This window comes from Salvia splendens, chromosome 3, assembly GCF_004379255.2.
Source record: "Salvia splendens isolate huo1 chromosome 3, SspV2, whole genome shotgun sequence".
In the NCBI taxonomy this organism is placed as follows: domain Eukaryota; kingdom Viridiplantae; phylum Streptophyta; class Magnoliopsida; order Lamiales; family Lamiaceae; genus Salvia; species Salvia splendens.
Genome location: NC_056034.1, coordinates 7,059,646 through 7,129,873, shown reverse-complemented (window position 1 = coordinate 7,129,873; position 70,228 = coordinate 7,059,646). Strand labels below are relative to the sequence as shown.

Sequence of the window (70,228 nt, the reverse complement as noted above, 5' to 3'; positions counted from 1 at the left end):
ATTAGAAAGTAATTATAATAATTAATCTTATTTTAAAAAACTACAAGACATTTAAAACAAAAGATAATAAAACATGAAAGAAATAAAAAAAAATTACTAGTATAAAGTTGGGGAAAATGGGCAAGTGGAGAAAGCAACAATTCCAAAGCTTTTCGCCCACCACCAGCGGGCACATTTCTACAGCAAACCAACATTTGCAACCGCCAAACACTACGTCCCCCCCCCTTCCCAAAAGTAGCTCTTTCTATCCCACCCCACTCAAAAACCAATCCCTAATCTCTCTCTCTTCCCCCTCTGCATCGATCTCTTTCTCTACCTCTACCTGTGTAATTAATGGATGCTGCTCAGTGGCCACAGGTAACAAGAAGAAAATAAATACATACATCATGATAACATCACCATCTTGAGACCTTTGTGATTTTTATGTAGCATGTCCTTTTTGCTTTGGACTTGGAGATTACTTGTTCTTTTCCTCCCTTTTTTAAATTAAAGCCAATCACTTTATCTGCAGACTTTCCCTTTTACTTTTGAGTTTATATGTTAGGTTTTGCTTGCTTGTGTTTTCATGTCTTAAAGCAACCACTTTTCCTTTTTTCCCCCCCATCTTCTCAATAGACAAAAAGAAAAAGCTATGCTCATTTAATTTCCTTTGTTTCCTCCTCCTTGTTTGCTTTTCCTTGTTCTCTAATCCCCAAATTGCAAGGATTTCAGTGATGATGCATACTTTCTTTTTCTGTCCCCTTATTTAATCAGGGAATTGGAGTTGAATGCTCAAGAAACTCAGAGAAGAAGCCAAGACCACAAAAGGAACAGCCTTTGAACTGCCCAAGATGCAAATCCACCAACACAAAGTTTTGCTATTACAACAATTACAGCCTCTCTCAACCTAGGTACTTTTGTAAGAGCTGCAGAAGGTATTGGACTGAAGGTGGAACTCTCAGAAATGTCCCAGTTGGTGGAAGCTCTAGAAAAAACAAAAGATCTTCTTCATCTTCTACAAAGAAATTGACCCCACCACCTCAAATTCAAAACCCTAAGCAATCTTACAATGATCCGCCTCTCTACAGTGGAATTTCTGAGCTAGTGGCTTTGCCATTCACTCTCCACCCTCAAAACCCTAATTTGCTGAGCTCAATCATCTCTGCTCCGGTTCACAATTCCAACCCGGTGGTCTCCTCCGGTTTCCCTCTTGAAAACCGGTTTGGGAACTCACAGCAAGCGGTTCAAGGCGATCCACCAATCGTTTTCCCATTTGAAGCGGTTGGAAATCAAGAAATTGAGCGTGATTCGAACGGATTCTGGACCGGGATGTTCCCCGGCAGTTCATGGTGAAACTACGTACGTAATTAATCAATTATATATTTTCTCTTAATTAACAATGTTTAGTCAAGATATAGTAATGTTTACTAGTCTGTGTTGATGGATTTAATTTGTTTTTGATTGATTTAAATGGTGATGACTGATGAGTGGTGCGATCATTATAGCTGAGAGTACAACTCATGTTTTATATATATATATATATATATATATATATATAGGTCGATCGATGCATGTGTTGATTCATATATATATGTATATGGCCACTTGGTATTGGGTATTCTTGTGCTTTGTCATGTCAAAAGGTGAATGTCGCCACCCTTTTTCTGGTATCGTTTATCTTTGTTTTCTGTGCATGTATTGTTTAATCTTTGCTACTTTCTCATCATCGATCTCACTTTCCCCTATTTATGTATACCAATAATATATCTACACTCCCTCCGTTCCATAGTGGTGGAGAAGTTTCTTTTCGGCACGAGATTTAAGAAAAATTATATTAAGTGGGTTAGGTAAAGGAAGAATAAATTAGAAAATGAAAAAGGTAGAGAGATGAAGATAGAATAAAGTAAGGGAGAGTAAAGTAAGTAAGAAGAAAATCCAAGCCTCCTAGCTCAACTGGTTCAGAAGGGAGACAAGGATACCACCTCATCCTAGAGGTCGTGTGTTCGACCCCTGGGAGGCGCATCTTGGGGATTAATTTCCCTGGGGCCTAGTGGATTCACAGGCCTGACTCCAGAGCTTCGGGAGGTGATTAAGCCTGTACCCGTGCCTGGACCCAGGAGCTAGGGGAGGTGAAAAATCCTGGACCCGTTCCTGCGAGGCTGGTGGATCCATTGGGTCCCACCTTGACAACGAAGCGCGTCTTGGTAAGACGCTTCACCTCCGACCGTTAGGCCGAGGGTCCGAGTCACTTCGGGGGTAGGTGGGGAACCACCATCGATCCTCCTTAAAAAAAAAGTAAGTGAGAAGAAATGTGTTAGCTTTTACTAAAAAAGAAAATGACTCCACTATTATGGAACGTACCAAAGTGGCAAAATGACTCTACTATTATGGAACGGAGGGAGGGAGTACATGTTTTAAGTTTCCAGTTGATGCCATGATCATATAATAAGAAAATGCATCTTTACCTTTTTAATGTTTATACTAAAACTGTTGTACATACCAAGAACACAATCAATGCTAATATACATAAACAAATATATCTAAGAATCTTCTAATCTTAATTTTGATAGTTTAATTTTGAATTTCTTATATATTTGAGGAGGGAGTTGAAGACTTCAAATCCCTTGGTTATGTGAATATATGACCTCATGAAGTACATAGTAGTATATCATTTGTGTTTATATGTAGAGGAAGGACACTAGATAAAAAATCTTTTTCTCCTAGAATATGTGTGATACTATATGATTTGTATATAATGTTCAATTGTCCAATCCTTTTTGATAATCACATATCTATAATATTAATAGCATGCATACCTTTACATCACATGGTTGATGGTAGAGCACTAGTGATGGAACAAAGAAAGTTGTAAGATTTGAGCGCTCTTAAATGAGAGCCCCTCGATCTACTGACACAATATAGTAATACCTATATATATCTTGTGGAATGTCACTTGCACTCTTTATACTGTACATCTTTAATTAATAAAGTAATCTTTTTTTCTTTTTTCATTTAATTACTTCTATAAAATGAGAATAAGTGATATTCATGTACACCAGTATGATAAAATGAACTTTTTTTATATGTGCATCTGTGGAGACATATATACAGCTCATCAGTACACACACAATTAATATATACGTATGATTTTGTTTTCACTACAACAAAAATGTCCTAGACATTTTTTAGTCAATTAATAACGTTAATTTCTGTTTTCTATATGCTCTATATATATTTTAAAAAACGGCTTCAATCTTAGTGTCCCAACTAAAAAGGACGCAAACGAAAGCTTCTCAAAAATGCAAAATATTAAGATTTAATGGACAATTATAAGGATGACTTTGCTTTGCGTCCTCAATTCTGATTATTTTTCAAAATTATCCAGTACAAGTAATTACGTCTCTAAATTTGTGTTTAATTATAAGATAAATTTATTGTAATGGTTGTTAAATTAAAGGCCATTTATTTACTTGGGGAGGGTGCAGTTTGATCTCTAAACCTCTCTACTGGAATAAAATATGTCCGTCACTTTTTGTAGGACAAATAAAAGGTAGTAACAGGAGTAGTTTACTAATTTACTAGTTAAATTATTATTGGAGGGACTGAATTTGTTCTTACTTCCTTTATCTCTCTAGTCATTAGAAGTCAAACAAGGAGTTATTCTTCTTCTTCTTCGATTGAGTTCTTTATTAATCCTTAGTGTAACTCTCCTCTAAGACAGACTAGTCGAGTGATGGACTATCGGGTGATAGGCCAGACAGCGCCGGTCCTGAGGTTCCAAAGACCCGGGGCGAGACTAAAAGTTGAGGCCCTATTTATATATTTTTTCCTTCCATTTTATAATAAGTTTCATCCAGCAAAAAACTAATAGCATATCAAAAGAAATTCACTTCAAATAATTATTACATATTACCTTCAAAAATTTCTTCTAACATTTCTTGATGCGAAGTCGTTGATGATGGTGTTGCTGTCAACCTCGTCTAATAATTTCCTCTCAATACATAAAGTGGCAAGCCCGTTCAGCCGTTGTTGAGACATCGTAGATCTTAAATAATTCTTCAACAGTTTCAACTTTGAAAAGCTTCTTTCTGCCGATGCCACAGTCACAGGCACAGTAAATAATATGCGATAAGCAATTGAGATATTTGGATAAGAATCCATTTTTCTAACATACTCAAAAATGTCCATAGAAGACATTGGCCTTTTCGGCAAACTTAGCTTCAAAACCTTCAACTCAGATATTAGATCATTTACCTCCACATCAGATGTGTCATGCGAAGAGAATGTTTTCGCAAATTTGGTGCAAAAATCTTCTAATTCAGTATCATTTAGTGACTTCAAAGTTGTTGAGCTAAGTAAAAACCCAAATATACTTTTGAATGTTTGTAGTTCTTCAAATCTACTTTTCAATGAGGTGTTTGCCATATCAACCACGACCAAGAAGTAATTGACCTCAAAAGCCTTCTCAGCTTGTAGAATTTCTTCATTGGTGTCAATTTCATCAAAATGTTTCTTCCTTTGAGCCTTGCGCTTCACTGAAAATGATGGCTCTACACCCATTTCTGATGCAATACTTTTGGCAATGGTCATACTAGAAGCAAATCCTTCATTCCTGTAATTGTTGAAATAATTCCTCATGTCTTCAATTTGCTGCAAGGTAGTATCAATGCACATAGATGGTGATTGCAACCTCTTGCTTACAGTATTTACAGCAAATAAAATGTCATACCATATAACCATGCCAAGTATAAACTCAAAGCTACCAAGAGCCTTCAATAAGTTGTTTGCATCAGTCTTATCACTTAGTTCTATATCACTAGCTTGTTGTAACTGAGACAAAACTGACCTGAGCTGAGGTGCTTGATATCTAATTGCTTGAACACTTTTTATCCTGCTCTCCCAACGAGTATTGGATAATGATTTCACTGTTAAACCTAGAATATGATCAAGCAAAACATTCCATCTTTTAGTAGAACCAGAAAATAGTATATATATCCGTTGCACAATTCCAAAAAAGCTAGCTGCTTTAGCACAAGATTTAGCCATATCACAAAGTGTAAGGTTAAGACTATGACAAGCACATGGCATGTATAAAGCTCTTGGATTAATATCAAGCAATCTCCTTTGTACTCCCTGATGTTTTCCTTTCATATTAGAGCCATTGTCATATCCTTGACCCCTAATATCATCAATATCAAGACCAAAGAGCTTGATGGAATCAACCAATACTTTAAAATGCCCTAAACCAGATGTGTCATCCACCTTCATGAAACCCAAAAAGTACTCTTGAATTTTTATTTTGTCATCACACATCTCAACACATCGAACCAATAAAGTCATTTGCTCTTGATGACTCACATCTGGGGTACAATCAAGGATAATAGAGAAATATTTGGCATCTTTAACAACCTTTATGATAGAGTCCGTAATGCTAGAAGTCATAAGATAAATCAGCTCATCTTGAATTTTATGACTCAAATAATGATAACGAGTCTCTTTGTTTTGAATACGTCTAAGGTGGTCCTGCATGACAGGATCAAATTCTGCAATCATCTCAACACAAGCGTAGAAATTACCATTTTGATCATTATAAAGCTGCTCATTAGATCCTCTAAAAGCCAAGCTGCGTTTACCAAGAAACTTCACAATGGCAACTAGTCTTAATAAAACTTGCCTTATGCGTTCTTGCTCCCTCTTGATTTCTTTTTGTATCTCTTTGTCAATTGTTTCATCTTTGCCCATTCTAGCTCTCAGTTCATTCCAAGTATTCATATTGGTGATATGCTCCACACTAGTTTCATGATCTTTCAGTCTGTCAATGATATGCTTCCAATCTCCAAACCCATCATGTGCCAAAAAACTTTTGCAACTTCTTGAGTTGAAAATCTTACAGCAAAAACAGAACACTTTATCAACATGCTTGGAATAAACTAACCATTTTCTGTCACGCACCTCTCCATTTTTCATTTTCCTAGAGTAGTGGGCATATGAAAAATGTCTTGCGTTGCCATCCTTGGGGAACACAATATTTTCTTCTCTAATAGGACCCTTCTCCACTAATATGTCTCTAGCTTTGTTATCAAGACTATTCCAATTTCTTGGATCATAAATATCCGTGGTATAAACAAATTGTTCATGACTACTAGCAGGTTCTGTAGCAGGCTGGTCATGATCACTTACATAGTTGTCATCATTATCCTGCATCGGGACCTCATCTTCTAAATTAGGATTAGCTTGCTCCTCCACAACAATAAGCGCCAACTCATCTGGGTTTCTGGACGTGCCTGTACTTGTTCTGTTTGAAAAAAAACTGTCCATAGCTCCTCTTTGCGATTCTATCAATTCATCTACTCGCTTCCTCTTTTTCCTTTTTTCACTACCTGATGCATACTTCCTTGTTGACATGATCTTGCTAAAATTTAGAAGAAAAAAAGAACTGATCAAGATCAGTTAATCAATCAATCGGTGTTGAAGCCAAAAGACATGAACGTACTAGTACTACATGTCTACTGTCTACATACCTTCTTGACTTCTTGTGTTCCTTGCTGCTTGGTGACTTCTTGTGTTCCTTGCTGCTTGATCGTCCCTCGTCGGAGACGGAGGCGGTGAAGACGGCGTGGCTGGAGATCGAGCGAGAGGGATAGTTGAGGGAGGTGGATGCACCGTATCCTAGGATTTGGGGATATAGGGATTCTATTTTTCAAATTGGGGTTCTTGTGTGAATTTGATGGAAAGTGAGGAATGATTTGAGAGAGGAGAAGCCGACGGTGGGGATGGAGTACATTGAATTTGGGCCTTCCTCTTTTAAAATTTGAAACGGGCCACAATTTAATTGAATAAGGGCCACCTCAATTAAAATACGTGGGCCATGGCTCAAAAATTTACATATATATAATATATATATATATATATATATATATATATATATATATATATATATATATATATATATATATACCTGAGGCTGAGGCTAGGGAGGGGCCCTGCAAATTTGGGGGCCCAGGGCGGCCGCTCCACTTGCCCCCCCTCAGGTCCGGCCCTGAGGCCAGAACGCCATAGAGTAGGTGCTGCGAACCACCTCTAGAGTTGGCTTGTTCTTGTTAAACTCGCTAATCCTGACTCCAGACTTGACTTATTAACAACAAATGGAACTCCTATGAACTCCTACGAACTCCGAGGACTACAGATGTTAACTCCGGCTTTGATAACAGACATGTAACTTAACTCTAAGGAGCTTACAGCGAGTGAGTGGACTACTAGGCCACGAGCGAGAGAGAGCAGCTACTCTTCTTACTCTTCTTATTGCTCTTTCTTCTCGGTACTCAACTTCCTTTGGCTTTCTTGGACTTGGAAGCGAATCAAAGTACTAGGAAGCTAATAACCGGGTGTTGTTTTTCTTTCTTGTTTGCTTGATGTTACTTCTTCTTTCTGACCAGTCATAGGGAAGTGAATCCAAGGAGTTCCAAGTTAAGAGCTAAGAGTTAGAGCTACTTGTTCTTTTATACTTCTTGATATGACTTCCTTTACCTCTTAAGTCTTATGAAGTGAAACAAGGAGCTATGAGTTCTTCGCTAACTAATTAAAGTACAGCCCTTGATCCTGATCGATATTAGTGCTAATTGATAATGATCTTGAAACAATTAATGATGTCTGATGAATCGAATACCACTTAGTAATTATATTAATAATTAAGGTTATAAATTATAGTCAATATTGGTGAAAACGACAGGTGGTGTAACCCCGGCCCATTATAATTAAACGACAATAGATGGACTTAACAAAGTGTGAAGACCTTGAATTTGATGGAATGGTATAATTAGGGAAATCGTGATCTAATTTATTTAAAGAATATCTGAGTTGTGATTTGATTAGGTTTATGATGTTGATGATTATGTATGTTATGTATGGATTAATCAAATACCTAAGAGCATCATTAACGCAACAGGCCGGGCCGCAAATCGCGAGTCCCGGCCCGAGCTGCGCGTTGGAGGCGACGGAGTTCCGGCCCAGGTCGGTCCCGGGGCCGCAGTTGTGGCCTGGGGACGGTCCCGATGTCACGACCGCCCTTCTAGGGTAGAATAAATGTGGCGATCGCGACTTAAACGGACTTAATTGCAACAAGGAAAATAGGCTAGGGTTTCATCAAAGAGGTTTGACCAAAGTATTTAATGCAACAGGAACCACTCCTTCAAGGATTTCATAAGGCCCAATAAATCGCGGTTTTAACTTTCCCTTGACACCAAAACGTGTTATCCCTTTCGACGGGGATACTTTGAGAAAAACCTTGTCGCCAGCTTGAAATTTTAAGTCGGTTCGCCGGGCATCTGCGTAGGACTTCTGTCTGTCTTGAGCTTCTTTTGTCCTTTCACGAATTTTTTGAATAATTCCAACCATCTCTTCAACTGCATCGGGTCCAAGTACTCTTCTCTCACCAACTTCGTCCTAGTAGAGCGGGGATCTACACTTTCTCCCATACAAGGCTTCCTACGACGCCATGTTTATTGTTGCCTGGAAACTGTTGTTGTAGGCGAACTCAATCAGTGGTAGTGCGGACTCCCAACTTCCTCCTCGGTCTAGCACCACAGCTCTCAACATATCCTCGAGGGTTTGGATCGTTCTTTCGGACTTGCCCATCTGTCTGCGGGTGAAACACTGTGCTAAAATTTAATCGGGTTCCTAGCTCATGTTGTAGGCTGATCCAAAATCTTGAAGTGAACTTCGGGTCACGGTCAGACGTGATCGTCACTGGGACTCCATGCAGTCGCACTATTCCCCTTATATAAATCTGGGCTAGTTTGTTTGATCCATAGGTTATGGGAATCGGTATGAAGTGTGCACTCTTGGTGAGTCGGTCTATAATTACCCAAATGGCGGTGTTCCATTTAAGAGTCCTTGGCAATCCCGTCACGAAATCCATGGCGATGTGCTCTCATTTCCACTCGGGAATCTCTAGCGGTTGTAGCTTTCCATACGGTCATTGATGTAGAGCCTTCACCTGTTGGCAGGCTAAGCAGCGCTCCACAAATGCCGATATATCCTTCTTCATACCATTCCACCAAAAGGACTTCTTCAAGTCTTGATACATCTTCGTACACCCCGGGTGAGCGGTGTAAGGAGTCTCATGTGCTTCACTCATGATTTAGTTTTTTAGTCCTTCGTCACTCGGTATGCAAAGTCTCCCTTTGAAGGTGAGAGCATTGTCGGATTCCTCAAGGAAATTCCCAGATTTGCCAGTTCTTACTTCGACTCGAATTTCTTCCAATTTCGCATCCATTCGTTGGGCTTCAGCAATTTTGTTCTTAGACCAGGTGCAACCACCAAGGTGGCAATTCGGCCTTCCACTGTTTCAGGTGCCCTTACCACTTCCAAATGCATCTTGCTAAGTTCGCGTATCAAGCTTTCTTCTTTGGTGAGAAAAGTGGCCAGTTGGGGATGGTCCTTCCGGCTCAAGGCATCTGCCACTACATTTGCCTTGTCGGGGTAGTAATTGATGCCGCAGTCGTAGTCCTTCACCAATCCGAGCCATCTTCGTTGTCGCATGTTTAAATCATTTTGCTCGAAAAAGTATTTCAGGCTTTTGTGGTCCGTAAAGATTTCACATCGTACCCCGTAGAGATGATGCCTCCAAATCTTTAGGGCGTGTACAACCGCTTCTAGCTCCATGTCGTGGGTAGGATAGTTCAACTCGTGTGGCCTCAATTGTCGTGATGTGTAGGCAATCACTTTGTTGTTTTGCATCAAAACACACCCAAGTCCCATTTTCGAAGCGTCAGTGTAGACCACGTAGCTCATTCCATGCTCTGACACAGCTAAGATTGGTGCAGTGGTCAGTTTCTCCTTCAAAAGTTGAAAACTTGCCTCACACTCCGGGGTCCAATTGACTTTTACCCCTTCTTGAGTTGTTGGGTCATTGGTCTCGCTATCTTAGAGAATCCTTCTATGAACCTTCGGTAATATCCTGTCAAACCCAGGAAACTTCGAATCTCGTTTGGTGTCGAAGGTGCCTTCCATTGTTGTACCGCCTCAACCTTGGTTGGATCCACTCGGATTCCTTCTGCCGACACAATGTGACCAAGAAAGTTGACTTCTTTCAGCCAAAACTCACACTTGCTGAATTTGGCGTATAGCTTCTCGGTCCTCAACGTCTCCAAGGTGATTCGCAGATGCTCTTCGTGGTCTTTCTCATTCTTCGAGTAGACAAGTACGTCATCTATGAAGACCAAGACGAATTTATCCAAGTATGGGTGGAATACTCGGTTCATCAAATCCATGAATACTGCGGGTGCATTTGTCAATCCGAATAGCATTACAACGAACTCATAGTGACCATATCTTGTGCGGAAAGCGGTCTTCGGTATGTCTTCCCTTCGGACCTTCAACTGGTGGTACCCGGACCTCAAGTCCATCTTTGAGAACACACCGGTTCCTCGGAGTTGATCGAATAAGTCATCTATCATTGGCAGTGGATATTTGTTTTTTATGGTCATTTTGTTCAACTCTCTATAGTCGATACACATCCTCATCGACCCATCCTTCTTCTTGACAAAAAGCACAGGAGCGCCCCACGGTGAGACACTGGGTCTAATTAAACCCAGGTCCATAAGCTCCTGAAGTTGTATCTTGAGTTCCTCTAACTCTTTAGGAACCATTCGGTATGGTGCCTTGGACACAGGCGCCGACCCTGACTCTAGGTCGATTGTGAACTCCAATTGTCGATCTGGCGGTGGTCCAGGCAAAACTTCGGGGAAAACATCTGGAAATTCTCGTACAACGACAACATCTTCCACTTTCCTTTCTCATTTCTCCTCTCCTTGTAGGTAGACAAGATAAGCAGGACGCCCTTTTCTCACCATCGTACTAGCTTGAAGTGCGGAGATGATAGATGTTCGCCGGTTCATCGAGATTCCATAGTATATGGTGGGTTCCTCCCCGGGGCTTGCAGAGATATTTGTCTCTCCTTGCAACGAATAGTAGCAAAATTCACAGCTAACCAATCCATTCCCAAAATTATGTCAAAATCCCCCATTGCCATGACTTGTAGGTTGTGAGCGACTAACTTAAGTTCTTCCATAACAATTTCTACATTCGAGCATGTTCGAGAAACCTCTATTACCCCTCTCACGGGTGAGGACACCATCATCTTATGTTCAGATTTGTAAGCAGGCAAACTTAAAGTGTCCACACATAATTCAGATATGAAAGAATGCGATGCGCCCGTATCGAACAATACAACAATAGGTGTGTCGAGGATTTTGCCCATACCTGCCAGGTTTCCATTCTCGTGACTCCCTTGTTCAATCTTGGGTTGTTTCTGACTCAAGGCATATGCTCTAGCCTGGGGAAGAAGTCTTGGGCGGTAAGGTTGTTGTTATCGCGGAGGTTGATCGCGATTTCCGCTTGATTCCATTTGCGGTGCCCTTGGCTGCTGGTGGGATCCTTGAGTGTTCTGCCTCGACCCCATTGCCACATTCTTGCTCGAGCACTCTCTAGAGAAGTGGCCATTTCCCCCACAGTTAAAGCACTTAGTGGTGTCCTGAATTCTACACTCTCCAAAATGGTACTTGGAGCACACATTGCATTGGGGTGGCTTGGGTCGGAAGTCACCCCTCTGGCTAGATGAGTTTTGCCCTCCCCCATGCTGTGGTTGGTTCTGGGTGGGCTGGTACCTCTTGTTGTCGTATGTGGTCTTATTCCCCTCCCACTTCCTCTTCTCTCGAGAGTGGTGTGGTGGAGGTAGTGCCAAAGTAGTGTTATCCTTCATCCTCTCCTTGGGCATAGCTGCCTCAATATCTAGTGCAAGGGCTAATGCTTCCGTGTAGAGGAGTCTCCCACGACTAGCCAACGACATCCTTATTTCATGCCTTAGTCCCTCACGGAACTTTTTAGCCAGCTTTTCATCAGTATTGACTTGATCATGTGCGTACAGAGCCATGTTGTTGAGCGCACGGTCGTATTCGGTCACAATCATGCGCCCCTGGGTCAAATTGTAAAATTCAGACGCATTTGCCTTCCGATAGCTCTTTGGCACGTACTTATTATATATTTCTGTCTTGAAGCCCTCCCAAGTCATCCCCACTACTTGATCTCGGGGCATTGTTTTCATCCTGGTGTCCCACCAGAAGTCAGCAGACTCGGTTAGTAGGTAGGTCACAAAACTCAACCGTTCTCTATCATTGCACCCTATGATTGCGAAAATGCGCTCCAATGCGCGTATCCATGATTCGGCCTTGGCCGGTTCTCCCATTCCATCAAAGACGGGAGGTTTTTTGCTCTAGGAATAGCTTCACAATTTCACGGTCATCCGGAGGTGGAAGAGGTGGAGGGATGGGTTGTGTCACACTTTCCTCCATCGTCTGAGGGGTAGGTTCAGGGTTCTCACGTCTTACGTTACGTCTTGGCGGCATTCTGATTCATTTTCACACAGAGTTATTATCGCCTTTATTCAAAATCCAAGAATAGTCATGTGGTATAGTTGAAAAGTGGGAATCAAGGGACAATTGCATCATAGAATAATATAGTGCTTTTGCAAGACAGGGTATCAAAATACAACTGCACAAAATGATAGAAGAGAGCAATTGCAAAAATAGCATAGCAAGAGGCAATTGTACCATAAGATAGCAAAAGGGTGATTGCTCAACATGATAGTAAAAGGTAATTGTTCAATAGTGTGGTAGAAGACAATTTGTACAATAGAATGACAAATCACCAGATTTCAATAGAACGGTAAGGGACAACTGCATGATAGTATGACAGAATACAATTGTACAATGAGATAACAAAAGACAATTACATAATGGAATAGCAAGAATAATTTCAAATTATGGCAAAAAGCAATTGTACGAACGAATAGCAAAAGATAGTTGCGCAATGGTACATCAAAGGTAATTGTGCAATAGGATCCAAGAGGACAATTACAATATAGTATATCAAAAGGTAATTGCGCCATAGGCTAGCAAAAGATAATCGCACAATAAGATAATAAAGGATGGTACCAATCAGTGCACAATAAGATGGCAAAATACAAGAATTCCCATAGAAATATCAAAATGTTGCCTCTAAGAGGTCTTAGTATCCATCGCAATGAAGAAAAAAAGAGTAAAACAAACGTGGAAAGATAATGGTTAGGTCAAGCAAAACAATAGAGTATCAAAACAAGGGGAAAGTGTCATAAAATATTCAAGAATTATCATTTCTAATTATCTCCACCCTCATCCTCCTTCTCCTCGGTCTCTCCAACACTCTCTCCATTTGGGTCCTCCCCCTCCGCGAGTGGTTCCTCATCCTCGTTTTCCTCTTCGGCGCTTAAGAGTGGAGGGGTCATCTCGAGCATCCTATCGACCTCTCAGCCTATTCTTAGAGGGGCCGAAGTGCGCATCCCGAGTCTCATTCTCTTAGGAACACTGGAGACATGCGGCTCCTCGTCGTAGCGATACTTCCGCAGGTGGGCTTGACCCGGTGGATAGATATGTGGAGGTGGATCACGTGGCGGTCCGTCGGAGGCAACTGTCATGGCTGGAAGTAGTACCTTTAAAAGGCTGATCATGTCCCCCCGCGGTGTGTATTCGGGCGGGCTATACCATGTGAACGATTCTGCCGCCTGGGCGACCCACTCGCTCCAAGGAGATGGTAGAGTGTGGATGAGCCTTACGATTCCTGTGTGATGGGTGGCTCCCCCATACGCGTAGGCGTTCATCCATCGATTGTAAAACTCGGTGACGTAGGACATAAGGAAGATCTCCCCATCCCACTCGTATTCTCTGTAGCTCTCAACTGGGAGGTTCCTATTGCTGGCGTAACGATTACGCATCGGAGCATAATATTGTTGGACCATCTAAAAAAAACTCAGCATCATCCCAAGGATAGAAGGAAACAATGGGGTTTAAGTTTCAAAAACAAATGCTGAGAACATGATGCATATGTAGATGGCTATATATCAAAAGATAGAGGTATGTAAGTAGCATCATGCCAAGAATTTATATTCCAAGGTTATTAGTTCGCGCGTTTTCGTGCTTCGCCGAATCGTAGTATACCGACTTCCCCATAGGCTACTCGCCTCGCACTAGGCATTTCACACCTCTACGTTCATTATTATCGTAAAGTTTCACATTCATCGCACAATTTGTAATCATGTAAGGTTGCAATGAAAGAGAAAAAAAACATGTTTCCAATATGAGTTGTTTCATAGTATAATCAAATAATTGCAATCATACTTCGCGTTTCACAATCTCACGAGAATTATGTAATCCCAAATAAAATTCATTTTTTACAAGGGTAATGTTTCCCGTCGAAATTTCTAAACTTCTGTAATTCAATCCAAAAACTCACAAAAAATATTTTTACCTCTTTCTTCGTGGTTGGGCGGGGAGGAGTCGTGGTGTTGAGCCTTCGACGATTATCAATTAGTAAATTTACACATGAATAGACTTTGACTCAACAAGGCTCTTGGGTCCAGAGCGGAAAGAACTGAGGCTCTGATACAAAACTGTCACTACCGCCCTTCTAGGGTAGAATAAATGCGGCGATCGCGACTTAAACGGACTTAATTGCAACAAGGAAAATAGGCTAGGGTTTCATCAAAGAGGTTTGACCAAAGTATTTAATGAACAATTAAGTATAAGAAAAAAAAGGTGACGCTTTAGCAATGAAATCCAAGGAAGAATGACTATCATAATTTAGGTCAAAATGGCATGGTTCAAAATAATCCAAAACGTAACATGTCTCAATATCCAAAACAAGAATCCAATAGTTTCAGTATCAACCCAACGATAAGAGTAATCATGTTTTAGCGGAAACATCCAAGAGAAGAGTGAAGTCATGTGTGAAGACACGACGACACTCGGAGTTTCAAGAGAATCACATCAATTTAATAATTTGCTCAACACTGCCAACCACTCGTCGCCGCTCAATCTGCACATAGGGAAAACATATGCATGGCTGAGTACTATAATATACTCAGTGGACTTATTGCTAAAAACAGTTTATCAAAGAAAAATTATTTATCTATCATGCCTTTTTCAAGTATCCGTCGGGGTTTTATCTTTAGAAAGGCCCGAGGTATCAAAATATTTCATCGTCAAAAGTCGACTGATCAGTCATTTTCCCATAGACGTTTACCATATCCTCATTCTACATGACAAGGAATGCGGCCGCAAACCAGGTCACTAGACCGGCCAACCCGTACGCTGACACACAGTCTACCATTGGTGTACACTAATCCAAGTAGAGTTTACGGCTCTACGAGGATCCGAATTCGATTTAAATAATAGTGGCAGAGCCACAAGGGATAGGCACGACAAAACAAATCACGGCATAATAAACACAGATTTCATTCTCAACGATAAAGATTTAGGACGTTGTCCTTATTTTAAAAGAAAGCCCACCTCGTCTGCTTAGATCTCAAGTACTTTCTTTCCCTTGCTATCACGCTGAGAGCGCGAGTTATCACCTTTAAATTATGTGTAACACAAATCAGTCTCAATCATTGACTCAAAAACTTGCATGTCCCCCAACGTTTCCCTTTTGCCCATCTATTCGTTTTATATTAACATTCATAATCAAGACATGCTCTTCACATCAATTTATTCATACACAACTCCAGATCTATCATCAAATCATGGTCACGCATGAGTGTTCTTAAACACACCACGCACACACCCACACAAACACGCACGCCGACACACACACACGTCGATCCACACACACATGCATCCCATTCGTAAATTGGTTTCCCCCTTTTCACTCGATCTATATACATGAGGGTTCGAGAACACCGATTAATCGGTTAGATGAGAAAAGATAGATCAAAGTACCTCTTCTTAATGGAAACGTTCGGTAGAAACAAGGTATAATCTTGATTCTTCAACAATTCTTGAGGCTTCAACTTAAATTCTTCTTAAAAGATGAAGAATTCTTGGAGAAAAATAGAAGAAAAATTGAGAGGGAGAGGGAGAAGTGGGACGTGAATTTCAAGGGAGTGGGAGGCGTGTTTTTTTTATTCCTAGGTTTAGGGTTTCTCATGTATTTGTAGAGTACAAAATATAATATCTTTAATTAAATAAATTAAAGATTTGAAAGATATGGTAGAGTGTAGTTGGCGTGATTTTTGGAGAGGAATTCGAAATCTAGGCTATTTAATTAGCCTACGATTTAATTTGGTATTTCACGGAGTAGAATAATACGGAGCAGAATAAAAATAATAATTCCCTCAATAAAATAGGGAAGTGGCGTGAATTATGCTTCTTCCACAAGGAATAAATTTTCTCATGAAGAAAATAAAGAATAATTGGGTTTTGGATTTAATTTGGATAAATATCCCTAGCAATTAATTAAATCCAAGAAAATAGGATTCCTCTCAAATAAGTAGTCATGGTCGAAATTTCCAAAAATATGGGTAAAAATAATTATCGATGAACCTACTCAATCTCACTCACCCTTAAGAATATTTCACCACAATAAATTTCACCTCGCATCAATTATTCGCAGAGCCACGTCATAAAACTTAACCAGATTGACTATTCCACCTCCACGTCACATATTCAACGATATTGACCATTCAAACCAACACTTAACCCCAAAACAGAATTACGTCACAAAGAAATCACGCAATTAATTCACTCATCTTTAAATCCACATACTTCAAAGCATTAAAACATTTAATGCAAAATTTTAGGGTTCTAAAATTAGGGTTCACAAAGTGGGGCGTTACACCCAGGGTCCGGCCTGGCGAGCTTCCGGTTGGAGGGGGTTCGGGCCGCTCCTGTGCCCCAAGTTCTGAATTTTTATGCATTTGGAAGAGGAAGAAGAGGGAGGGGGAGAGGAAGAAGAAGGAGGAAGAGGAAGAAGATGGAGAGGGAGAGAGGCGAGATTTTTTTGCACTATTTTATAATTTTTTTTGCACTTTTTTTTAACATTCTAATTTTTTTTATATTTTTTAGTTTATAATTTATTATTTTTTTTATTAAAAATGAATTTCTCGTGTTATAATTGCTCAACGTTTTCAATTTTTACAAGTAATATAGGCTGGAGTTGTGAATAGTGCAATTTAAAAGTTGTGGCTCGGGATGGGGCATGCACGGTTAGAGCAGTTGTGGCCTAGGACTCAAATTTAGGGGAATGATGACGTAGAAGGGACTTGGGTAGGGGTGGGCAGGTACGGTATACCTTACTGAAACCACCATACCGTATACCTTACCGTAAATTTGGTATGCGAAAAAATCATACCTTTACCTTACCAAAATTTTCGGTATACCGAAGTTCGGTATACCTTATTTTCGGTATGGAGAATTTTCATACCGATACCGTACCTCATTTTCGGTATGCCGTATCAATGTTCGGTATACCTTACATTCAACATCAATGAAAATTGAATATTTGAGTATATTTTATAATTTAAATAATATATTAAATACTATATTTTATTCATATTATATTTATATTTCACAATAGATTTTATAATTTAATAATATATAAAATATATTTTATATATAAGGGCAAATTGCCTAAAAAGTCACAAACTTTGGGGAAAATTTGGTTTTTCCCACAAACTATAAAAGTTGCGCCTAAAGTCACGAACTTTATCGGATCGTGCAAATTTCCCAAAGTACCCGACCTGACGACATATTTTCGTTAAAAACTAATCCCACGTGGCATGCCGGAGGCGAGACTTGGCAACATTTCTGACTGGGCACAAAACGACATCGTTTTATGCTTTTTTTATTGAATCTTCTTTACACGTCGTCGATTTCATCCCTAAACCGTTTGTCGATGATTTCACTCTTGTCGATTACGTTTTCCGTCGATTGAATTGGGGTTGCACTTTCGAAATCAGCCAAAAAGAGGTTATATTACCTGAGTTCAGAAATTTTGCCAAGTCACACATCTGGCATGCCACGTGGAATAAGTTTTTAACGGAAATATGTCGTCAGGTCGGGTAGTTTGGGAAATTTGCACGATCCCATAAAGTTCATGACTTTAGGCGCAACTTTTATAGTTTGTGGGAAAAATCAAACTTTCCCCAAATTTTGTGACTTTTTAAGCAATTCACCCAATATATAATTATATTTATATTTTACGGTATATACCTTAAATTATGGTATATACCAAATTTCGGTATACCGCGGTATATAAAAATTCATACCTTTACCTTACCGAAATATTTCGGTAAGGTATCATACCGTACCAAAAATCACGTTCGTATTTTTTATATTTTTTCGATACGATAAGGCCGATATATCGGTATTTCGGTATTTTTTCTCAGCCTTAGACTTGAGGCCTGAATCCGGGTCGGGGTTAATGATGCTTTAAAGTGAAGTGAATCCGGGTCGGGGTTAATGATGCTATAAAGTGAAGTGAAGATGCAGCAAATTAAGAAATTATGGGGCCACAAACATTCCTTCCGGCAAGCGTGAACTATCCTCTCTCTGTCTCCACACGCTCGCCACCATCTTTTTATTATTTTGATTGGATTATCCATACCCACATTTCTCAAATAATGACATCATTTGCAACAAGTTTAGATTTGAAAGGATTCTTATCTTTTATTAACAACAAATACATATAAATGATTGTAATTTATCTTTCTTTAAAAAATTAGTTTAGACATACACATATTTTGCATAGAAGAAATGTTATCCAACAACTATCAGCATCGTTTTCGTTTGATCACATTTATAGCATCAAAGCTCTATTTGGTATCTTATTCAACTATTTGAAGTTATAGAGAAAATAAAAAAAACCGAAATTTGATTTTAAATCAGTATAAAATATATATAAATAATGTATAATAATTCTCAAAATTCAATAAAAAACCTATCACTCAACTAGAAAATTAAAGCATGAAGAATGGAGGTCGACATCGGGCAATTAATGACTTGGATCAGATTCAGCGGTGTGATTATTCAAAATAAATTGGGCTAAGATCGAAATTGGTAATACAGTATTTATTCAAAATCCATTATTACAAGCAAACATTCCAACAACAAATCTCAGTATTCTTTGAGAATCTTAGCTTTCTCGAGAATGTATTTGCCCTCCTTGTATTTCTGTCGGGCATCAAAAGCGGTGAGATAAGTCCAGCCCATTTCGTCTCCGCACGTGCGGCAGAATATCTTTGCAATTGCGTAGTCACCAGTCATAAGTTGCCTCACTTCCTTTGCTCCAACCACAACATTCATTGCCTGCCTAAACATATAGGCCTCCCCAGATTTTGCCTATTTCATTTAAACACTATATTTAGCCCTAAATGATTTTTCTTTCAAATTATACACCTCAATTATTGCTCTGTATCCATTCACAAATAAATAAATAAATATCATAAATCAGTCAGGGGAATTTGAATTTTGGAACTACTGGTTTGATCATGATGATATACTATATAATACAGATTAGATAGAGATACATTGAACATAGTAAACAATAAATGAATAATAATGACCTTAAACTTTTTGGATTCAAGATAAGCATGTAAGGCAACAGGATTCCGGCAGTTTCTGCAACTGTATAGTGGACGCCCTCCACTCTCATCCATAATATCCCAGATCAAATAGATATATCTATGCTTCAAGAATTTTAGTTTTTTTTTTGTGATTTTGTAGTTTGATTTGCTTGAATCAAATTATAGACTGAAGAGTGATTGCTGATTGGTGGTAACAAGATAGACCTTGACTTGTTAACTTATGGGTATCCAATTTCGTCACGGAAATTATTACTCTTATCTATTTGGATGGTATTAGGTTTCGTACATTAGATAATAGTACTCAAACATAATTTAAGATTGAATTATAAGATTTTATTAGTTGGTGTGTCTATGATTAATTACCACATGATTATTCATCTAAAATTGAACTATAAGATTAAATTTCATAAATCAAATGTATTATATATTTAATCTCAAGATACAATCCTACATACGCCTCAAATGTTATCAAAATGTCATCAATTATGATTATAAATTGCTTATGGCCAATGAGACACCATATCGTGCATGACTAATGAGCCTGGGCCCATAAACTGATAAAAGTCCAACAAGACTCTTGCAACCCAAGTTAAATAGATTTTTTAAGGTGTCGTATGACTTTGATCCATGATCTTATTCGATAGAAGAGAAAATTTTTGATCAAAAACTGCATTTCATTATAAATCTAATTATGAGAGTTGATTGTCATAATATTCTTTATATTAATTTGTCTCAATTTCAAATTCATTCATGTATTCTCTATTTCTCTTCCATTATTCTTACACTATTATAACTCCATTCGTCTATTTTTAATTGATTCGATGTGACTCAGCTCAAATTTTAAGAATTTTAATGAAAAATGAGTGGAAAAGGATAATGAAATATGAGGCATACTTATATAAATATATTAGTTTTATAATAAAAATAGAGTGTGAGGTCCATTACCAACAATGGCTGATCCGGAACTTTTAGTATGGGAGTATGTATTGTACGGCTGATCCAGAACTTTTAGTATGGGAGTATGTATTGTACGGAAAATAACTACGTCACATGTTAAAAATAAATTAATAACGAAACTAACAATTTGTGTTGGTAAAAGTGGCAGCTATAACCATAAAACAAAAATAAGAAAAATAGCAAACTATCTAATATTGAATTTTTTTAGATTCATACCAAAGCATTAAGAATATCAACATATATAAATATACACGAAGAAAGAAAATTAAATTCATATTAAACTATTAAGAATATAATTGAAATAAAAAATAAAATACAATATGTACCTAATCTTGGAAACAGAAAATAGGCTAATTGAATAAAATAAAATGCAATTAAAAAACTATCTAGAGATAAAAATAAGTTGCAATAGATCATTGACATAAAATAAAAGATTGCATTTTCAATATTTATACGACATTAAGAATATGATTCAAATAAGAGTTAAATGCAAAAATAAAAAAACTACCAAGATAAAAAAAGTAAATTGCAGTACATAATTAAGATAAGATAAAATTATAGAACTCCTCTCCATTATAGGAATTGCAGTACATCATTAAGATAAAAAAAAAAAAAACAGTGGCGATATGTCTATCGGACTCTGGCCTAGAGGGTGTACTACCACTAGAATAATTGAACTCATTGCGATTCCTACTTCAATTATACATTACGAACCCAACATGATTTGTCAAGAATTATACATGGCTTAGCTAATAAGTGAGTAATCTTTTGAGACTTTTGTCAAGAATCATGATTTGGTGATTCAGTGTTTCGTTTTGGTGTATGTAATGTCGTTAGGTTTTCCCTTTCTTGTGTTGTTTTAATAATGTAGATATTCCTAGTAGACCTAACATGAGGACAGGGAAGGAATGCTTGTTGTTAGAGATACAGCTACCTTGCCATGGCGGTATGGCCTTTGTATAGTTAAATTGTTGAGCAGCTACATGTTCTGCATTCAATGTATAAAATTGTACTCCATATGTGGTTCAATATACAGAAAATGTCATCACACGACATCATCATGTTAAAGATAAGATCCACGTGTGTTAGGAATGGATTAAGTGGTAACAAGGAATCAGGGTCCAGGATATTGGTTTTGCCTTCAACACACCTTTTGCATAATGACCTCTTTGTTGAGTCAATAATAAATTCTACTATATTTAAGTAGGACTTCGTAATTACGTGGAACCATCCTTAGCATGAATTCTTACTCAGATGTTCCATAAAAAGCGTGATTGTGGACTATTCCTATTTAAGAAGAGAGTGTGTTGAAATCTCCATGCATTGCAGTTTAGCAGCCAACTACTCCTTTATGCACGGAGAGCGACACATTTAAGCTTGTTTTTGAGTATGCTCTTAGAAGCCGAAGGGCAAATGTTGAATTCCACAGCACCTCTGAGTTGTCCTGATTGCTTGTTTTTATATTGTGGAAATTGTCAAAGTGTACTGAGATGCGTAGGAGAATCTTGATTTGATGTACTCATTGTGTAAGCAGCTATGCTAGGCATTTAGCCCATGCCTGCAAGTTTGTCATTTGAATTTAAGATGAAGGAGAATGTCATGTAAGCTTTCCGAGTGAGCTTCAGCTTCCTGGTTCGGTACAGAAATATGGATTGTTGGACTTGGTTTTTAAATGAACAACTTTAGAAAAATGTATTATGATTGTTTGGAAGTCATTCTGCAAATTGTCTTTTTTGGTGGACTTACCTTTTCATGTTGGTGGTCTTAATGAAGAGAGAGTAAAGTACTCTTTGCCAAAAAAGGAAATGACTCGGCTACAGTGGGACAACCCAAAAAGGAATACGACTCAGCTACATAGGGACGGAGGGAATAATACGGATCTGTTCTTCGTACCTTTTGAACAAGATGTTACTCCACTATTGATAATTTCCTGGTTTTACTGTTTTAATAGCTTAAATGGCCATATTCGTTAAGTGAGTTGTGATGATTAAGTGGTATACACAGCCAATTAATCGGGTGCTTGTGTACCCGGTTTTTGTTGTGATTCGAAGCGACACTGGTTGGCACCATAATGCAGTTACCCTTTTGATGAGCATGACCGTGACTCATCATACTTGAGGCTCCAGTTTTCTCGCTTTTCTGCTCCCAAGGTCAAAGGGTGGGCATTGTGGGAAACGTTGAGCTTGAGGCTGGACAGGTGAAATTACTATTCATCTGTGCTTGACCATCTATGTTTAGTGGACATCAGAGTTTTACTGAAAGCCGTTGATGATTAATTAAACGCTCTAAACATGAAAAACCACTTCTACGCTTCTGTGTAGGGCTGACTGAGTGAGGAGATGATTTACACATTGTGTCTGGTGCGTTGGAGTTTCGTGAGGGACCTGCAGATGGTTCGCTTAGGATCCAGTGAGTTTGCACCAATCGACACATTTTGCATAAGGGGCTCTTTGTCCTAGCATTTCCCTTTTACTTTGGTTCCTGTCTTACCAGTTGTTACTAATTATGGAGGCTACCTTTAAAAGAACTGTTGGTGTAAATTTTTATCTTCAAAGCCGTGATAGTTCTTGCTGCCCATAAGTCCATGTAGTTAGAATAGTAGGAAAAGCAGCGATCTAACTATTGTAAGAACTTCTTTGTTAAAAACGATGAAATAGTTAAATCTGGTTGAATTCTCAATGGTTCTAACAGTGCAATCCCATATCAACTATCAACGGAAATTTAGTAGAGGCCAAGAAAAGACAAACAGAAAAAGAAGGGATAAAGAAAAATAAGGAACAATACAAGCCAAAAAAGAAAGAACTACAACATTTTATTTACAAATAAATGGTTTGTGGCTGTTTTCTAAAAAAAAAAAAGTCTCAAACTTAGTGTTCACTTGTAAAGAATGATCATTTTCTGCTGTGCATTTATGTGCCATCAAAAAAGGAAGACTGCTCATTCAATACGTTCAGCTGGGCAAGTATTTTGGCAGCCAATGACTTGGTACTACTACTTCCTCTCTGAGTGATATCCACTAGGGACATTTGTGCTGATTTACCGTATTTTGTCTTGAAATCCACGAGTCTAAATATCCGTTGCAACGCTCCTAATGTTTTCTCCTGCAGGCTGCTGCAAGACGAGTTTAGCAGCTTGATGATCAGAACCACTGCACCAGCATCCTCAAGCACCTTGCACCCGTTTTGTAGTTGCACGCCTTCAATCAAGGTCAAGATTGCATCCAACGAAGCTTCACAGGCTGGGGCATCTTGTTCACCTAGTACCATCACGAGTGGTCTCACAGCACCTGCTTCCAAAAGGCAGAATGATGTCTCCGTGCTGCAAATTCCTGTGTGGACAGGGCAGATACCTTCTCCAGAAGGTGCAAAGCAGCAGCTGAGGAAGCCATTGGTTTTGACTGGTGTGGTCAGGCTGCTAGAACTTTCTGATAGCTGCTTTAGTGAAATGGCTGCGTTTCTTTTCGTGGGAGGGGCTCCGGAGGCTAGCAGTTTCACTAGCACAGGAACAATGCCTGCTTCAGCCACTCTCTTCTGCCATTCAAGATTTGAGGGGACTGTGAAACGACAAAGAGCTTCAGCAGCATTTTCGACCACCTCTTTTTCGTGAGCAGCGCGAACATTTCTGAGACAGTCGAAGATGACCTCAAGTGCACCACACTCTGACAGGTCCTGGGACATCTGAGGATTGTGGGGGAGGCGAGAGATCACACCCATGGTAGCAGCTTTCTCGTCTTTACAATCTGAAGTGTTGATGATTTTGACCAGCGTTGTAATGCACCTCCTGTTGACATGTTCCTCAAAAGTCGGATGATAGCCATCTTCTGTCAGATAATAGAGCAGTTTCACAGCATTTGCCCTCACAGCAAGGTCGTCAAGCTCACATAATTGGACAAGTATTTTCACAGCAGAGATCTGTCGAACCACAGCATAATAACACGAAGATATACAATCAGCACCAATATATAAATTTCATGCTTATGCCAAAACTACAAGTCTACCTGTCTCAACTCCCTTCTGATGTCCAAACCAGAAGGCGATCTGCACAAGGCGTGGAAGGTGTGGAGAAGGGTTTCCTGTGTATCAGGCCCGGTAAATGAAACCAGTGAGAATAGCTTGAAAATATCTTCTTCAGTTTCCAGAAGTCGAATCTGATCTGCAGAAGCATCTGGGGATGCTGTGGACATTGCTAGATGCATGATTATCCTCGCCACATGTTGGCGCAATTGGGATAGAGCGTGACAGAAGAGCAGTTCGAACAGCTGGCTTTTAGCTCCTTCTTTGATCAGTTGAATGCCGTTTGATGCCACCCCTGATAGGTTGTCTAGAGCTCTTACAGCTACTGATTTAACCTCTATATCGTCGAGCTGAAGCATCTGAAGAAGAGGCTTCAGTGCTCCGTCTCTAGAAAGACACTGCTTGTCGTGATCAGTCAGCTCAAGATCGGCTAATGTATCCGCCATGATTACTTGAATGGCCACAGGTCCTGTTTGGGCATCAACTCATCAAAATTTATTAGAAATGCAGTGACTATTTTTCTCGGATGACTTATTTTTGAAGCTGTACCTTCAAAAAGACGCTGCAACAGAGGCCTAAAGAATTTTGCCCTTGCCATCTCCACGACGTTCTTATCATTGAAGGAAAGACTGTCCAGAAGCTCTTGGGCGTATTTTGAAGCTTGAGCATCGTCGCTGTTTGCTAAAGTGACGAGAAGAAGTATTCCTCCCTGCGCGTCGCCAATGAGATTCCTTACATTTTCAATCCTCGAAAGTTCCAAGAGCAGCTGCAGTGCCCGCGTGCTTTCTTCAACTTTGCGTGCAAGCGAGTAAACAACAAGCCTGATGCTGTCGTTATGATTAGCAATCGCCTCCTGACATAAGTAAGTTGCAATGCTGTGAGTGTTCATCAGTTATCAATATAAACTAAGTGAGAGAGTTGTTTATTTTCTTATAAACTAAACCAACCATTCAAAAACAAAGGTGGGGACGATCTTACCTTGTTATTATCACTATCCTTTGCAAGGGAAAACAAGATGGCTAAAGCATGCAATCTTGTCTCACTATTTTTATCATGAAGAAGACCTGCAATTATCGGTATGTAATCCTCCATAACCACCCATTCTCTATGCAGCTCACCTTTTTCACACAATTCATGAAGCTTTGCCAAACAATTAACAACTTCTTGGTTATCACTTGACTGTATCTCGGGTTTCATGGAAGCAATACTGATCATGATGTTCCTGTTCTTCCACTCCTCGATGGACTGCCGGAGAGTTCTATTCGGGCGTACAGACAGTTTGCTCAAGGGGGTCTTAGTCAAGGGACAAAGGCTATTCCCTAAAGCTAACCACTTCTCAATCGCCTCTCTCTCAAACGTATAACCCGATGATGTCTCGACCGGATCCATCATGATATCCCCAGTGATCGGACAGAAAAATGACTGGAGAGGCTCTAGCAGCTGCCTCCCCAGCGAGTTGCGTTTGGTGAAGTACTTCATCTCCTTTTCCTTTGGAGTAGTAACCAGATCAGCGTTTTCGAGCATTAGAATGATCTGCTCCATCCTCAGAGCCTCATTTCTCGACTCGATATGCTGTATATCATTCTTGAAACTCTCAAACTCCATCTTTAAATCATCACACTCTTCAGATGAAATCCCCACGGATTCAGCAATGAGAAGGAGCAGATTGCTTGCGAAAGATCGGTCAGTAGCTCTTCTGTCTTCCAATCCTGTTTCGACCTTTTGCAGTATCTCTTCCTCCATTGCAGAGACTTGATACTGAGCTTCTTCCATGTTCTTGCAGAGATTGAGAAGCCATTGATTCGTCTGGGGCGAGACGTCCAAGGAGTCCAACGGGAAGAGTGCCATAGCCCGGCTCATGCTCTTGCTGGTGCTCTCCATCTTCTCCACAATCTTCTTGCAGCTCAAGAGGAGGTAAATCTTGTTGCCATTGCTACAGTCTGCAGCCAGCTGCTTGGCTGCATCGACCTCCGGTTTGAGGGCCTCGAGAGCACGGCTGACGGTCTCGGAGTTCTTGACTTTGAATTTGGAGAGCTCTTGGAGGAAGATGGCAGTTTTCTCGAGGGAAGCAGAGAATCTCTTGAAATTGTCCTTGTGCACCAGGACTTGCCTTGCCAAGGCGACTGCTTGAAGCATGGATTGAGCTGTGTCAACGAGAGAGGTGTGGTTTTCCATTCCAGTTTTGAAGATTGAATTTTTAGCGGCGTAGTTGAAAGTTGAATTGAAACTAGAGGCGAAGAAATTGTTGCAGAGGGTTGTTTGGAATTTCAGGGAAATTGAATCAACTTTGCATACGCGGTTTTGTAGAAACTAGAAAGTGTGTGGCTGTACATAAATCTTGACTTTGGAGTCAACGTTGACGTGGCTATCTTTTTAGGTAGTTATGGAATCTTTTGCTGGTTAGTGACTCTAGTAACAATATACTCCATATTGTAATTGGGGTGAATAGTGTATTAATTAATTTTTTTGGTGGACAATTTACACACACTCCTCATTGGATATTTGCTATCCCTTGACTTGACTAATCAAACAGTGATCGATCATATAGTCAACTGATTAATAGCAATCATTGTGTTTGTTAATTGGAGTGATTTTGATCTGATGAATTTCCAGGGTGTTGCCTTTGCGTCGGACAAAACTATAAAATAAACCAAAGGTGCAATTACGTAAAGATAAACGACTTGGACCAAAAAAAACAGATCTACGGATAAATAAAATAAACATTCGCATTATGTACTGAAGTTTACATTTCAAGTATTTCATGCCTAAAACCCAAAAGTAAAAATATTAAAAATCATTTAACTAAATATAACAAAATAAGTAGTCATCAACTGGAAACACAAACAGCTCCCAAATTAGTATTTTAAAGGTTGATAGCCCTGACAAAATATATGGAAATTTTAGTAACCATTTATTTTGTACTATTTTTTAAATTACAATTGTACCCCAAAAATAACCTATATGGAGTACTAGTATTTTGATCTACTTTAAACAGTAGCTTATATACTATACTTATATGTGTCATAGTGGTAGAACACTAATACATGAAGGTCAAAACTTGGGTTCAACAATTCCTACAGCTGCACTAATATATTTTGGCTTTTCTGTTTTAAGCATATTTTTTAAAGAGAAGAAAATTGATGGATTAGATTTTGAAGCTCCAAATTATTGTGATTATTTAAGGTGGTGAACATCGTCTATCAACCTTTGTATTGTTGAACATTCTGTAAAAGTGTTGTCTGTAGAGACGGAGAAAACCACTACAAAAAACTTCATCTATACCTTGATTTGATATGGCCAAGTCAGGAATTCAATTTCAATATATATACGTTAGTATGCCTTGCATTTGTTTCCTAATTGGGATATGATTATGTTTCCTAATTAGGATAGGATCTCATGTGTGTCTATTTATATGGGAGTACAGCACATAATTCTGTGATTGTGATCTTAGATCCAATCTGAAATCTGTAGCCAAAATCTGAAAACACTCTGAATAAAATTTGTTCTTCGTTCCTGTCCGTGGATGTAGCCAATTGGCAAACTGATACGAACCTCTATTAGTTTAGATATTATAGGGATTTAGCATATCTTTTTCTATATCTTTGTTTTCTTGTTCATTAAGTCAGTAGCATTATAAATAGGATAGACTGTTATCTTTTTTATTCATTCAATCAATTAATGAAATATTTTCTCCACCAAAGATAACGTGTGTTTTCCAATCCTAATTTTGGATTCCCTCCGCCGATCCTAATTGGACGTCGGAGTATTCTATCAGCCGCCGAGTTATCTGCCCGACGGGAACGACTCCCGCGCACAGAAACTCCGCCATCGTCCGCCGAGCCTGTTGGCCGCCGGAAATGTATCTTCACCGCCGAGCGAAACTCGCCGCCGGTGCTTGTTAAGGGAAACGCCCTTATCAACTGGTGCTTTCATCCAGAGCTCAGCATCCTCCGTCTGCGTTCATCCATATCCCCAAATAAATCACCACCATTTCTACCACAACCACGATTCAGTCCGTCGACATGTCATACGACTACGCCAGCTATTGCCATCGTAAATACAATTTCCCTCAACTCGTGCAGCCGTTTCACCCTTGCCATACCCGACAGCCCACTTGCTGGGACCCACCATGGACCCGTCGGACCACTGCATACCAACATTCTTCATCCTACGAGCTAGATATGTACTCGCCATCACCGCCCAAGCGCCGACCTACCTGTTGGGACCCACCGGCGCAACAGCAGGACCGAGGCTACCCGACCGTTGACCGGCCCCGACGCTCGGAGACGTGCTGGGACCGACCTCGCCCTCGGGAGGAGGTGAGAGCGCGAGTCCAGCCCGCCTCCCACCAGCCCCGCTACTCCACCGAAAAGCCAATGCGAGACCTGTACAGTCAGCCCGCACGTGTGACCAGTCAAACTCCGGAGCAGCCATGCCTGCCTCTAATACGGGTCTCCCAGGCGGAGAAGTCAGAACGGTCCAGGTTGGGTCTCTGTTGGCACTGTCCCGAGAAATGGGTGATGAGACATGTGTGTAAACAACGCATTCTCTGTTATGCGGATGATGGGGATGAGTTTGAGGAGAACATTCAAGATGAGAATTTAGCCGAAGAGAAAACTGATAATACTCCCACTATAGTATTCGGTGATGATGTTCCCAATGACATTACCGACGCTCCTCTTGATGTTCCAAACAACGAGTCCCCTGGAGAGTTCCTCAAGAACAAAGGGATTGTCAAGAACGACAATGAGCCACCGCAAGTGCTCGTTGGGGTATCTGATGAGAAGATTGGTGAAAATGAGGAGACAATGCTAGAAGATAAAGAGGAGGATGGTTCTATTGGTGAAGTGGAGAAGATAATCGCCTCACTCAATGTTGTTCAAGTGTCATCCCAAAATGTTGTTGGAAATTGTTTGGGCAAGAAAGGAGATGGTGCTTACACCGAATTGCCCGTAATTGCTTGTGTCAATGTGGATTTGAATGTCGGTGATGTTCCAAGTATGAATCATCGATCAACATCGCTCGACAAAGATGCAAGGTTGATCCCTCCGAGTAATGACATGCCATGCTTGGGCATTCTGGGAGGCGTGGACAAGCTTTTCGATTTGGCAAGGAATTTTTCCGCCAAAGTTGGGTCTCCTTTGTTGATTTTTTATGGAAGTGAAGAAGGGAGACGTTCAACTGTTCGGTGTGTGTTTGATCCAGGAGGAGTTGCCTCGCCGAAGCTTCTGCTTTCAACTCTCCTTTTTGCTTCGTGGTTCCCACCTTGAGAACAAGGTGGATTTTAACCGTGGGGGAGTTGATACGAACCTCTATTAGTTTAGATATTATAGGGATTTAGCATATCTTTTTCTATATCTTTGTTTTCTTGTTCATTAAGTCAGTAGCATTATAAATAGGATAGACTGTTATCTTTTTTATTCATTCAATCAATTAATGAAATATTTTCTCCACCAAAGATAACGTGTGTTTTCCAATCCTAATTTTGGATTCCCTCCGCCGATCCTAATTGGACGTCGGAGTATTCTATCAGCCGCCGAGTTATCTGCCCGACGGGAACGACTCCCGCGCACAGAAACTCCGCCATCGTCCGCCGAGCCTGTTGGCCGCCGGAAATGTATCTTCACCGCCGAGCGAAACTCGCCGCCGGTGCTTGTTAAGGGAAACGCCCTTATCACAAACCAAGTAAATATGTGTCGTCTTTACGTTTCTGTTTATCTTGATTACACAATTACTCTATTCTGTCACAACAAACTGGTATCAGAGCCTGGTTTTCGGACTAGGATTTTGAATTCCGCATCTGTTAGGGTTTCTGTGTTAATCGATCAAGATGTCTGCTCTGAACGTGAAGGTCGACAAATTCACCGGGAGAAATAGTTTTGGCTTATGGCAGATCAAGATGCGATCCCTGCTGAAGCAGCAGTGTTTGTGGGCACCGCTCAAAGCAAAGAAGGCAATGGAGGATGATGAGGAGTGGACAACCTTAGACGAAAAGGTCCACTCGACCATCATGTTGTGCCTGTCTGACGATGTTATCATCGAAGTTGCTGATCAGGAGACTGCTGCCGCCCTTTGGACGAAGTTGGAGAGTCTATACATGACGAAGTCTCTAACCAACAAGTTGCTCCTGAAGCAACGTTTGTTTCGATTACGCATGCAGGAAGGAATGCCCCTTCGAGATCATCTGGAAAATTTGAACAAAATTTTGCTGGATTTGCGTAATGTTGATGTCATGAGCTGTTAGTTGCCCGTGGAGGGCAAATTTGAGGCAAGGATGAAGAAGTTTGTTTGTTTGGTATTATGATGATGCATTTGGAAGGAGGATTCAAGTCAATGTGGAGATTTGTTAGTATGCCTTGAATTTGTTTCCTAATTGGGATATGATTATGTTTCCTAATTATGATAGGATCTCATGTGTGCCTATTTATATGGGAGTAGACCACATAATTCTGTGATCGTGATCTTAGATCCAATCTGAAATCTGTAGCCATAATCTGAAAACACTCTGAATAAAATTTGTTATTCGTTCCTACCCGTGGATGTAGCCAATTGGCGAACCACGTAAATATGTATCTTTTTTACGTTTCTGTTTATCTTGATTACACAATTACTCTATTATGTCACAACAATATATATGGAAGATGATGATAGTAAGAATAAAATGGCAAAAAGTATTGCAGTTGGATTTTTTAGTTTTATGCTTTGCAGAAAGTAATGAGCACAAATCATTCAAACTTCTTGAATCAAGGATATGATAAATTAAACTGGATTAATATTTATGCCATTGCAAGCAAATTTTCTTATGTGATTTTCTTTAATGAAAGTAAAGCAACCACCAAAACAATTTTGTGCAGTGAAATTCGGAACAACTTTACATTCTTAAAAACTGCAACAGCTGCTCGAAAGTGAATATAAACTTGTTATAAATGAATTTCGCATACATATATGCAAACAAAATGAAAATGAAAGAAACTCCACATACACATATATGCAAACAAAATTGTAACAAAATTGAGTATCGTATGATTTAGGAGCTTGGCGTTTGTTCCGTCATCGGAGAAAGCACACAAGGGTGATATTGATTCGGCTCAGCCCGGCCTGGCCCATGCTGAGCCGAAAGCAATATCACACCATGTTTACTGCCCCATACATACATATCCACTTAATGAGTGGAGCAATGCTGCTATGAACCCTCACTATATATAGCTAAAACAAGGAATTTTTAAAGCTCTAAAACAGCAACATCCAACGAATAATGTTATCCCCATCAACAACAACGAATCTCACATATATGCTAGTTTTGTTTTTTCAACGTTATTTATGAGATTAATTAGAGATTTCGATGTAGTAATTATAGTAAGTAGGAGGAAGATTATGATTAATTAGGTGGAGGGGCAATGGATTCTGAATGGTGAGAATGGGTGATGTAAAGATTCTTATCCATGTCTTTATGCACTAGCTAGATCAGTTTTTTGTTTTAATTAATGAGACAAAGATAGTTTAAAATCCACGTTTGTTTTAAACACTTTCCAGAAAGGGAATCAAGTTAGTTGACACAACAAATTATAATAAAACTCGAGAAGCCACAACACGTTAGAGTGCGATTTCATGACACCAAAGGCAGCATTAGGAAACTCCAATTATTGTATAACTACATAACATAATTTAGTTATAATACTGTAACTCGGGAGATGATTCATTTCAAAACTTTTCTTAACACAACACTGAACTATATCAGTTTGAAAAATATAATTATTTTTCATCATGAAACTGTAATTGATGTCAACTAATATTAAAGTATATATGATTTTAAGTTCTCAATGTTCTCATTTTAAAAAAGTTATCACGGGAACCACCCATGTAACTCGTATATATCAATGCTCAAATCAAGTATATATTCCATTGTTGTTTGGTGTCAATCAACTTGCCTTTCGAATGTCAAATAATGGCCAAGACATGAATCTTAATGTGCATAAAGTTGTATAATTGATAAAGGAAAGTCAACCCTAGCTTAAATGTGAACTGTGTTGAATCTTATTGGGATATATCTTATATGTTGATAGAAATGTGTTTGATTTGGTTTCTGCGTTTTACTCCACATGTGTGTTAGATTCTGGTAAATAAAAAGGGAGAATACAGATATGCCCAATCACAATTATTGATTACAAAAGAATCATGCATGGTGTCATGGATGAGGTTATCTCAATCAAAATTCGGATATCTCAACTACTACTCCATAAAATATGGAAAGGATGATTGTTAGTATATTGAAACATATTTATAAAGAGTCTTATCATTGGGATTAGAAGTAAAACAGTTGAGGCTTGAGTATGAAATAAAGCAGTGGTGGCAAACGAAAGTCCAGATTGAATAATAAAAAGAAGATAAAATGGTAGATGCAACCATCAACCATGGTGGTAATCAGAAGATGGTCCTCAAGATTTTCATATACATACGGTAATACTGCACCATGGCATGCACAAAGTAGACTCTGTTTCCTGAGTCCAACGAGAACCACACAGTTTGCCTGATTGCCTTATTTACACAAAAATTGTGTCTATGCCTACCAACTTTAACCCACTATTTCTGCTTGAGGTGAAACAAACAATCTACACGCACATTTGATTAAAATTCATGTCATCCTCAATATTGTATATGTATACCTTTCGTAATTTAATATGTAATGAATTAAGTGATCAGATACTTCAAGTTTTATATCATCAGTTTCAGTTCTAGAAACCCAACGTGCTATTTCGTGTTTAGAGGTGTTGTTGTGATAGAATATAGCAATTGTTTAATCGAGACAAACAAAAACGTAACGAGACACAAAATTTATGTATTTCACCAACGTTGTGTTGGCTACGTCCAAGGGCAGAAATGGAGAACGGATGTTATTCAGCGAGACCCCATTCGGCTAGCGGCAAACTATACAGATACAAACCAGATGAGTAAAAATTGATGTATAATAGTAGTAGGACAATATTTCGAAATTTATTATCAACGCACTGACTAATACTTTAGTGCCAAATGTAAAACAGAAAAAAATGGGAAACGGCCGACGTCGAACAAATATGTAGGAAACGTCAACGAAGTCCCTATCGTATCCCGCCAACTAATTAAATTTCAACACCAACCAAGTATATGTGACGAAAAAGTCATGTACACTTCTACACCACTACAGGATTAAAGAAATTGATGAAAAGGTAAAAGATGAATGTGGGCCAATAAACAAATTTTAAAATACATTTAACAGTCACTGTCCAATTCATAATATATCTCTTAATACTTGAACTTTTGGCAAAAAAAATAAAAAAAGAATTTCAAGGTTGCTTCTTTTTTTACAAGGATTTTTCAACCAATTTGGATGCAAAAGTAGAGCTCGAGTTATAAGATTTTCACAGCAAACACTACAAAACTATATGAAATAACCAAAAAATAAATAAATAAAAAAAAGTAGCACTAATCCTTCTAATAAGCTAAAGTCATCATCACTGTCTCAAAACATCAATCAGATATCAGCACAATACTCCATCTACAGAATCCCTCCTCTATATAACTTAAATGTATTTTGCTCTGATAACTAAAAGAAATTTTAAAAATACTAAATAAATAAAGACAGTAGAGTCATTCTTGTCCTTTACAAGAAGCCGGGATCACTACCTGAACCTCCTCAGATAACATGACTCAACGAAGCAACAAGAGGCAGTCAATCTTCAAAATTTCATCAGTAATCAAGAGGTTTCGCTAAGTCGGTACATTGTGATCTCTTGTTGCTTAAAATATCGACGGTCCTCTTCATCGACAAGGACGAGGTTCAGATAGTATTTCACACTAAATTTGTTATTTATATTCAAATATGTAGGAGCTAGCTCATATGGGCTTAAGAACAGTCTGACAGGAATAGATTCACCTGCCAAAGGAAATGGCCATCAAACAAACACTAGGATATTTTATTGGCAGCTAATTATTGAAATCTTAAGTAGCATACTGAATGTGACTGGTGAAACTTTTTCTTCGAAGCAAGATTAGGGATCAGCACAAACAAAGTTGGGGAGAGGGTAGAAAACAATCAAAAGGAACACCATATAACCTATAGGAGCCAAGAACGTCTGTCTGCCCAAATGCACGGCATGAGACAAAATAAAGAAAAGTAACAAAGATACCTCTGACTGGAGCACCATCCATCAGTTCAAACTTCGCAAGTGTCTCAGTCTCAACATGAGTGTTCGTCCCTGATCCTGTTGATTCTCTGCGTCTGATCTCAAGATCCATGTTTTTAATCTTGATTCTAACAAGAAGAAAATATATTTTGCCTACAATGACATCTTTCAGATGGTACCTATATAATCAAATTTCCAGTCAGCAGGTTATCATTCTCCACATGTAGTAGACGTGTAGGACACAAATTTAAACCAGGATTATTTGGTGATAGTTCTTTATCTTGGTTGAGCCACCCCATCCCCAACATACAGGCTATAATTAAGGCAAGCCACATGCAAGAGACTAGAGCAGCATTTGGCATTGACTACAAATAACCCAGATATTTGTAATGTGTCCTTCATAAATGTTATTTTGTATAGCTTTGTTCAAAAAGAAACAAATAAGCCTGACTTAAATTCAATGAGGGCATGAACTTACTTGCTCTTGTTGTATTCAAACTCAATATGCAGGCAATCCTCAATCCCAACTTCCATCTAGATATAAAAGAAAATATTTAAACTGTGTTACCAATAACTACTTAAGTAGAATAATAAATACTGAGATATACTCACTGTGAACATATAGTATCATAAAAATGGTGAAGTAATAATGATTTCAAACTTGTCCCAATTTTTTTCTTAAAAAAGTTGCATAACCATCAGATAGCAGACCAAATAATGTAAATTTGTATAACAAAAAAAAACCTTAATGCTGTTGTTGATAGACGGAGGAGGACTATCATTCCGAACCTGAACAATGTCAAATGGTAATGGAATCAGTTAGACTAGTTTATAACAACAAAGATCACATCATAACCTCAATGACAAAGAGGGATCACAGCAAGAACAACAGAAGAAATGGGAAACTACTTCCGGCAATAACAGCCCCTTTGAGCATTGACTTTCTGAGTTCTACGGACAATCTCGGAGTATAATTCAGGATTAAGCCAAGAAAATATACACTTCAATTAGATTTTGAGAACTGCATAAAAACTCACTTCTATGGATAGTGGATAATTCTTCCTAGTTCTGGAAACTGCCATACTAGTGTACTACTGTATCCAGATTATTATTAACTGGACAAACTTTCAAACATGAACAACTATAAATGTCCCTAAGATTTGAAAGATATTCCATAATGTAACATAAATGTTTTTAGTAGGGCCATAGAATATGGTTTTTACCACGAAGTCTTGGTATTCCACTATGCTCCCACCATAATTCCGACTTATTGAGACTTTTAGGACATACCTGAAACATACACAGAGGTCATAATATTGGGCTGCTAACTGATGAAACTTTAAAGATAAGAAGCCCAAAAGGCAAAAGCCAGACCATGCAGAAAACTCAAACACAATCATACGATCTTCATGAAAATCTTATCTGTTGCAACAGAATTGATTTGAGAGCTTTGACATGCAAAATCTTCATTAATTTTATAAGATGAAAATCCCTTAATCAAAATTAACAACTTAAAAACTGAATGGGCTGCACATAGTGAAATAAATATGATGTGCCACTCAGAACTTTATTTTTGCAGATAAGCTATATGATCACCAGTCAAGTCAACAAAATGAATAGGATAGTTTATAAAATAATTATAGCTAATTGTATGCTTCTTTAGCACAGAGATCAAAGCATGAAAGCAGTGAAGACTGTGAGCAAGTTGCATTGAAAAATTTGTTGTTAACTGTGAACTTACCTAAGCCGCACATTTGCCCCATTATATGTTTCGTATGGCATCTCCACAGTAGGAAATTCAAAGGGAAATGTTTTCCTCTCATATATTTCTCCAGGAATATCCAGCTCGCGAACTACGTGTACAATAAAAGAAAATTATACAACAAATTAAAAGGTTAAATGATCCTACTTATATGCTTATTAAATCATGGCATAATACTGCTATAATACTGTCTGAATTTTGAAGCATGATACATATGTGTGTCCTAATTTACCTAGAGAGATGCAAATATAGCATATGAGGCATGCCGGAATATGGATTAAGCTGTTGATGATGCGCTATACTAGATTATAATGCTTTCAAGACAAATTGTATGTGCTTACCTAGGGAAGTGAAGTCATAAAAGTTGCCTCTGTCAAAATACATTTCTGCAAACACAAAAAAGAATTGGGGTCAATGTTGTCAGAAATTGAGGATGTATGGAGCTATACTTCTTTTGGATTTTCGACAGCTATATTACAAAATTCTCTTTGAGTGGCAAGAAGTTCACTAACCAATTCGACTTTTGATAAAGCGGTGGCTTCTAACAGATAAACACTGTGTATGTAAACTGAACATGCACAATTGGAATAACATCAATGACATAAAAATATATACTAACCAATCTGACCAAGCAGCTCGATCTTGATACCATTGTGTTCCACCTTCTTCCCTGAAATCGGTTCGATGGAGATCTGAAAACATGGCGCATAATGTACGCCACTATGATCAAACACTCAAAATCCAACCACAAACCATGAACCAAAATTGGTGACACACACTAAAGCAGATACCTTCCCAGATATGGTTTCTTGATTATGAAAGACGGGGATTAGTACCGTTTTACCATTCTCCTTCTTCAGTGCTACCTGTATTAACATTATAGTATTATACAGACAAAAAAATTACTTGAGGACTCCAGTATCTGACTTAACCACAAGAAAGTCGATGCCTGCATTTACTAACACTATCGATAACCCACCAACGACTTATGATTGACAAGATAATTTGAACAAGGTATAAAAATCATACAACTAACTGCTTTAGCAAAGCATCATTTGATGCAAAAATATGACACGAATTCATATCGTTTTAAGTAATCTAATCACAGATGAGCCCAGTCTATTGAGAAACTAACTATAGGTACAAGCAAGAGCAAAACATGTCCTGGTCTTAATGTTCCTTGAAGACTTATGCAAATGCACGGCCGTAAATAGATACAACAAGTGTACAGAAATAAAAACAAAACAAAACCTGCTTTCGAGATTTCCCATCAGCTAATGAAATGGTAATGCTGCATGCCGGCTTAAAAGCTCCAATTATATAATTCTGAAAGCAGAAGCAGGAATTTACATAACTACTAGAAACTCAGAACAAAGAAGCAAACAATTATTATTATCGTTACCATTGCGGAAATTCGACTCTGTTTCAATTCAAACCCTTAACTGAAGCATCTGCACGGTCCAAACACCATTTATAATCGCATTCTGGAAAAGATCTAATCCAAAAACCAATAGCAGATCTCTAAAAGTTTACAATGTGATAATTTTTCTTATTGATGTCATAGGAACTTAAATTTCCACACAAAGCCCCAAAACGATCTAGTTTTACAGTTTAGGATTCTAATACAGGAAAAAAATTGAATCAGATACATACCTAGGATATTCATAAGATGTGTTAATGGAAGATCGGAGACAATGATAGATAGTAATGCGATGACGGTGCAAGGCCGAGTGACTATTGAGGCGGGAGGTATGGAATCCCAATCCCAAGGAAACCAAAATTTATTCACGAACTTCTCCTAGTTGAAAGATGAACAATTTTTTTCAGAGCATTTTTTCATTACAATTTTAATTCTAATTCTAATTCTAATTCTAATTCTAATTCTAATTTTAACAATAATATTTTAATTAAATAATGTTAATAATGAATTACTCTTCTGTTCTTTCAAGATTAAAAGTCCATTTTTTAATTAAATAATGTTAATAATGAATTACTCTTCTGTTCTTTCAAGATTAAAAGTCCATTTTTTAGAGTATAACTATTTTACTGTATTTTAGTTCATAATATTAAGTTTGATAGCTTCTACACTAATTTTAACAGTGACTTATATAATACTAACATAAACACTAGTATTAATTAAACACTTATTTGGTAGTACAAAACATATCAGTTGGCATTATAAAATATATCAGTTGGAACAAACTGATACATTTTATTTTTTCAATTGATAAGTTCTGAAATTTTATTTTAAGATAGTTCCAAAATGATTCGCACTTAAATCACATATTTATTGTAGCATTTTCGTGGGTCTTAAAGAAATTGCTATGATAAATGAGTAAGTATATTGTTGAGAATCGTTTCGTATTACAAAGTTGGTAGGTTTGTGATAAAATATCAAGCAAACCAACTAATAAAAAGAGAGTACTAGTAAATCATAATTGGAGTGTTTAGTTAGGACTAATAATTTCAATATTTTCGATTAAATATTACCAACCAACCAACTTTTCAATACCGGGATACAGGAATTGAATGTAAGCTTTAAAAAGAGTTCTCAGATGACCCATTTAATTTAAAATATCCTTTTTCCATCTTAAGACGGCACACATTATCTTGATCAACTTGCTCTCTTGTCCCCCTCATTCTCCTTTCTATTTTCTTTTCAATATCTTTCATCCCCTTTTTGGTAAAATATTATCAAAACTAGTTCTCCACAAAGATCACATTACCAATTGCCAATTGATCAATTAGGGTGAAAGTATTTTGTACACGTAAGTTTACATATCATATTACTCTGTGATACTTATTTGCCTAAGCTATCAATTTTCTTTGTTAGGGCATTCGTGTGCAGTAAAACTAATGCAATTTCACTGGTCATCAACTGCTAATCTGTTTCACGTTCATGATTCTTTTTCAGTATAAGAAATAAAAAGGTATTTTTGGTATTCAAAATATGAAGCTTGATAACTTAGAAATTCTATTCGAACTATTCAATAATCGCACAATATATTTATAATATCATGTTCCATTCTAAGTAAAATACTAGGGTGGTGTTCTGTTGCCAAAATAAAATAATATCAAGATATAATCTAGGATTGAGTTATGAGATTGTTTTAGTCATAGGGGATTAGCTAAGAATAATTATCTCATGATTATACATCTAGGATTGAGTTGTGAGATTGAATCTCATGAACCAAATGTCAAACCTACCTAAAACAGAGGAGGCAAATTAGGGAGTAATTGAGGAGTCATTAAAGAGTAATTGATACACAATTGATATGGAATACTTGTATTAGAATAGATTTATTCTTTCCCTAAAATACTTGTATTCCTCCCTATATAAGGGGGAAGAACGAATGTATGAAGAGACACACAAAAACAGAAATCCAATACAAGTTCTTTTCTCCAAAACGCTCCAATATGCGTAGTTCTTCCAATCCTCTCGATTACCATCGATAAGATGGTATCAGAGCAGGTTTACGTGGGATTGAGACTCAGAAAATTTTCATCACCGTCTCAAATACCTTTCCCGACCCGTTGAAGCCTGCAAAACACAACCAAAAACGATGTCAGATTCCGAATCTGATAATCCACCAAAATCCAACCAACCAATAACCCTTTCAGCCGAACAATTTGCTGAATTCATGAGACTAAGCCTTTCTCAGAAAACACAAAATCCACAGCCTTCATCCATTGAATCCCTAGGCGAAATCCGTCTGGCAGAAAAGCTCAATGGAGATAACTACCCCATGTGGGTGAAATTGATGAGAAGAGGAATTCGGGGGAAGGGTCTGTCCTCTCACATAGACGGAGTTACAGACCCCCCACCCTCAACAAATCCGAACTATAGTCGGTGGCAACAGCGGGACGATTGTTGCTTCAACTGGATTATAAGCAACATCGACGCCAGCCTCATAAACGAGGTCTCCTAATACGAAACGACATTCGACTTGTGGGATAGTCTCGCCACAACGTATGGGAGCGGCGCCGATCAATTCCAGATATCCAACCTGCACAGACAAGCATACAGCATCAAACAAGGGGATTTGACCCTAGAAAATCTATGGCAAAAGCTTCAGGATCTCTGGATATCCATCGACACCAGAGACCCGAATCCGATGGACTCTCCAGCAAGTATCGAAAAATACAACCAGTATATACAGAGGCACCGGTTGTACCAGTTCATCTGGGCTCTGGATGGCAACAAATACAGCAAAATCAAGAGGGATATCCTCAATATGGATCCAATTCCGTCAGCAAGAAAGGCTTATGGCCTAGTAAGACGGGAATCTGTAAATGAGAAACTCCTCACCCCGGACACCGGTATCGGAATCGGTCATGCAATCCACGACCGAAACCGAACACCCACGCCGCAATACACCCAACCACCGAGGCATCCCAACCAACAAAAGGAAGAAGACAAAAGCAAGCTGACTTGCAGCCATTGTGGAGGAAGGAAACACACCAGAGATACCTGTTTCCACATCCACGGATTCTCGGAGTGGTGGGAAGAAATGAAACGAGCAAGGCAGGCCCGAAATTCAGGCCGAAACGGCGGAGGCAGAGGAGGTGGAAGGGCGTCGGTAGCGGTTGCTCTCGAACGCGCCACCTTCACCGAAAACTCAGCGGGCGGCAGCGGAGGCAGCGGCGGCGGCGGTGGAGTTAACCCAGGCAGCACAGGCGGCGGCGACAACAAAACAGATGCGAATCCACCAATCGCATCAGTCGCCGTAGCGAGGACTTGGTCGGAAAGTAACCAATCACAAAATAATGGCCAAACCGGCGGTGACAGCGAAAAAGGGGGCGTCGGAAAAGCTAGGGTTCCCACAAGAGAGAACCATCTGGAGGCGGCTAGGGTTTCTAAACCCGAGCATATATCTATCAAGCTTTCCCGATTTGCAAAATTGCCCCAAAACTCCCACAATTCCCGAATATCACCCCATCCGAAAACCCCCCCCCCCCAAAATAGCACCCCAAATTTCCCATATATTACGGAACCCACCCCAAATCCTCCTAGATTGGCTACCAGACATGGGAAACAACCAGTTAGGGGGAGACCCACATATGGGGGGACATCAGACAGGGGGAGAGACCCAGCCAAGCCCTGTCACAGACGTTGGTCCACCTGAGGAAGCTAGTAACACCGCCGGGCCGTCACATCCGGTAATACATAACGACGAGCAAGGTGACACGAATCAACCGTCAACCACGCCTTCGATTCCTGAGGTAACCAGTTCAGATTCTGATAACATACCTGTGGACGATACTAACCTTAATAGGGGAAATAATGAGGAAAGCGGAACCAGTGGAAGAAGTGAAATGGATCTATACGAGTTGCCCCCAAGGAGAACAAGAGGAGTGCCTCCCCGGCGGTACTCACCTGACTGGAAAGGGAGAAAGGCGAAATACGCAGTATCTAATATTGCGCAAAGTCACCTATCAGAAATGGCCCGGGCCTTCGAGACTGCTCTATATGAAGAAGAAGATATTCCACAGTCTTTTGAGGAGTCAAGCAAACACCAACACTGGAGAGAAGCTATGAAAAAGGAAATAGATGCTTTAGTCAAAAATGGCACATGGGAGAAATGTACGCTACCAAAAGGGAAGAAACCAGTCGAATGTCGATGGATATTCACCATAAAACGAAGAGCAGATGGTTCAATCGAGAGGTACAAGGCCAGATTAGTGGCAAAAGGATACACCCAAGTGTATGGAGTAGATTATGAAGAAACATTCTCCCCAGTTGCAAAAATGGAAACAGTACGAACACTCCTATCTGTGGGCAGCATGTAAAGATTGGGCACTACACCAGTTCGACGTGACCAATGCCTTTCTTCATGGAGAACTCGCACAGAATACGGAAGTATACATGGAGATCCCACCAGGCTTCTCTGAAGAATTTGGAGGAGGAGAAGTGTGTCGACTACGGAAAACACTGTATGGCTTAAAGCAATCCCCACGAATCTGGTTCGGAAGATTCTGCCAGGCTATGATCAAACATGGATTCCAACAAAGCCATTCTGATCACACCCTCTTCACAAAAAGGAGGGACAACAAGATAACTTGTCTAATCATCTATGTTGATGATATGATTATCACCGGAGATGACGTAGAAGAAATACAAAGGTTGAAAGAAAATCTGTTCAGAGAATTTGAGATGAAAGACCTTGGCGCACTGAAATATTTTTTGGGAATCGAAGTACTGAGATCTCGACACGGAATATTCTTGAGACAGAAGAAATACGTCTTAGACCTGTTAGCAGAAACAAGCCTTCTTGACTGCAAGCCCGTAGACACTCCAATGGTCCCGAATCATGGCCTCAAAATAGATATGAAGGGGCAGAACTAGCAGACAAAGAAAGGTATCAACGCCTTGTCGGAAAACTCATATACCTCTCACATACGAGACCCGACATTGCGTACGCCGTGGGCGTCGTGAGCCAATTCATGCACCAACCTCAAGCCAATGACATGGAAGCCGCTTTGAGGATTGTGCGTTACTTGAAAGACACTGTAGGCTATGGAATCTTCCTAGCAAAAAGAGATGACTTGGAGGTTGATGGGTACACAGATGCTGATTGGGCAAGCAATCCAGTGGATAGGAAATCAACAGGAGGTTACTTCACATTCATTGGGGGAAACTTGGTTACTTGGAGAAGCAAGAAACAAAAGGTCGTAGCTCTGTCAAGTGCCGAAGCCGAGTTCCGAGGTATGAAAAGTGGACTCATGGAAATCCTATGGCTTAGGAGATTACTCACAGAAATTGGATTCCCACCTACTCGAAAGAGTCAGTTATTCTGTGACAACAAAGCTGCAATCAGCATCTCAGAAAATCCAGTACAACACGACAGAACCAAACATGTGGAAGTTGACCGACACTTCATAAAAGAAAAATTGGAATGAGGCACTATCGAATTCCCTTTTGTCCGATCAGAGGAACAACTGGCGGACATACTAACCAAGGCAGTTCATCCCAAGATCTTCAAGGAAATATTGAGCAAGTTAAGCATCGAAGATATCATTGCTCAACTTGAGGGGGAGTGTCAAACCTACCTAAAACAGAGGAGGCAAATTAGGGAGTAATTGGGGAGTCATTAAAGAGTAATTGATACACAATTGATATGGAATACTTGTATTAGAATAGATTTATTCTTTCCCTAAAATACTTGTATTCCTCCCTATATAAGGGGGAAGAACGAATGTATGAAGAGACACACAAAAACAGAAATCCAATACAAGTTCTTTTCTCCAAAACGCTCCAATATGCGTAGTTCTTCCAATCCTCTCGATTACCATCGATAAGACCAAACACATTACAAATTTAATCTCGGATACAATCTTGCAAACCGAATACCCCTATGAGTATTTCTTATTTGACTATATTTTATTATGTGAAGAGAATATAAACTAGAAAGAGTGATTATTTTGTCTTTGAATTACGTAAAAAAATACTCCCTCCGTCCCATAAAAATGTGCATTTTTCATTTTCACTCGTCCCACAAAAATATGTGCATTTTATTTTTAGAAAGTTATATCAATTTAATAATGTAGGTCTCACTATCCACTAACACTACTTTAACTGTCATTCTCCTCTTCTTTCTTAATTTACCATATCATTCTCCTCATCTCTCTTAATTACCAATTTTGTCCTAATTCATGTGTCATACCGAATACCCATATTTTTATGGGATGGAGGGAGTAAAAAGAGTGATTATTTTATTTTAAGAAATGTGACATATCCTAACACTAAAAATAGTATGTATTTATTTCTCTATTTTCATCGTTATTGCTCAAAAGGTGCCATCCACATGAATAAAAAACACGCAGCTGAATCACACGGTGGAATTACATACGAGTATGTCATAGAAAGAATCAAAGAATGCAACAATTAAAGCAATTGGAGATAGAAAGAATGCAACAATAAAGCAATTGGCTAAATCATCAAAGAACATGTAGATAAAAGAAAATATTCATGAAATCAATTAAAAGAAGCTCATAGACTCTCTTCCTCTCCTTACAGATTATCCATCTACAAGCTGCGTTCGAGTGTGCTAATTTTGTATCTTAAAATATAAAAACCTATGTTACCTGACAAAAATCATAAATAAAAGAACAATTAACTGATTGACATACCTATACAAATAACAAAGAGAAATTAAATGGGTTTCAAAATTCAGAACCCCAAACAAAACAAATCGGACTCAAGCACCATGTGCCGAATTTTCTCGATCATTGAGATCGATCTCAAATTTATCCATGGACGCCTTTCTACTGCTCCTGTTCCTCAAAAGCCCATAAAAATTCTTAATATCCTTCATTGGGTGAAGAATACCATTTTGCCCCTCCTTCACTGCTTCCTCCGGTTCCTCCTGTGTCCGACCCGACCCGGACCCGCTCAATCTCTTTCCGACCCGAGACGCCAGATTCCCCTGCAGCGCCGTGATAACCGTTTTCAACGCCCTGCTAGGCGAGCCCCGGTTCGAGATCATGATCTCCCCGATCTCCGCCTGGCTCAGCGTCGCTCCGGTTTGGAATATCTCCTCCACCTGCGGGAATAATTTGTGCTCCTTCAATCCGAGATGACTGTTTGCCAAATTCTTAAATGCGCTGAAATCGCACAAGGGGAAGTTGATGTGGACGTCGATTCTCCCGGGGCGTAGGATCGACGCGCAAACGTTTTCCTTGCTGTTCATCGTGAACACCATCACTCTCTCCTCGCCGCAGCTCGAGAATATTCCATCCATGAAGTTGAGGACTCCAGAGAGGCTCAGCGCCGTCGATTTATCCTCCAGATGGCGGTCGAGATCCTCGATCACCAGCAGCGACTTCTTCGTCGTTTGGAGGAGGAGGTACTTCAAATCGGCGTCGTTTCGCACCTTGTGGAGGTTGATCTCGTACACGTCGTAGCTGAGGAACTTCGCCATCGCGGCGATGAATGTCGATTTTCCCGTCCCCGCCGCACCGTACAGCAGGTAGCTCCGCTTCCAGACGCGGCCTAATCGGTGGTAATACTGCCTGGACTTCAAAAAATTCTCTAAATCCGATTTGATTTTCGATTTCAGATCCGCGTCCATCACCATCGTTTCCATCGTCGCCGGATGCGTGAACGAGGTCGACCTCCACCGCCCGTTCCTCTCCGTCCCGTCGTCTACGTTGACGAACAGCCTCACCTCCTTCAGCTTCTGCTCAATCTCATCAAACGTCTGATGAATATGCTGCAAATACTGCACCAGAACCCTCCGCTTATCGTTCTTCCTGATCTTCAGCACCAGCGACTTCTCGCCCTCTCTCTCACCGTTTTCGCTCCTCCAAAACACTCTGGCGCCGAGGAATTGATCCGTCACGATCTGATTCTCGTCGAGAACCAGATTGATTTCAGTCGGCTTGGTGCCGGCGAAAAGGTTCGCGAAATCTGAATCTTCGACGGACGGCAGAGAATTCAGGTACGTGCTAACCTTTCGGTACAATTGATTCTCCTGCATGTTTTCGTTGAATTTCGGCACCTTGTAGAACTGGTAGACATAGCACTTCTCCTGCAGCCAACGCCATACTTTCTTCAACGAGTGGATTAAACTTGTTCTAGACAAGAACTTCGAAACCACTCCCAGAAAAACGATAGACAAAATAAGTATACCAAAATTCACGAAACTAAACATGGCGTAAACGAAAAGGATATGAGAGTAGCTGAACAAAAAAAATGATTTAAGAGATAAGAGTTGGAAATACGAGAGAATCGGAGGAGGTAGGAATCAACATTATAGGTGGATGAATGATTTGATGAAGATGTGGGAATATTAATATATTTTGCAGGTTTAGGGGGAAAAAAACTAAATTAGTCGTAGAGTTTGAAAGAAGAATGTTGAATAAGTCTATTTATGTGCGTTTGTTGATTTTGGCTTTGGGTATGAAAATATTTGAGAATTCAATATTTATAGTATGGACACGCCTCGTGTTTAATAAGTCAAATTAATTTAGGTGAAATAACTATAGCTCTGTGCGTGTGTGTGTGTGAATTATCTGACGCACATATAGCTGTGTTAGTCTGACTGGATTTATTGTGTGCTTGAAATAGAATACATTAATACTGATTTAATTAGATTTTTCAAACTAACCCAACCCTTTTTCCTTTAATATTCCACGAAATAGAACTAAGATTCAGTATGTCCTTTTTTAAAGTTTTGGTATTTCATATTCTAATTACATAAAAAATATGATTTCCTCATAGTTTACTCCAAGATATAAAAAGTTGGTGTCGGTCATGTGTATTATGCACGGATTAGGATTAGTCGCGACTTGCGACGCAAACAAATGTTACGAAAAAAGGAAAAAACATGTGTTTATTTGTACTAATATGGGTCTTGTCATAGTAAGTATATACTGCTATAATATGTTATTAATTAACACAATAAAGGAATGTAAGTACGATTAAAATCAAATATTGTTTTTACAGTGACACAAGATTTGGAATCTATTTAATTATGTTCCCAGCAATTTCTCAATCAGAAAAAATATTCTCGGTTTTTTGTTTGCATCATTAGTCAGCATTCTATTCACGCGGGTTCCGCTAGATTAGTCAAGCATGTATACCTAATTATTAGTGCATTTATTTATGACCCATAAAAGATGTATATTTTCTTCAATAAATTGATTAATTAGGCCTTGAGATTTTAATAAGCAACAATAGTTTATTTTTCTTTTCTAGGACGACGAGCCTGACGGCTTGGGTTGTATCAACTTGTTTATGGACCAATTTCTTTATCTCTCTTTTTTTTTCTTTTGTTTTTTGGTCTCAGAAGCCTTTATGGTTTAGTTTAATTCAAACAATATGATTTCAATGCAAGACATCTACTCATTGTATTTATCTTTTATGCCATAAACAAATAAACCGTAGGAGCGGCTACAGATTCGAATACTATAGTGCTTATTTTTCTCCCTCCTTCAACCTCAACCAATATCAATAATAATTCTGCTTAGTTTTTAGTACTATTGTTTTTTTTTAAACACTAATAAGGGACGACGGAGTTTAGTTTTTGCTACTGGCTTTGAATGCCGGATACCATCTATAGGAAATGAAAACCTTACCTATAAATTAATACATAAAGAAAAAGGTGATAATTTTTGCAGCTTTTCCTTTATGCTGGCAAAGATAGTGAACTTATTCAAATACAACGACATATGATGATTCATTTATTCATTCGGCAATAAGTGAGGAGAAGAAATTTGATTCCCCAAAAAGATGGGCAATTCAAGCTTCAACATTTTAGTGCCCTACGCAGTCCAACGGTGGCCTTTGAATATTGTCAAATAATTCACCCCTGTTTTTTTTTTATCTATTTCAATTTGACCGCAAACAATCACTTGATATAAAGAAAGTATAGTAGAAATGCCAAGAGGCCTTCTAATTTAATTTTAATCTGATATTTTATTACTTATTTTATAATACTATTTCACACATACCACGCATTTTGTCTCTTCTTATCCATTTAATAGTTAAGAACTAAGGTCCAGTTAAATATGCATTAATCTACGTTTGTAGAAGATTGTTTTTTTCCCTAGAGCATTCATAAGCATGCGAATAGATTAAATTATGAGTAGTACTACATTATTTATTTAATATCGTGGACTGCATGACACAATTGACTGCTTAACGTTCAAATCCGAGAAGAGAGACGAAATTTATTTTTGTGCAGCCCTAATCTCTGATATAGCACAACTAGCTAGTTTACAATTAATACGTAGATGGGAAGTACTTTCGTAATGAAATAAGTGTACATTTATGTTTACATGAAAACAATCATAATGATTTGACATGACTGAATTTAAAACAAAATGCTACTGTATACATCTACTACTATAGTACTATTGTATATTTCCCCACGGCCAGACACACCCCTTCATTATGAAGACGGAATTTTGGGTTGAAAACTTTGGTTAGAATTTAACCCATACCATATTATCCGTCTAAAGTCAAATGTGGGACTTCATATATTCAAATCAGTAATAATTAGTCAATGTAAATATATCCGGTAATAATGCTTCAATATATATTTATACTGGGGCCGGTAATGAAATGCCTGCCATCATAAATTCCATCTGTGATGATCGAAGAAAATATTACTATTCGCACGTAAGGACTTTTAACAATTTCTGATTGCCTTGATTTCGAAATCACTGAAACCTACGTAAATCAGTAATGATGGTGACGAGAGATTCACCATTTTCAATTGGTGGGGGTCGACAACTGATGATCAAAGTGTCATCATTTTCATACCATTGCAATGAAAGAATTTCCCAAGATGTTGGATGGGATCGGCCATAACTCAAAAGTAATCAATTCTAAAACAATACTTCTACCCAAGTTATTGTATTAGTATGATAAACCACTTGCACATGTATCTCACAGTTGAGCGGTCCAGTCTATGACGAGCCGTGCGATGGATACTGAAAATCACGGATCTTGGGCGCTTGTCTGAAGGTTCAGAATTTGTGAAACGACAAGCCTGGATAGCTCGCCAATTGCGGCCTGGACCTGATAATCATCTGAATCTCTTTGCTGAAACAATCCCGATGATTGTGAGCTTAATCTGCCAAATTCTACTGCAGCAACGTTCGTCTTGGTGGTTGTAGAAATTACTCTCTCCAAATCTGACTGTGATAGTGGTCTAGGCTCCTAAAATAGAAATAACACCAATAATGAATCACTTTCCAGTTTCACATCTACTAAAACCTAATGCATTCATAACATCACCAAAAAAAGGACAACATATACTTGGATAGGTAAGCTAAAATTCAGAGTTAGGCAATCACAAAATTCTAAGCCATAACAACAGACACAAGGAGCAATCAATGAAGAAAATCGAATAAACCTCCTCGCACAAGTCTTTGTTCGTTATGGGGATTTGGGAGATACTTTATTTGTTATACTCCATAGGGGGGTTTGGAGGGGATCCACAACTTAAAGGTGTTCTTGCTGCTTAGCTCTACATCAAGATATGATTGATCGAATAAGAGAACCTACCAAACTAATTGCAAATTCCTGTCATTGCTGATTTCAACAATACATTTTATGCCATGTATGAAAGTTAAACTTATGGAAGGGATTTACCTGCAAGCATGATGGAAAAAACAGAAATCAAATAATTACCTTTGATGGTTTTCCGGATTTCTCATCATCCAGCAATTCCCTTATTGGAAAATATGCAGCTTTTTTACAGAGCTCAAGAAGATCCGAACCAGTATAACCTTCACATTGTTCAGCTATCCGCTCATAATTAATGTCATCTTCGACAGTCTCATCCTTCAATATCACTTTGAGTATTGCAACCCTATCCTTACGATCAGGCAACCCAATTTCAAATGACTGTGGAAGGCGTCTAAGAATCGCTTCATCAAGTTCTGATGGACGATTGGTCGCAGCTAGTACCATAACTCTAGCATTTTCTGCACAAAAAAAACCATACAGTCACCTAACAGAATGAATTGACACATTAGGTTCCACCATAACTAATATTGATAAAGCAGAAAACATTAAGTATTATCCAGAGTGATAGAGAGAAAACTCACGGTCTGTGGTGAAACCATCCCACAAAGCCATGAATTCAGTTTTCATGTTCGTTAGTGCTTCATGGTCTGAAGATTTGCGCTGACCCAGAAAACTGTCTACTTCATCAATGAAGATGATTGCAGGCTGAAGTTTGTACGCCAAGGTGAACACAGCAGTCACTGAAGATCAACAAGTATAGAAGAAATCATTACAAGAATAGGGTAGACAGTTAGACACATTATCACTCAAATATTGTTTGTAGCAACAAGTTAGTCACTGAGGTACTGCCTCGAGGTTCAAGTTAAACATACGGAGTAATTCTAATAATAAGAAGCAATAAACTAGGGCATTCAATAAAACAAAGGAGGAGTATGTAGCAACATCTTGTTTCTCATTCAATTTCAGATACAGAGATACCTAAAAGTCAGTCATCATCTAGTAGATGCAACGGCACGAAAGAACTTGAGTTCGCTAGTACAGTTTACGCACCTAGTTTTTGCGCATCACCAAACCATTTGCTCATTAAATTGGCTATTCTGACATTAATGAAGACAGCTCCAGACTCTTTTGCAATTGCTTTTGCAAGCATCGTCTTCCCAGTGCCGGGTGGTCCGTAGAGCAAAACTCCCTTTTGTGGACCAAGAAGTTTCCCATGAGAAAATAGCTCAGGCCTTTGCAGCGGTAGAATAACTAACTCATATAATGTTTGTTTAATGCCATGCAATCCTCCAATGTTGTCAAATTTCACATCTATGTGTTCTGGGTTGACTACATCACAAGCTACTATATCCTACATATATTTGAGTACATGAGTGGTAAAGGTTAGATCGTAAACTCCCAGCATCAAGAACGACATGCAAGCGAAGTCAAACATTAGCAGATAGTTCATTTTTTAATACAAGGATAATTTTCAACATCCTAAAGCGTAGAGCATATTTGTTATTTTGCATATGATCTAAATCCAATAACATAAACCGTAAGCTAAACAATCAAAACATAGTAAAGAGCTTCAGAACTCACTTCAAATTACCTCTAGATTATTTCGGAAACTTGTCAATCCAACAAAGGATAGCTGACATTATCTACACACCAAACTCTTACAAATATTGGATCCTAAAACCATATTTCAATCATTACTATCCCTAGAAAAGACCTATAATTCCAAAACTTATTGAACATCCCAAACAAACAAACTCAACAATGTAATCAGCCACGGTTAATTGATAGACAAAAGTAAGTACTCGCATTAATCAACTCCAGCAAAAAAATCCAAAGGCATTATTAGTTCTGCGCAGAATTTTCAAACAATTCAGAAGCATGAACAATCGATAAACGAACTCGTAATGCGCCAAAACGTGCAGTAAGTGAAATGAAATGGAAACCTCATAAGAATTGGTATGGATAAGAGGCCGTCCTAAACGCTTAGCGATCTCCTTCTTCTGTTGTAGGGCTTTTTTGGAGGCTTCGCGGTTGGGGTCCAATTGCTTCAGGCCAACGAACAGCACTAGACAACTGAGGGCGGCGCTGGCCGCGTACAGAATCAACTCTTGCACGATATTCTCACCCGAATTCCTTCTCATTTTGTTTTTTGCGAATTACTTCTGCTTTATTTGATTCCCCTTGCTTTCTGCAATGGATTTCGGGGGAAATGAAAATCGTTAGGGAGACGAGTCGACGATATGATCTTACGAATCTACCCTTTTCTATTGGGCTCACTTCATTTTAGTTTTTGTCTTTTGTTTATGGGTTGGCCCACTTATTTATGGGCTTTTTCTACTACACAAAAACCAATAACTTATCACTCTTTGGTTTTGTAATATTTTTCAAAATGTGTATTAGTATTATTTTAGAATATAAAAATCGTAAAATTTAGTGGGTTTAGTAGGTTAGTGTAGTTAAATGATATTGACATGTAATACGTAGTCTTGAATACCATTAACTCGCGTTATGCACCTACAAATACAATTAATTAGGTAGGAATGTAGATATTATCTGTCACCGACGCATGCACTATATATACAAGTACAACAATACAATGCAATAATTAATTCCCACAATAAAAAAAATTTCAAATCAAAGAACGAATCTAAGCTGGTCTTCTAGCTCGAGTTTATCGTATCTGATATTTTAACGTGATCTATTTTTCTCTATATGGCTTGCAAGTGTTTATGGGAGGAAATTTACTCGGTGCTGCTACCAAAATTTATTCGAATAGAACTAATAAAATATTTACATGTAATGTAAATAAATACTTAAAAAGATGGAACTCCGTTAGTAATAAATTAATTAGAATGAAAAGGAAGCATTTAGTTGTGTTTATTAATTGTTGAAAACATTGTACAGCCATCCATTGTGATTCCATCTTAGTCATGTTGTAATGATATCACCGTGGTTATTAACAATCTAATTAAATAAAGCTACGTACTTAGAAGTTTCTTTATCATGATTAATTCTTCCCGGTTGCTATTTAAAAATCATACTACTAATTAACTTAAAAATTGTCGTACACACAATTTAAGAAGTTAAGTAAAGATTGGATTTTGCAGCTACTTGGTATGAAAGGGGAGATTTTGACGTCCCAGGTTTATCAACTGAGCAAGATCTCATCGATATTTATAAATATAATAGGGTAAAAATAATTAATACATTGGTTTAACAAATGCTGCAAAATGGCAGCAGCAGAGAATAACTGCTACTCTCTTGTTTCTCAACATACATCGCCTTTGATTCATATTTCTATCGCATTGCTTTCAATTCCACAACCAATTTACTACTATCACGCACACATTTATTAAATCCAGCTCATATAGGCGTATAGATTATATTAAAAATATATTTAAAAAATCTGACATGATAGACTCAACTTAGGATTTGGATCCCCTGCGGTGCACAGCACTGCTGTGCACCTCACAAAACATTAAAAAAATAATTTTTTTTTATTATTAAAAAAAATGTTTTGTCTGGTAAACATATATCTTTCTTTTATCTGGTAAACTCGAATCAACTTATTATCTTTCTTTTATTATCCAAATCCCTCAACTTATAGAATGTTAGTGCAATTATAAGATTTTTTCGAAAAATATATCTTTCTTTTATCTGGTAAACTCGAATCAATACTTCGGCAAAATTTATAGTATCGGCGGATCGTACACATTAAATTAATGTTTTTTCAAACATAAACATCCAAAACTAATAATTTGATATCTTTAGTCATCAAACAGTTTAGTTTGGTTACTTGGTAGTACTACATGTAACTAATTTAATGTTATTCAAATAGGAATTTGGTCCCAGATTACTCTTAGTCAAGATGAATTTTCCCACAATATTTAACACACTGATATTAATAATTAGGCATACAAAATGTGTCTCGACCCTTTGTTATAAACCATAAATTAAATCATATACATATTTTTAACAACGCACGGAACAAATATACTGTACTCCATCCGTCCCAGCTAAGTTGAGTCACTTCTTTTTCGTACTCGTTTTGAAAAAATCGTAATAAATAGTTAAAGTGGATGTATAGTAAAGTAAAAGCGAGAATAATTTGAAAAAATCATAATAAATAGTTAAAGTGGATGTATAGTAAAGTAAAAGCGAGAATAATATAAAGAAAGGTGTTATATACGTTATTCTCGCTTTTACTTTATTATATTTCCATTTTAACTATTTTTTACAATTTTTTTAAAACGAGTGTAAAAAAGAAGTGACTTAACTTAGTTGGAAACAGAGAGGGGGTATTGGATATATAAGCTTAGTTTCTACTACTATATATTCGTATAACAAGCTTAGACCTAAAAATATGCTAATGGATTAGAATTTAATTATATCTTATTAGGAATCCATTCATTCTAATAGTGAAGCAATTCTAGAGAGTTGACCATGCTAGGAGTGTAAAATTTTCTACCTTTATTTACACTTTTTATTTACTCCACCATTTCAAATTTCTGTCCATCATTTTCTTCTTTATCATTGAGTTTGGTCAATATTTAATGGGAAAAGTATTGGTTCATGGCCGTCAAAATTGAATTTTAAACTCAGATAGGAAAATGCCATCCAACGATTTGAAAACTTATAAAATTCCTCTACCCTCTCAAAAACTTCCATATTTAGTATCATCACGTCGCTTATAAGTTATAATATCAAACAACTTGCTCTCCTATGCAATAATCCATATTAAAATATTACACCAAGCATAGAATGTCCTAAAGGATTATACTTCCCTTTTCATTATTACACCAGATTGTGCTTATTCATATTCTCCAGAAATTTCAGAACCCCACGGTATGATAATAATAAAAAAAAATTAACAATTATTCGCACATAATTGGATGGAGAATGTACACTTGTATCCAAAGAGAAAATTATATTTTTAATCTCTACTTTGCTATAACAATTCTTCCAGTCTTCTAAAAATAAAAACTTTTGCAACTGTACGAGTTTTAATGCAAATTTAGTAAATTATGAGAAATAGAAAGAAAAATGTGTTAGTGGAAAACGGGTCTCAACTCATTAGAGAGAAAAAAATTTCCTAAAATAGAAAGTTTATATTTTTAGGAGACGAACCAAAAAGGAAAGAATTTCTGTTTTAGGGGACGGAGGGAGTATTATTGCATCCTATAATTTTTAAAAATATCACCACACATCTCTAAACTTTAATTTAATATCACTGGAAAACTTTTACTCCCTACATTCTCTCGTAGTTGGGTCATTTTTCCATTTTTGGAAGTTCTCTTATAGTTGAATCACTTCCATATATAGTATAATTAACACATTTTTCCTCTTACTTTACTCTCTCCTACTTTATTCTCTCTAATTTATTAACTTTTTACGCTATTCTCTTTATTATTTTCTCTCTTTTACTTTTTTATTTATCTACTTAACACAATAAACATTCATTTCTTAAATTCCGTGGCAAAAATTTCCACCTCAGTTATGAGGGAAACCAAGGGAGTACATTTTATAATTTTTTTAGACTAAAATATCCTCTAGCGTATAGGAGCAATTTTGCCAAATTATTACCTTTATCTTCGGTATCATTTTCTTGTTATCTTTTCTCTTTCATCTCTTCTTTTATGTCCATTAACAAATCTCATATCGGGCAAGTTGATACGAGCATTATTTAGTTAGTTAAATTAGAGATTTGCGTATCTTTTCCACATATTTGTTTATTTCCGTATCTTTTCAATATCTTTGTTTTCTTGTTAAGTAAGTTAGTTATTAGCATTATAAATAGGAGTTATTGTAATCATTTGATAAATCAATCAAGAATATCAATATTATCGTCCATTCTCTTCTTCAAGTGAGAAAACCGTCGTGCTCGACGGGCACTCGCCCGCGACAAACATTTATCGATTGCCGATCTACGGACGCCGATCAGCCCGATAGGAGGTTTATCCTATCACAAGCCCAAAAATACAAGTTTTAATCAAGGATAGTGGTAAGAATACTGATAAGATGGCATTATATGTATCTTGTGGTTGAGAATTTGGTTTGGTGACTTAGACATAGAAAGCATTATATGTATCTTGTGGTTGAGAATTTGGTTTGGTGACTTGAGACATAGAAATAGAGTGAAAGTCGACATGTAATTTATGACTAATTTTAGGTTATAGAAGACGAATAGATTATAGAGTGAAAGTCGACATGTAATATGACTAATTTTAGGATATAGAAGACATGAAAGATATAAGTCGATTGTTATGACTCATTATGATATAATTATCTATCTAAGATTATATTGTGAAATTATAAAAATGGTACTCTCTTTGTTTCAATTTAAATGAGATATTTTTATTTTGGGACAGGAATTTAGAAATTCAAGTATAAAAAATCTTTCTAACATTATTACATCAAAGTTCAGATGACAATATTCTTTTAATTAAAATTGCAAATGATATAGTATTAGCAAATTATGAACTACTAAGTTTTTTCTTAATCAAAACCCACTATACTTAACAAATACTATCTCCTTGTCAAAAAAGAGACTAAGAGCATCAACAATGGAGCGGAATTCCCGACGGAATTCCTCGCGGAATTCTCAAAAACACATCCTGCCACGTTATACGGACTTCCCTCTGCCATGCCACGTTACACGGAATTCCCACTGCACAGTAGCGGAATTCCCGACGGAATTTCCACATTAAAAAAAATTCACAAATTCACAAATTAGACAATTTGCAGAATTAAATAATTTACGGAATTAAAATTTCGACGCGAATACGGAGAAAATGCAACCACTTTATTTTTAAAAAAAACCATACTTTATTAAAAAAAATACATAATTACTAAAAAAAAGTACATTATTATAAAAATAAAAATTGGCTTCTCACTCCTTGGATTCCTCGTCGCCAGTCCTCTCGCCGTCGGCGCCGCCGCCCCCCTCGCCGTCATCGTCCGACATCCCGTCGAACCCCAAATCGATGCGCATACTGTCGAGGAGGGGCTTAAGCTTCCGCTTGTAATGGGGGTATGTCGCTTGGCGCCATTCAACCATCGCACGTAACAAGGTTTCATGTGCCGCGATGCGAGCGAATGAGGGGCTCTCGGGATCGTTTTGGGTGGGGGGGTGCTGCCGATTGACCCTCGGCGGATCCGCTGGTGCTTCCCCTCGACATCCGCGTCGCGCACTTTTGCCCAACCGGGCGACGGCGGCGGCCTAACGATGTGGGTGTGGGAAACTCTGCCTCGGCGGGGGGAGTTCCGCGGAACCAGCACTGCTACTGTACTCTCCGGAGGCGCTGATCTTCGTCCGCTTCGGCCAGCCAGATTCAACACCCGCAGTGAACTTGGGCGAAGACTGCACCACAAGAAACATCGACCAATACTTGAATTCCCCGAAGCCCTTCTCAGCGTCGGGGAACTGCTGATGAGCCAGCAGCTTCACATCCTCGGCAGACATGCCGCTGGTTGCCGAGTGGAGGTTGTTTGTGTAAATGCCGGCAAATCGGCTGAGCTGCCTCTTCAACCGTTCCCACTGTTTCTGGCATTGCTCCGCGTTGTGCGCCTTCCCCCCTTGCGGTTTGAACTGGAGGTAGCTTTGGCTAATGAGCCACCACATCCGATCGATGTGTTGGTTCACCCCGACGTATGGATCCTCCACTACACTGATCCACGCCTTCGCAAGAGCGACGCACTCGTCCATGCTCCAGACGGTCCTCTTGTTCCCGCTGGATCCCTCCCCCACCTCGCCTCCGTACACCGGGACGCCCCGTCCCCTGCCCCTCATTCACCCAGTCCTCCCTGCCCTCCCTATCGCCGGTGGTGCGCTGGCGGGAGTATCCTGGACCGGAGAAAGCCCCAACTCCTCGAACGAGAACGTGTCGACGCCAGCGAACTGAGTCTCGAGAGGAGAGCTCGCTGGGTTGTCTGTCGACAGTAAATCCATAAAGGGCCGATAGACGTTGTCCACCGGCGATTGGGGGACCCCCTTGCCTAACCCCCCCCCCCCCCCCCGGGCAGCGACAGGCGACCCATGCATCTGGGGCATCATCCCCGGCATCTGGGGCATCATCCTCGGCATTTGGGGCATCATCACATACCACTGCGGGTACATGTTGTAGTACCCGGGCATCATTCCCGGTGGCATCTAAGACTGGGGCATCATCCCCGCCGGCATCGCAGCGGACATCGGCGTACTCCCGCCGATGGAAAAATGGGGCGTCGGTGACTCGTTCGAGGCGGGGAATCACTCTCGTGGTGCTCCATTATTGATTAGAAAGAAATGTATTTTTAGAGAGAGAGAAAAACTTGTTAATACAAGTGGTACAAATGAAATAAAGTTCAACGGGATGTATATATAGGAATCGAAAAAAAAAACATTTAATGAAAAAAGCGGAATTCCGCGGGCGTCCGCACGGAATTCCCCGTGGAATTCCGCCGAACACCGCGGAACTACGAATTCCTTTGCGGAATTCCGTATCCGTACCTGGGACGCGCAATGACGGACGTCCGCCACGAAATTCCCGCACGCCGGTGAAAATTCCGCGTGGATGTCCGCCATTGCTGATGCTCTAATAACAAACATCTAAAAATAACTAGAAAATGTTATTGTAGGATTGAACCGAATGAAAGAAGGATTACATTGATGAAACATAAAGACAAAGACGAGGCCGAGAACAGATATGAACGCCATTAAAGAAGAAAAACTATCTTTGCTTTTGTCAACTCATTTCCAAATCAATTCGAATCTCAGAATTAATATCCATGTTCCAACCACACGCCATGATATTCAGTGAGAGAGACGGCAGTTTTCATCTACTCCTGCTAGAGATGAAAAAAAGTGACTAATTATATTTTTGGAGCGAATAATTGATGGCTGATTTGAGAGTGGAAAGCTAAAAGTAGGTCAACTAGAAGAAAGAAGACGCATCATTTTCTATCCACCATCTGTTTGAATATGGGATTAGGATCGATCTCCTTTTCGTACTAGAACATAAAAATACTGTTTTCATTTTTGTACTACTCACTAGTGTACTGCATCGTTTCTGGATTTTTTTCAACCGTCAACATTTTCTGCTTTAAATTTCGAGTTTCATTTCTCATAGCTACGCATAATCTCATCAGGTAAAGAGGATAATACTATTATTTGATGAAATAGGAATTAAGATGACGAGTTCATATAATTATATACTAGTAGAAAAAGTGTATTCAGTCTCATGATTGCAGAAAAAAGGTGGATAACTCCCCCCCCCCCCCCCCCCTTTTTTGTTGTGCAGCAGAAATGGGGAGCAGTGAGATGGAAATCGAGAGAGCGGATTTGGAGGAGACGAGAGAAGTAGCGGAGGATGCGAAGAGGATTCCTCCATGGAGAGATCAGATCACAGTTCGCGGAATCGCAGCGAGTTTATTGATCGGAAGCATCTACAGCATCATCGTGATGAAGCTCAACCTCACTACAGGACTCGTTCCCAACCTCAATGTGTCAGCCGCGCTTCTCGCATTCGTCTTCATCTCTACTTGGACTAAGCTTCTCCACAAGGCCGGTTACGTTGCAGCTCCTTTCACCAGACAAGAGAACACCATTATCCAGACCTGTGCTGTTGCTTGCTACAGCATAGCTGTGGGAGGCTATATAACACCGATACGCCACCCTGTTGCCGTATCACGTATCGGATACGTATCCGATACCGATACGCGACGGATACACCGTCGATACGTATCCTGGGCGTATCCGCGAGCTGGGCCGTATTGGGCCGAGAAACCTCAGATTCGATACGTATCCTTCGGCGTATCCGCGAGCTGGGCCGTATTGGGCCTTCATCCTCCTCTATCTGCAAAGATCTGAGGTTCTCCTCTTCGAAATCAACGTCCATCTCTGTCGAAGAACTTCGCAACTTTCAATTTACGAACTTCAATCCGATTTGGGAACAAAATTGACAGTTAATCGGATATGAAGAAGAAGAAGAAGAAGAAGAAGAAGAAGAAAGGGGAGGCGCCGCTATTGCCTCAACTAGGGATTGAAGAAAATTGGAAATGGGAGAATGAATTGGGCAAGAAGTAGTCACGATGGAAAAGGAGTATATTTGGGGCTCATTTTTTGGGCCAATTTATTACTCCATTAACTTTGTCTAATTTTGTAACTATAAATAAATATTTTGATCAATATTATTGGTAATATGGATAAGTATAACCAAAAAATCGATGTGGTGTAATCGACCATAAAAGAAATTGACTTTAGCTTTTAATATTTTGTAATTTTATTATTTTTATTTGTATAATAACATTAGAATATCTATTTTGTAATTTATTATGCACTATTATTATTTATTAAAAAAATAGTTAAAACGTATCCGCGTATCGGGTTGTTTGGGAAAGAGCCGTATCCGCGTATCCGTATCCTTCGGATACTGATACGCGTATCCGTATCCGTGCCGCATAGGTGGGAGGTACTCCGTTATTATTTTTTTTCTTTTTTCTTGTTTCTTTTTTTTTTGTGACTGGATGTGGTGTGGTGAATTGTGATAGGTGGATTTGGGTCTTATCTTCTGGGATTGAATAAGAGGACGTACGAGCTAGCCGGAGGAGGAGACACGGAGGGGAATCCAACTGGGAGTTCCAAAGAGCCTGGGCTTGATTGGATGATTGGATTTCTGTTTGTTGTTAGCTTTGTTGGTTTGTTAGCTTTGGTTCCACTCAGAAAGGTAGGTTGAGAGAGAGAGTTAGAGATGTGACACTGTTTTTATCACTTCTGATGCATGTTCATTTTGTGCAGATTATGGTTATAGATTACAAATTACCTTATCCAAGCGGAACTGCAACTGCTGTTCTTATCAATGGATTCCACACTTCTAAAGGAGATAAGATGGCAAAGTATGTTTTCTTTTTCTTTCCTGTTTGCATCATTGGGTGGCTTCTTATACACAGCTTTGCTTGCATATTTCAGGAAACAGGTTCAAGGGTTTACCAAGTTCTTCACGCTGAGTTTCGTGTGGAGTTTCTTCCAGTGGTTCTATTCGGGCGGGGAGAGTTGTGGATTCATCAACTTCCCGACGTTTGGGTTGAAAGCGTGGAAACAAACGTCGGGTTCCATCCAAGCACCTTCCTCTTTCTTTCTTGATTTTGACAAGTTTGCAGCTGAACTGACGCCATATATTGAATCCTGCAGATTTATGTTTGATTTCAGCATGACCTACGTAGGAGCAGGAATGATCTGCTCCCACCTGGTGAACTTGTCCTTGCTCGTCGGGGCTGTGCTTTCTTGGGGCGTTATGTGGCCGCTGATAAGTAACAAGAAAGGGGACTGGTTTCCCGACGACATCAAGGAGAGTAGTATGAAGAGTCTAAACGGTTACAAGGTCTGTTTAGTTGGGTTTCAAACTTTTCTTCTTCATACTCTGTTATCATTTTATTTGAACAAATCATAAGATTTGTTCATTTGGATCCATAGGTGTTCATATCGATTGCCCTCATTCTTGGTGATGGTCTTTACAATTTTCTCAAGACCCTATTTTTCACAGCCAGAAGCATGCATTCTGCATTCAACAACAAGAATATCAAAACAGGTGGAGAGGCAACTTTTTGTGATTCTTGGAATCTCTCGGTATCTTTTGCTGACAAGAGAACTCTTTCTTTTTTCTCAGAAGACAAGAATCAAAGCTTAGATGATCTTCGTCGGAACGAAGTATTCATACGAGACAGCATTCCCATTTGGGTGGCATGTTTGGGGTACACGATTTTCTCTGTGATTTCCATAATTGTGATCCCAATCATGTTTCCTCAGCTCAAGTGGTACTATGTGGTGGTGGCCTACGTTCTCGCCCCATCTTTAAGCTTCTGTAACGCTTATGGAGCTGGTCTGACTGACATGAACATGGCATATAACTATGGCAAAGTGGCTCTCTTCGTGCTTGCTGCAATGTCAGGGAAGGAGAACGGGGTCGTTGCTGGACTAATTGGGTGCGGTCTGATAAAGTCCATCGTCTCCATATCCTCTGACTTGATGCATGATCTTAAGACGGGCCACCTCACCCTAACATCGCCTAGATCAATGCTGATCAGCCAGGGAATCGGGACTGCCATTGGCTGCATAGTGGCGCCTCTCTCATTCTTCCTCTTTTACAAAGCCTTTGATGTGGGGAATCCAGATGGGGAATACAAAGCCCCTTATGCACTCATATATAGAAACATGGCCATTCTCGGAGTTGAGGGTTTCTCCGCCCTGCCTCACCACTGCTTGCAGCTCTGTTATGGATTCTTCGCGTTTGCTGTGGCGGCCAACTTGTTGAGAGACACCATACCAGAGAAGTTGGGGAAATGGGTTCCTCTCCCTATGGCAATGGCGGTACCTTTCCTTGTGGGAGCTTACTTTGCGATTGATATGTGTGTTGGGAGCTTGATCGTGTATCTTTGGCATAGATTTGATAGCACAAAGGCCGGCCTCATGATCCCGGCCGTCGCATCGGGTCTAATTTGTGGGGATGGATTGTGGATTCTCCCTTCCTCCATTCTTGCCCTAGCCAAGGTCAATCCTCCAATCTGCATGAGCTTCTTTCCCACAAAGACCTCCTGACAAACCAATGTTAGCATTAGTCCTAGTAGTAATAACCCTTACAATCATTTTTGTCAGATATATAAATTAACATCAAATCACTGAAATAAACTCGCAGTTAATGTAAAGAAGCCTGACTTGATGTGCATGTGCTTTACGCATGATACTGTACTAAACTGTGCAACAAATTAGCACGTAAAGAAAATTGGAGGAAAGACACGGCCATGGGCAAAGGAAGAGGAGCAGAATAGAACTTTGCAGTGCGTAGGCCATCGCCACATCTCACATAGATTTTCGCTTGGCCATATCTGATGTAGTAACAAGAGCAAAAGCAAGATGCACAAAGATTATTCTGAAAATGATGTGGATAAAATACTAAAGTGCCATGTTCCCACTAGCAGATTCATCTACATCACTTTATATATTTCATTTTCAGCAATAATAACTCTCTCAACTTGGACGTAAACCACGATTTATGATTCCACACGGAAACTAAGCAAATATGCTCTAGTGATGTAATGAGAACTCAATAATAGTAGAAAATATAGCCTAAAAAGAGTACAAAACATCGCATAAAAAGAACGTGTGGAAACTAGCAAATAATGAAAAACAAATTACAGCATTTGCAGACCAAGCAATGTTCAACTAGCTGGAGTAATACTCTCATTAGAGAAAAGAAGCTTTTGAGAAATTTACAACAAAAATGATAAAATGATCTCATGACAGAGTCTTGGCATATGAATGATACCCACTTCTGGACCAAACACAATTATACACCAGCAAATTTATGAATGGCACCCGATATGAGTACCATCTAAGGTAAAGTGTTTTATTTTTGAAAACCAAACTATGCAAGAAATGGCTACATACAATGGAGCAACAAAGTCACACCACACATAACCTAATATTGTCATGTAGAAATATATTCCAAATTATCATCTCTAGTACTCGAACTACATGTTAACCTCACATAGGAATATACGGCGAAAAAGCAACAGTGTAGTGCATGTTGATTTAGTTCATCAATTAGCATACGTATCATCAAACAACCAACAGCCACACACTACAAAAAAAACTCACTGTCAAATGGTCAAGGCCATAGATAGGGACCCAAGAATCCACTAGAGAGGTTCTGCATTAGCACCATGGTAAGTGGTTGCGAGATGGATTATCAACAAGCAATCGATCTTTCACGTTATGCCTTGAGGTGCAAAAGAATAAAGCAAAGCATACTGCTTAACGTGGATGCAGTGACTTGTCCAACCTTGGACCACAATCTGCATATAATGGTAGTTTCATCAACAAGATAAAGGTGAATGCATTAATAATTTTGATTCTCATAAAAATAAAATGCCCCTGCTCTTAGAGACTAGACAAAAACTCAACTTAAAGAAAAAAAATGAAATTCAGTCCTTTTTTGTTCATAGATAGAATTGAAGCGTTTCATCAATGGGATTGAGATCCCAAGCAACTATACGTTACAGTATCACAATTCACCTCGAACTAGAATCGATCAAAGAAACTAATAGTCAAATTTCTAGGTCACTGCATGATTAATGTATCTGATCCAGAGATCCCCAAAATACAGAAAAAACGGTAAACAAATATAAAAGAACAGCTGCTCAAAGGTGTTATCAAAGATCGATCGAATGCAATAGCTACGAGTATTGAATAATAATTTACAGAAAATGAGACGATATAGCGACGACGCAGTTCAACTTGCGTATACAATTTCTCAAATTGATAGGCAATGGACAAGATCAAATCCTGATATCAGCAAATACAATTATACAGGAATTATGAAATTGATAGGCAATGCATTGATAAAGTCGCTAAAATACCATAAAATAGTAGCGCCCGAGCAAAAAAAATCAGCAGCAACAAAGTAAGAAAACGAAGAAAATCAAACATCAGACATAGTGATCCATCACTTTTCCTTCGCCTGCTCCTTGGTTGCCAAACAAATGGATTGGGTTGGATTATTGTAAAATAACCAGGCTTAAGTTATTTGGGCCGGCCCAAGTCAGTTAACCCACCACATTTTACGCCCATTCTGAACCAAGGGTATTAACTCTGAACCAAGGGTATTAACTACTGTGTTTTATAATATTTAAGGACGTGTTCACTTTGTCGGTAATGGCAAGATTTCGATTTAAAAATTGGCATTTCATGTGTTCGCCTTGTTTTAAGAGCATCCACAACGGCGGACGTCCGACCGGCGTGCCGTACATCCGCGTGGGACGTCCGCCATTACGCAGCATGGAGGCGGATGCGGACGTGCGATGCGGACACCGGAGTTCCGCGGCATTCCGGGGACGTCCGTCTGACGTCCGCCGTTGCGCTGACACGACGGACGTCCCGGTGAACTTCCCGATTTTTTATTTTTTTAATAATTATGTATGTTTTTTGTTTTAAATAAAGTGGTTGCATTTTCTCCGTATTTGTGTCAAATTTTAATTCCGTAAATTGTTTAATTTGGTGAATTTTTATTATTGTAGGAAGTCCGTCGGGATGTCCGTCATTGTGCTGTGGAATGTCCTTATGACGTGGCAGTGCAGTGGGATGTCCTTATGACGGGGCAGGAAGTGTTTTTGGGAAGTCCGTCGGGATGTCCGCCGAGACATCCGTCCCACTGTGGATACTCTAAATGAAAATTTGAAAGCCCATGATTTTGGGCAAGGCCCGCACTATTCATCTGATTTGGGGCAATTTTATATCACACTCTTTTGGTGGTTTATGGTTTTGGAGTGTAACAGTTCTTCAAGATTTGTCGGCAAAAAGACTATCGAGTCCTTCATCTACCCTCTCCACTCCCCAAAATATATCTTCTAGATGCAGGATGAGTCTATGAGAGAGTATAATCGAGATGGGAGGCAAGGTGAATATGTGGTTTTGGAGCCGGAGGTCCGGCACTGAGAACCAACAGCTCGTGACGCGTTCGCCGGAGGCGGGCATTGATGATGCGATTCCGGCGACCGGTCTTGTTGAGGAGGGGAAGTATAAAAAGTTGAATGGAGATGGTGAAGGAATGAGCAAATACGGAGAAGTTGAGTGGAGGCCAGTGTCGGAGGGAATTCAAAACAAGGGGGGACGGTGGTACCCCCAAATTTTTTTACTACTAGTATTATATGTATATAATTTTATTAGTAATGTACTCCCTTCGTCCCATAGTAGATGTCACACTTGGGAGATGGTACGAGATTTTAGGAGATGTTATTTTGTGTGTTAAGTGGTGAGAGAAAAAATAATTTATAACTGATGTGAGAGGGAACTTTTTTCAAAAGATGAAATGTGACATCTTTTGTGGGATAAACTAAAAAGAAAAGTGTGACATCTACTATGGGACGGATGGAGTATTTTATAAAAAAATTCAAAAGATAGCTATGAATATTGAAGGAAGATTCATCTAAGAAAATATCACAATATAAGCTTTGAGACAAAACTTAAATTAAAAAATTAAACCTAATTAAAATCTATAATAAACCTCCATACATTAATTGCCAGACCAAGCCTTTAGTCCAGCAATCCTCCACCTTCCCATCCGGTGATCAGCAGCTGCAGGAGCAGTGTCGCGCTCGGAGCTCCTTCAACTGCAGAACATTCGATCCAACCATCCAGCCTCAGAGCCTCCAGGTTTGTTTCTTGATTTTTGAAAGACTATTATATTAAAGATTTGCAATGATAAATTTTGTTTCCCAATTCCACCGCCCCTGATATAAATATTTAATACCTTTATCCAATTTCTATTAGTATTAAAGAGCTTTAATACAATGCTGCTATGTTGTTAAAACTTTAATGTAATGTTGGTTTAATTGACAATGATAAATTCCTCTCTTTAATTTAATGTTTGTGAATAATAAGTTGCGAAATAGAATTGGTGATCAACCTTTGAATGATTGTTTGGTGACTTTCATTGAGAAAGAAATGTTTCTACAAGTCTCTGATGATGATATAGTCCATTGCTTTGAGGAAATGAAAACTAGTAGAAAAATAAATTAGATGTTATGTATAGTTTTTGGTTTATTTTATTTTAAAATACATTGAGTTCTAAATTGAATAATATTTCAAATATTATTTTAGCGCTATTTTCTGTTTTTTTAGTGTTATGTAATTATTTATCATACGACTCGTACCCCAGGTGACAAATCCTGGATCCGCCAATGGTGGAGGCAGAGCTCCGGAAATGCTGCGAGATAGAGTGGAGGCGGAGCTCCGGGCATATTTAGGCTTATTTTCGAGTTATTGTGCAGGTCTGCACTCGGGTCATTCTGGTCGGGGTGCTGATTGTCATTGTTGATGGGGACTTGGAGGGCGGAATTGGGGAAAGGATGAGGCAGATTGTATTTCTGGGTGGGGTTGAAATCGGAAGAGATGCATTACATATGGAAAATTTCACCAAAACACAAACCCCTTCTTCAATTCAACAAAAAGGGAAGCCATGATTCCTTCCAATTTCAAAACTTTCTCCCTCCTGATAATTGATAATTTAAATTCAACAGCTATGTTTCTTGAAATTATGAAGGCGTGTGTATATATTGTATCCATATATAGAAATGGGGATTTAGTGTGTGTGAGAGGTGAAGAAGAAGAGATACAATGAAAAGAAGAAATGGGCGGAGAGTGCGAGGAGTTAATGGTGAGATGAATATGAGAGCAGAGGCGACCGACCGCCTTCAGAGGTTGGGTCCCTATGCAGGAATTGAGTTGGGATGTCGATAATGATGATGAGGAGGAAGATAATGGTGAAGGCAGGTGTTGAAGTATGTGGAAACTGCCCTGTGTTGCATGCACCAATTCTTGACAGTGATTATTGATGAGTGGAAGGAGGGAGAGGTTAAAGAGGGAAGTTTGTTAAAATAGCAGGGATAAAACAGTCTTTTACTTTTCAATAGTGATGTGTGAACAGTAATTCAGGTCCTAATCTACCACTGAAATCTTGAATACTAAACACAGACGCTGCTCACTATATCTCAGCTCAACAGTAGCTCAAATCTTGACGGGCCTAAGGGCATCTACAGTGGTGCGGATGTCCCGGCGGACATCCCAAAAACATCTCCTGCCACGTCATAAGGACTTCCCACTGCACTGCCACGTCATAAGGATATCCCACTGCACAGTGGCGGACATCCCCAAGGACATCCCGACTGACTTCCCACAATAATAAAAATTCACAAATTCACCAAATTAAAAAATTTACGGAATTAAACAATTTACGGAATTAAAATTTTGACACAAATACGGAGAAATTGCAACCACTTTATTTAAAAAACATACATAGTACAAAAAAAGCATACATAATTATTAAAAAAATTACATTGTTAAAAAAAATCGTCGTCTCACTCCTCGGATTCTCTGCCGCCAGTACTACCATTTACTTTGCTTTTGAATTGAAAAAATAAACATAACACAAAAGAAATCCAACATTTAATTGCTCGATAAAATACTTTGGGCCTATTTTCCATTAAATATTAGTAGGAGTATTAAAATTTGTGTGGCGGAAGGAAACTCTCTTCATATATTTTTTTTTCTATGATACTTTACCTATTTTTACTTTTCTTAATCATAAATGAAATTGTGTATTTTTTTAGGAAATATACAAAAAACTGTGTTCTAAGTAGTACTCCAACTAATACTAACTTATTAGTAAATGGTAGTAGTACTTTGACTTAAATAACATAAATCTACTTTTCTCAAGTACAAAAAAAAGGAAAATAAACGTTATATATGAAGTCGATTTCAGCATCTTAGAGCGTCCACTATAGGAGAGTCGCGGCCCCTTATAACGCAGGCCATGGAATTTCACCGCGGGGGGTGGGGGGTTTGCCCAGGAGAGAGCCACGCCGGCGGCTCAGCCGCGGCGCTTGGGCAGTGGCCGCGACTCTCCTATTGCAGCGGCCGAGAGCCGCAGCTCCCATCATTTTCGATTTTTTTTTATTTTTTTATTTTCTTAATTCTATAAATCTACCCATTTTTCCTTATTTTTTTACCTCATTCCAATCTTTACTCTTTTCAATTTATCTCAATTTTACTTTGAAAAAAATGAGTTCCGACGATGAGTTTCAACAATTGGTCGATAGGGAGTTCGATGAACTGGTTGAAGAGGAGCAACATGAAGCTGACGAGGAGGAGGAGGTGGCGGTCCTTCGGTCGTTCCATCATCGGCGGACAATCTATGGTGACCATGTCGGGGCCGACCAACGGTTGATGGAAGACTACTTTGGCGATAACCCCCGTTATCCGCTAGAGATTTTTCGTCGCCGATTCAGAATGTCGCAACGGCTCTTCATCCATATAGCGACGACATTGGCGCAGCGGTACAGGTACTTCACACTGCGACGTGATGCTAGCGGTCGACCCGGATTGTCGACATATCAGAAGTGTACCGCTGCAATTAGGCAGCTTGCCTATGCAGGTCCCGCTGACATGTTCGACGAATACCTATATATGGGTGAAACAACTTCCCTAAGGACGCTGAGACAGTTTTGTAATGGCATCCAGGATATCTTTGGTCGGGAGTATCTACGGAAGCCAAATGCCGATGAATGCCAGAGATTGATAGATATGCACGGGACGGTGCACCATTTTCCGAGGATGTTGGGCAGTATCGATTGCATGCACTGGGAGTGGAGGAATTGCTTGGTGGCTTGGAAGGGGCAGTTCACATCTGTATTCAAAGGGAGACACCCCACGATGATACTGGAAGCCGTTGCTGACTACCGTTTGCGAATCTGGCCTGCGTATTTTGGTGTCGCAGGGTCGAACAACGACATCAACGTTCAGTCATCCCATCTCTTCAATGACGAGTGCCGGCGTGAGGGTCCGACGGTCAGATTTGTGGCCAACGGCACGCAGTATAACAGGGCATACTATTTGGCCGATGGGATATGCCCTCGTTGGCCCGTGTTTGTCAAGACGATCCAGCAACCAGTTGGGCCGAAGTAATCCTATTTCGCGGCAAAACAAGAGGGTGCTAGGAAGGATGTTGAGCGAACTTTTGGTATCCTCCAATCGCGATGGACCATTCTACGGTGCCCGGTACGAGTTTGGCACGAAAATGATGTCGCCTCCATCATGTATGCATGTATCATATTGCACAATATGATAATAGATGACAAAGGATTTGCTGCTGAGTGCTGGGCACCGGAAGAGGGTACTAGTACGAGTCACGGTATTGCCACCGCCCCACTGCATATAGGTGTACCGTGTAGTGATGCATACTTGATCCAACGGTTCACCGATATGCGGAGGGAAACATCATATACGATACTGCAGGCTGATTTGGTTGAAGAGGTATGGAATCGTATGGGAGGGGGCAGAGTGTGATATGCGTTCGCGGTGTAGTTTGTGTAATGTCGATAATTTTCATTGTATAATTTTACCCCTTTCTATAATACAACTGGTTTTAATTTTTATTTTTATTAAATTATGCATTTTTTATAATTATTATAGTTCGATAATTTTTATTGTAGTTAAATTAAAATACCTCAAAAAATGAACAAAATTAATATTTGGTGGCTTGGGCTTGTCCACTATAGTGTGAACAAGTATTTTTGATGGTCCGGCTAAGTTTTGTGGCCTAGGCCAAGTTTTGTGGCTTGGCCCAGTACCACAGGCTCTACTATTGTGGAGACCCTTAGAGCATCCACTATGGGACCGCTGCGCCTATTGCCCCAGCGGGGGCGGTCCCGGTGCGGTTTATAGTGAAGGAGATGTCCACCCCCGGGGCGGACGAGGAAATGGGGGAGGTAGGCGGCGGACGACGGATAGGCGAAACGAGGGCGAGGACGCGTCGGGCGTCCTTTCGCCGCGCCTATAGGCGCGTCGGCCATAGTGGCCGGCGATCGGCGCGCCGGCGGTCCTCGGTCGAATTTTTAATTTTTTTAATTACCTCTATAAATACCACTCTTTACCACCTATTTTTTCACCATTTTCACACAATCCTTCCATTCACTATCTACACTTTCACTCTTAAAAAATGCACGGTGGAGATGACGAATATTTTATTTTAAATATTCGTTGTATGTTTTTACCCTTTTGCAATACAATGAATATTTGACCCCAATTACCTCGTTTTCTAATTATTTACATTGCACTGATTTTAATTATACTTGATTGAAACTAAAAACATTTTATAATGGAAATTGATTATAAAATTTAGGGGCTATTAGAAGTGTCCACCATAGTGGCGAAAATAAAATTTTGAGGCTATGGACAAAAAAATTAGGTCTATGGACAAAAATAAGGGCGGGGCTATTTGGGGTGTCCGCCTTATGGTGGACACCCTTACTACTTTCTCACTGTGAAACCTGGTGATACAGACCAAACGGGAGAACTCATCCCAAAAGACTAGCCTGTTAGGAGAGAGAGCCCATTTA

General features: G+C 39.2%; 8 protein-coding genes and 1 long non-coding RNA gene across 14 annotated transcripts; 3 read left to right on the top strand and 6 right to left on the bottom strand.

Annotated features, from left to right (window-relative positions):
• Positions 1-169: 169 nt before the first annotated feature.
• On the top strand, positions 170-2,982 carry LOC121793536 (dof zinc finger protein DOF5.3-like). Its single transcript, XM_042191560.1, has 2 exons — positions 170-357; positions 754-2,982. Exons 1-2 carry the CDS (start codon positions 334-336, stop codon positions 1,330-1,332), a joined length of 603 nt encoding a protein of 200 aa, XP_042047494.1. The 5' UTR covers positions 170-333; the 3' UTR covers positions 1,333-2,982.
• A 15,909-nt stretch (positions 2,983-18,891) lies between these two features.
• LOC121793944 (protein yippee-like At4g27740) lies at positions 18,892-19,621 on the bottom strand. Its single transcript, XM_042191966.1, has 2 exons — positions 19,412-19,621; positions 18,892-19,187 (listed from the first exon to the last, which is right to left on the bottom strand). The coding sequence occupies exons 1-2, from the start codon at positions 19,502-19,504 to the stop codon at positions 18,963-18,965; spliced, it is 318 nt and encodes a 105-aa protein (XP_042047900.1). The 5' UTR covers positions 19,505-19,621; the 3' UTR covers positions 18,892-18,962.
• A 3,447-nt stretch (positions 19,622-23,068) lies between these two features.
• LOC121794649 (U-box domain-containing protein 43-like) lies at positions 23,069-26,686 on the bottom strand. The gene is made up of 4 exons (XM_042192914.1): positions 25,381-26,686; positions 24,952-25,255; positions 24,387-24,871; positions 23,069-24,300 (listed from the first exon to the last, which is right to left on the bottom strand). The coding sequence occupies exons 1-4, from the start codon at positions 26,575-26,577 to the stop codon at positions 23,299-23,301; spliced, it is 2,988 nt and encodes a 995-aa protein (XP_042048848.1). The 5' UTR covers positions 26,578-26,686; the 3' UTR covers positions 23,069-23,298.
• A 7,182-nt stretch (positions 26,687-33,868) lies between these two features.
• Positions 33,869-38,160, bottom strand: LOC121797139 (vacuolar protein sorting-associated protein 26B-like). Its single transcript, XM_042195875.1, has 12 exons — positions 37,978-38,160; positions 37,727-37,775; positions 37,576-37,650; positions 37,116-37,190; positions 36,944-37,016; positions 36,666-36,710; positions 36,304-36,415; positions 35,786-35,852; positions 35,307-35,351; positions 35,041-35,096; positions 34,566-34,741; positions 33,869-34,312 (listed from the first exon to the last, which is right to left on the bottom strand). Exons 2-12 carry the CDS (start codon positions 37,727-37,729, stop codon positions 34,134-34,136), a joined length of 906 nt encoding a protein of 301 aa, XP_042051809.1. The 5' UTR covers positions 37,730-37,775; positions 37,978-38,160; the 3' UTR covers positions 33,869-34,133.
• A 6,118-nt stretch (positions 38,161-44,278) lies between these two features.
• Positions 44,279-47,294, bottom strand: LOC121794646 (AAA-ATPase At2g46620-like). Its single transcript, XM_042192912.1, has one exon. It carries the CDS (start codon positions 45,975-45,977, stop codon positions 44,523-44,525), a length of 1,455 nt encoding a protein of 484 aa, XP_042048846.1. The 5' UTR covers positions 45,978-47,294; the 3' UTR covers positions 44,279-44,522.
• Positions 47,295-48,563: 1,269 nt separating this feature from the next.
• Positions 48,564-51,529, bottom strand: LOC121794648 (outer mitochondrial transmembrane helix translocase-like). The gene is made up of 5 exons (XM_042192913.1): positions 51,247-51,529; positions 50,354-50,654; positions 49,885-50,043; positions 49,466-49,761; positions 48,564-48,991 (listed from the first exon to the last, which is right to left on the bottom strand). The coding sequence occupies exons 1-5, from the start codon at positions 51,442-51,444 to the stop codon at positions 48,770-48,772; spliced, it is 1,176 nt and encodes a 391-aa protein (XP_042048847.1). The 5' UTR covers positions 51,445-51,529; the 3' UTR covers positions 48,564-48,769.
• A 6,735-nt stretch (positions 51,530-58,264) lies between these two features.
• On the top strand, positions 58,265-61,981 carry LOC121794643 (metal-nicotianamine transporter YSL3-like). 5 transcript variants are annotated; one of them, XM_042192910.1, is made up of 8 exons: positions 58,276-58,429; positions 58,582-58,932; positions 59,831-60,006; positions 60,078-60,175; positions 60,249-60,383; positions 60,471-60,660; positions 60,753-60,867; positions 60,946-61,981. In XM_042192910.1, the coding sequence occupies exons 2-8, from the start codon at positions 58,587-58,589 to the stop codon at positions 61,872-61,874; spliced, it is 1,989 nt and encodes a 662-aa protein (XP_042048844.1). In that variant the 5' UTR covers positions 58,276-58,429; positions 58,582-58,586; the 3' UTR covers positions 61,875-61,981. The 5 variants fall into 5 exon arrangements, with proteins under 5 accessions (XP_042048841.1, XP_042048840.1, XP_042048842.1 ...); XM_042192908.1 differs by having other exon boundaries at positions 58,269-58,429; positions 60,249-60,660; XM_042192909.1 differs by having other exon boundaries at positions 58,270-58,429; positions 60,753-61,981.
• On the bottom strand, positions 61,738-63,812 carry LOC121794645. 2 transcript variants are annotated; one of them, XR_006049326.1, is made up of 3 exons: positions 63,695-63,812; positions 62,934-63,130; positions 61,738-61,870 (listed from the first exon to the last, which is right to left on the bottom strand). It is a non-coding gene; the product is annotated as an uncharacterized LOC121794645 (long non-coding RNA). The 2 variants fall into 2 exon arrangements; XR_006049325.1 differs by lacking the exon at positions 63,695-63,812 and adding an exon at positions 63,537-63,686.
• A 4,485-nt stretch (positions 63,813-68,297) lies between these two features.
• Positions 68,298-68,795, top strand: LOC121796492. The gene has a single exon (XM_042195332.1). It carries the CDS (start codon positions 68,298-68,300, stop codon positions 68,793-68,795), a length of 498 nt encoding a protein of 165 aa, XP_042051266.1.
• Positions 68,796-70,228: the final 1,433 nt, after the last annotated feature.

What these genes read in the sequence shown, in the direction of transcription:
- LOC121794646 (XM_042192912.1), bottom strand. Translation starts at nt 45,977, where the DNA reads ATGTTTAGTTTCGTGAATTTTGGTATACTTATTTTGTCTATCGTTTTT.
- LOC121794643 (XM_042192907.1), top strand. Translation starts at nt 58,587, where the DNA reads ATGGGGAGCAGTGAGATGGAAATCGAGAGAGCGGATTTGGAGGAGACG. An exon ending in CTTTGGTTCCACTCAGAAAG is followed by an intron (nt 60,007 to 60,077) that starts GTAGGTTGAGAG and finishes CATTTTGTGCAG; the next exon opens with ATTATGGTTATAGATTACAA. An exon ending in AAAGGAGATAAGATGGCAAA is followed by an intron (nt 60,176 to 60,248) that starts GTATGTTTTCTT and finishes TGCATATTTCAG; the next exon opens with GAAACAGGTTCAAGGGTTTA.
- LOC121796492 (XM_042195332.1), top strand. Translation starts at nt 68,298, where the DNA reads ATGGGTGAAACAACTTCCCTAAGGACGCTGAGACAGTTTTGTAATGGC.
- LOC121793944 (XM_042191966.1), bottom strand. Translation starts at nt 19,504, where the DNA reads ATGGATGAGAGTGGAGGGCGTCCACTATACAGTTGCAGAAACTGCCGG. An exon ending in TTGAATCCAAAAAGTTTAAG is followed by an intron (nt 19,188 to 19,411) that starts GTCATTATTATT and finishes TAAATGAAATAG; the next exon opens with GCAAAATCTGGGGAGGCCTA.
- LOC121794648 (XM_042192913.1), bottom strand. Translation starts at nt 51,444, where the DNA reads ATGAGAAGGAATTCGGGTGAGAATATCGTGCAAGAGTTGATTCTGTAC. An exon ending in TCCATACCAATTCTTATGAG is followed by an intron (nt 50,655 to 51,246) that starts GTTTCCATTTCA and finishes AAATATATGTAG; the next exon opens with GATATAGTAGCTTGTGATGT. An exon ending in TGGTGATGCGCAAAAACTAG is followed by an intron (nt 50,044 to 50,353) that starts GTGCGTAAACTG and finishes GTTGATCTTCAG; the next exon opens with TGACTGCTGTGTTCACCTTG.
- LOC121797139 (XM_042195875.1), bottom strand. An exon ending in TTTGAATACAACAAGAGCAA is followed by an intron (nt 34,742 to 35,040) that starts GTAAGTTCATGC and finishes TTGATTATATAG; the next exon opens with GTACCATCTGAAAGATGTCA. An exon ending in GGATGGTGCTCCAGTCAGAG is followed by an intron (nt 34,313 to 34,565) that starts GTATCTTTGTTA and finishes TTCCTTTGGCAG; the next exon opens with GTGAATCTATTCCTGTCAGA.
- LOC121793536 (XM_042191560.1), top strand. Translation starts at nt 334, where the DNA reads ATGGATGCTGCTCAGTGGCCACAG. An exon ending in ATGCTGCTCAGTGGCCACAG is followed by an intron (nt 358 to 753) that starts GTAACAAGAAGA and finishes TTATTTAATCAG; the next exon opens with GGAATTGGAGTTGAATGCTC.
- LOC121794649 (XM_042192914.1), bottom strand. Translation starts at nt 26,577, where the DNA reads ATGGAAAACCACACCTCTCTCGTTGACACAGCTCAATCCATGCTTCAA. An exon ending in AGGATAGTGATAATAACAAG is followed by an intron (nt 25,256 to 25,380) that starts GTAAGATCGTCC and finishes TACTTATGTCAG; the next exon opens with GAGGCGATTGCTAATCATAA. An exon ending in TCAGAAGGGAGTTGAGACAG is followed by an intron (nt 24,301 to 24,386) that starts GTAGACTTGTAG and finishes GTGGTTCGACAG; the next exon opens with ATCTCTGCTGTGAAAATACT.